The following is a 72,089-nucleotide window of genomic DNA, read 5'->3' on the forward strand; positions in this document are numbered from 1 at the left end:
CAGAGGTCCTTGGTCAAGTCCCGCCTAAACCAATTACCGGCTGTATGACTTTGGGCACGTCACTTCACTTCTCTGTGCCTCGGTTCCCTCATCGGTAAAGTGGAGATTAAGGCTGTGAGCCCCCCATGGGACAGCCCGATTACCTTGCAACCTCTGCAGCGCTTAGAACAGTGCTTTGCACATAGCAGGTGCTTAATCAGTGCTATTATAATAGATGGAATTATTATCCCGATGGAACTAGTGCAGGCATACCGTAACTGGGGCAGGTGGGACATCCTGCCCTCTGGGCCAAAATCCGAGACGGACCCCCCCCCCCACCCCGCACAGAGACGCTACCCCTACTAGCATCTGCCCACGACCGACTCAGGCTCAACAACACAAACTCCAACAGAGCCGAAGCCCCTAGCCCCAGAGAGCAGTGAAAAAGTCAAAATAAGTACCCGACCCTCACTCACCATGACCCGGGAACACAGAGACGAGGGCACGTACTGGGAAGGTACTGAAGCGGCAGCAGCTGAGAGAAGGTCCACCCTCCGGAAGACTTTTATAGAGTAGGGAAGGGGCGGGGTTCAACAACCTGGTAATCCCTTGATTGGGAGCAGCTGAGTAGTGGGCCACCATTGGAGGGGACTGTGCCCGGGAGCCGCTCATACTTTGCACAACAAACACCATGCCTGCTTGGCAGAGTGCATGGGAGGCGGGGGGGGGGGGGCGGAGGCTTCCTCGGCAGCCGGTGGCATGGAAAACCCAGTGGGGAAGGACCGAAAAGGAATCTCAGGAGCTCCAAGGGTGCCAGGGGATGGGAGAGCTAGGGTACGGTCTAGCTGATTATTTCAAAGGAAGGAAAACAAAAATACTAAAATTTTCCCGATCCAGCATTCTGTCCCCAAGAGGCGAGAATCAATTCAAATTTCTTTCAATTTGGACAGTGAGAACCCAACGGGGCTGGAACTGGGACCCCGCCGATCATCCACTGTACACCCCAAGAGGTGGACCCCGGAAAGCGTGCCCTAAATCCCACAGGGAAATAAAATTGAAAGAAATCCACAATGGCCCCCAAAAGTATAGAGAGGTTTAAAACATGCCTTAGAAACCCCAGAACCACAACAGGAACCGAAATGAAAAAGTAATTGGCGTTTTGATTTCCTCTTAAATTTAGTTAATTTAAGAGGAAATCAAAAAGTCAATGCATCATCTGACTATTAACGTCCATGTTGTCCCGGGAAGGCAGGTGATTTCTTTATAGGATGGACAAAGGGAATTGCTGGCCTGAGATTTTTTTTGTGTTTTGGGGATTTTTTTTAATTCCCCATCCACCTTCCTTCCAGCCTTGTGGTGGACACATGGCTAGTCGAGCAGCCCAACCGAGTCTCTTCAATTTTCCAGAGTGATCTCGATCGATTTTCAAGGAAATGAAAGTGTCTCTGGACAGCCAGAATATTGATATCCTTTAACGTCCCATCAAGAAAACCAAATTACCAGCCAAAAATCAATTTGGGCACCGCTGGGGACCGAAAACCAACTTAGGCACCCCCACGGTTATGTGAGGTATACCTGTAACCCTGTGGCCCCCAGACGTACTTTTGGGCAAGTGTGGGCATCGACAATACCCTCGACCAACGCCCCCTCTTCCCCTTGGTGCCCAAAGCACTCAGTAGGGAATCCACGGGCACCAGAAATCCGTTTGGACCCTGTGCCCACAAGAAAATCGGTAGTGCCATTCCGGGAACAAAAAAACAGATTTGGTCTGCCAGGAGCACCAACAAACCGTTTGCTCTTGCACTGTTGATTTGTGGAGAGTGATTTTCGTTTTATCAAGAGGGAGGTTGTGGGGTTTTTGTTTAATAGCCTTGTACCGTTGTTCCTTTTTTATGAGGAGGACTAGATGCTGGAAAGTGAAGCACCAGGAAAAAAAGTCTGAATGATACTCACTGGCAGGGGTTTTGTGGCGGAACAGCCACGTCTCCCAAGGCTCTGGGTCAGTGATAAATCTAAATAGAAAGACAGAAAAATAAGAATTAGAGAAGCAGCGTGGCTCAGTGGAAAGAGCACGGGCTTTGGAGTCAGAGGTCCTGGGTTCAAATCCCGCCTCCACCAATTACCGGCTGTGTGACTTTGGGCACGTCACTTCACTTCTCTGTGCCTCGGTTCCATCATCGGTAAAGTGGGGCTTCAGGCTGTGAGCTCTCCGTGGGACGAACCGATTACCTTGTAACCTCTGCAGCGCTTAGAACAGTGCTTTCCACATAGTAAGTGCTTAATAAATGCTACTATAATAGATGGAATTATTATTCCAGTGGAACTCCTGCAGCCATACCGTAACTGAGGCAGGTGGGTCATCCTGTCCTCTGGGCCCAAACCCGAGACGGCCCCCTCTGCACAGAGACGCTACCCCTACAAGCAACTGCCCACTGCCCGACTCAGGCTCAACAACACAAACTCCGACAGAGCCAAAGCCCCTAACCACAGAGAGCAGTGAAATATCAAAATGAGCCCCCTACCCTCACTCACCATGACGCGGGAACACAGAGAGGAGGGCAGGCACTGGGAAGCTACTGAAGAGGCAGCAGCTTAGAGAAGGCCCACGTTCCGGGGGCCTTATATAGAGAAGGAAAGAGGCGGGGCCCTTGCTCAACAGCCTGGCAATCTCTTGATTGGGAGCAGCTGTGCATTGGGCCACTACTGGTGGGGACTGTGCCCGGGAGCCGCTCATCCTTTGCAGGACAAACACCTTGCCTGCTTAGCAGAGTGTGTGTGAGGCGGAGGGCGATTCCTCGGCAGCCGGTGGCATGGAAAACCCAGTGGGGAAGGACCGAAAAAGAATCTCGGGTACTCCAAGGGACCCAGCGGATGAGAGAGCTAGGGTACGGCCTATCTGATTATTTAAAAAGAAGGAAAAATAAACTAGAAGTTTCCCGATCCAACATTCGGTCCCCAAGAGGCGGGAATTAAATCAAATTTCTTTCCATTTGGACAGTGAGGACCCAACGGGACTGGAACTGGGACCCTGTCGAACGTAAACTTTCCACACCAAGAGGTGGACCCCGGGAAGTGTGCCCTAAATCCCACAGGGAAATAAAATTGAAAAAAAATCACGATGGCCCCAAAAGAATAGAGGGCTTTAAAACATGCCTTAGAAACCTGAGAACCACAGCAGGAACCGAAATGAAAAAGTATTTGGCGTTTTGATATCCTCTTAAATTTATTTAATTTAAGAGGAAATCAAAAAGCCAATGCATCATCTGACTATTAATACCCATGGCATCCCGGGAAGGCAGGTGGTTCCTTTAGAGGATTGACAAAGGGAATTGCCAGCGCGAAAATTTTCAGCTTTGGGGTGGACACACGGCTAGTCGGGCAGCCCAACCGAGTCTCTTCCATTTTCCAGAGTGATCTCGATCGATTTTCAAGGAAATCAAAGTGTCTCTGAACAGCCAGAGTATTGATATCCTTTATCGTCCCGTCAAGAAAACCAAGGTACCAGCCAAAAATCAATTTGGGCAGCGCTGGGGACCGAAAATCAGTTTAGGCACCCCCACGGTTATGTGAGGTTTACCTGTGACCCTGTGGCCCCTGAACGTACTTTTGGGCAAGTGTGGCCATCGACAATACCCTCTACCCATGCCCCCTCCTCCACGTGGTGCCCAAAGCACTCATTAGGGTATCCACGGGCACCAGAAATCCGGCTGGACCCTGTGGCCTCCAAAAATTCGGTTGTGCGATCTGGGGTATAAAAAAGCAGATTTGCCGGAAGCACCAAACCGTTTGCTCTTGCAGGGTTAAGTTGGGGAGAGTGATTTTCGTTTTTAAAATAGGGAGGTTGTTGGGTTTTTGTTTAAAAGCCTTGAACAGTTGTTTCCTTTGTTTTTATGAGGAGGACTAGATGCGGGAAAAGGGAGAGGAAACACCAGGAAAAAAAAGTCTGTAAGCTATTCACTTGTAGGGGTTTTGTTGAGGAGCAGCCACGTCTCCCAAGGCTCTGGGTCAGAGATGAATCTAAAAAGAAAGACAGAAAAATAGGAATTAGAGAAGCAGCGTGGCTCAGTGGAAAGAGCACGGGCTTTGGAGTCAGAGGTCCTGTGTTCAAATCCCGCCTAAACTAATTAACGGCTGTGGGACTTTGGGTACGTCACTTCACTTCTCTGTGCCTCGGTTCCCTCATCGGTAAAGTGGGGATTAAGCCTGTGAGCCTCCCGTGGGACAACCCGATTACCTTGTAACCTCTGCAGGGCTTAGAACAGTGCTTTGCACATAGTAAGTGCTTAATCAATGCTATTATAATAGATGGAATTATCTTTCCGATGGAACTGGTCCAGCCATACCGTAACTGAGGCAGGTCGGTCATCCTGTCCTCTGGACCCAAACCCGAGACGGCCCCCTCCGCAAAGAGACGCTACCCCTACAAGCATCTGCCCACGAGCCGACTCAGGCTCAACAACACCGACAGAGCCGAAACCTCTACACCTATAGAGCAGTGAATAAGTGAAAATAAGCCCCCTACCCTCACTCACCATGACCCGGGAACACAGAGACGAGAGCAGGCCCTGGGAAGGTACTGAAGAGGCAGCAGCTGAAAGAAGGCCCACCCGCAGGGCATCTTATATAGAGTAGGGAAGGGGCGGGGCTCAACCGACTGGCAATCCCTTGATTGGGAGCAGCTGAGCAGTGTGCCACAATTGGAGGGGACTGTGCCCGTGAGCGGCTCATCCTTTGCAGAAAAAAACACCGTACCTGCTTGGCAGAGTGTGTGAGATGCGAAGGGGGGCTTTCTCGGCAGCCGGTGGCATGGAAAACCCAGTGGGGAAGGACCGAAAAGGAATCTCGGGTGCTCCAAGGGACCCAGGGGATGGGAGAGCTAGGGTATGGCCTAGCTGATTATTTCAAAGGAAGGAAAAAAAACAAACTAAAAGTTTCCCGATTCAACATTCTGTCCGCAAGAGGTGGGCATCAAATCAAATTTCTTTCGATTTCGACCGTGAGGACCCAACCGGACTGGAACTGGGACCCTGCCGATCTTCAACTGTCCACCCCAAGAGGTGGAGCCCGGGAAGAGTGCCCTTAATTCCACAGGGAAATAAAATTGAAAACAATCGACGATGGCTCCCAAAACTATAGACCCCCGAAAGTATAGAGGGGTTTAAAACAAGCCTTAGAAACCCCGAAACCACAACAGGAACTGAAAGGAAAAAGTAATTGGCTTTTTGATTTCCTCTTAAACTCAATTGTTTGATTTTAATTAAATTGAATTGATTAATTTAAGAGGAAATCAAACAGCCAATGCATCATCTGACTATTAATATCCATGATGTCCCGGGAAGGCACATGGTTCCTTTAAGAGGATGGACAAAGGGAATTGCTGGCCCGAAACTTTTTTTGTGTTTTGTGTTTTTTTTAATGCCCCACCCACCTTGCTTCCAGCCTTGGGGTGGACACATGGCTAGTCGGGCAGCCCAACCGAGTCTTCCATTTTCCAGAGTGATCTCGATCGATTTGCAAGGAAATTAAAGTGCCTCTGGACAGCCAGAATATTGATATCCTTTATCGTCCCATCAAGAAAACCAAATTACCATCCAAAAATCAATCTGGGGAAAGCTGAGGAATCGCGCGATAGAATCGATCAATCATTTATTGAGCATTTACTGTGTGCAGAGCACTGTACTAAGCACTAGGAGAGTACAATATTAAAGGAATGATAGATACATTCCCTGCTTATAAGGAGGTCTCTCCTACTTAGACTGCAAGCCCATGTGGGACAGGAACTTTGTCCATTGTGGGGCAAGGAGCGTTGCTACCATTCCCAGTGAAGCGTTAGTGTAGAGAAAACAGAGATGATACCGCTATCCAACAAGGCACATTTAATCCCATTCCCTTCTGGAAGAGCTCATCAGAAAACTGCAGGCCAGACTACAAAGAAATGACCGCTTACCCAGTACAGGTTTCAACACATCCTTTCCATTTCATAATCCGGCCCCCTGCTGATCCGGTCAACTCTCTTTGGCTCTCCCAGAGATGTTCCCTTGGGAGCAAAACCTCATTAGTCTCTGGGCTAATTAGTAGAGTTCCATAACTTCTCTGTGGTTCAGCAGGAAGTTGGCTTCCCTCATTCTCCAGTGGGACCTGCTCATTGCTCTTAGTCCCTCCTCCAGTGTTCTACTCGTTTCCACCTCATGGCCTGATCCTCCATCTTGGAGCCATGTAGCCTGTGGGGAGGGGCAGGGGGCACCCCTAAATCCCAAGGCACTGGGGAACACAGTGCTAGGATCAATCCCAAACTGTCATAGGGTCAGAGCTGTCCGTGGCTGGCGCTGAGGGAAGCGCCATGACACCTCAATGTCAGGGTATGTGTCTGGGTAAAAACCTTCGGGCCTGAGCTACCAGAGCCGGTGAGACAGCGGAGCCAGGACCCAGGATTGGTAAAGAGTGATTAGCCAAACATACCGGCACCTGCCGAACCCCACAGAGGTATCCCAAAGCAGCGGCAGCCTCAGGCTCTTGGCAGATGTCAAAGGTGAGAGAGAATGATGAGGACAGGAGCAGTGTCAGCTGGTCAGACCACCCTCTGTGTGTTGCAGGGCCACCTTCGACCACACTCACAAACGTGGCTTGAATCCCCCTCCCCACACCTCAGACCTCAACAGAAAATGTGTTTTGGAGTCAAGTTTTCTAGACTGTGAGCCCACTGTCGGGTAGGCACTGTCTCTACATGTTGCCAACTTGTACTTCCCAAGCGCTTAGTACACTACTGCACACAGTAAGCGCTCAATAAGTACGATTGATTGATTGACTGATTGATTGATGGGAAGGAGCAGGAGGGGAAAACAGCCCTGTCAGAAGAGGCACCTTGTGCAGGTCTCCATGTTAGGAAAAGCCCAGGTCAAGGTTTAAGGGGAAGGGAGAACAGGCATGTCATCCCCATTTTATAGATGAGGAAACTGAGGCCCGGAGACGTTAAGTACCTTATCCAAGCCCGCAGAGCAGAAAAGCAGCTGACCAAGATTAGAACCCAGATCCTCTGACTCTGAGAAGCAGCATGGCACAGTGGATAGAACACAGGCCTGGGAATCAGAAGGTCATGGTTCTAATCCCAACTCTGCTGTCTATCGTGTTGTCTGCTGTATGACCTTGGGCAACTCACTTCACTTCTCTGGGCCTCAGTCACCTCATCTGCAAAATGGGAATTGAGACTGTGAGTACTATGTGGGACAGGGACTCTGTCCAACCCAATATGCTTGTATCTATCCCTGTGCTTAGTACAGTGTTTGGCACAGTAATGGTAAGAGCCTAACAAATACCACAATTTGTATCATCATCATTATTATTATTATTTCCAATAGGTCAACACTGCTTCTCAGTTGAACTAGGGGAATTCAGAATAGTGCTAACTGCTTAAAGAGCTGAAGAAAATGACTTCAGGTCCATTCCAAAGGTTAAAGACAAATGGTTACCACCAAACAATGGAATCCTTTTATCATCAGAATGATAAGTTGTGCTCCAATCTGGGAAGAATTTACACAGGGGCAGAGTGCATCCATCAACATCGCCTAGTAGAAAGAGCACAGTCCTTGGAGTCAGAGGATCTCGGTTCCAACCCAGACTCCACCACTTGTCTGCTGTGTAAACTTGGGCTAGTCACTTAACTTCTCTGTGCTTCAGTTACCTCATCTGTAAAATGGGGATGAAGACAGTGAGTCCCATGTGGGATACGACTATGTCTGACCTGATCATCTTGCATCTATTACAGCACATAGTACAGTGCCTGGCACATAGTAAGTGCTTCACAAATGCCATAATCATAATTATCACCTGACTTCTGGGGGCCCAACCAAACAGTAGAGAAGCTATCCGCAAACCCTCTGTGCTTACTGTCCCTTTGCCCATTACTACAACCTACACTGCCAATCAATCAATGGCATTATTGAGTGCTTACTTTGTGCAGAGCACTATATTAAGCACTTGGGAAAGTATGATCAAACCAAGTTGCAATTACTAAACGATGGTGAAACTGCTTAGGTGAGATTGGCCTCTGAAGCTTTCTAAACTCAATTTAGCAAAATAAGTATGGAATATGCTAACTTAATATAAAATGGGTTCCTGGAAGACGTGGAGGTGTCTGATGTAGGCATGGAAATACCAATTGGAGTATACTGTGCATAGAACTAGGAAATTTTAACTCCTAATAATGCATCGTTTCTGGATTTCTCCAGCCATGGTAATGGCTATTGTATTTCTGCAATATTGTCCTTTTATGCTTTATGTTTACCGTTTCCAAACTCATTCATTTGTAGTTAATGATTATGAATAGAAGAAAAGCACCCGGTTTTGTACAATAATTATTGAGCTAAAGGGGTGATTAATGTAACATTTCCCCTGCATTGCTCAGTTCACAGTATGTTCATTCATCATGATAATAAATAGGAGGGAATATTCAGGGCATAGAGTGAGAAGAATTATAGAGGCTGGTATAAACACCTTTCTCCTTTATTAAACCAAGAAACTGACTGAGCTATTTTTTCAATTACAGGATTAAAGTTAATAGAGACTGAAGGATTTTGAAAAGGGAAAATCTCTAGGGGATGAGAACTCTACTAAATGCCACAGTTCAAAAACATATTGCTCTTTTCTCGTTCCATCTTTTTTTTTCCATATCACAGTACCCTGAGCCAAAGATATTCAATCATTTAAGTTCCTCTGCTCTAATTGTGGACCAAAAAACTACACATCAGTCCTTCCTGACAATAAATTATAATTATTTTCCTCTCCACCATAAGTCGGATTTTGGTTTAAACAGTAGAAGCCTTATTTTACAGCTTTTAGATAGAATATAAGCTTACCTGTAGAATCTTTTAATCGCTGGGGAGACTGGGATGTTCTGTAACTGAGGACTCCTTACCTGGAAGAGTGAGATTCTCACCTTCAAGATTCAGTAATTCAAGTGTCTTGACACTGCTGCCCTGGCTAATTGATACTGTTGGTTGTTTTTGTTGTAGTTCATTGTTTTCATTCACGGAATGTGTCTACCGGCCATTATATAGTTATATTGTACTCTCCCAAACGTTTAGTATTCATTCATTTAGTCATATTTATTGAGTGCTTACTGTGTGCCGCTGGGCAGCAGCGGCACGGGAGAGAGTCGAGGGCGGAGACTCAAGTTTACTGTGTGGAAGCAGGCAATGGTAAACCGCTTCTGGGTTTTTACCAAGAAAACTCTAAGGATCCACTACTGGAATGATTGCAGTTGGAGAGTGGGGCGTTCTGAGACAGATGTGTCAATGGAGTCGCTATGAGTTGGAGACAAATCGACAGTATAAGACAAGACAAATGGATAGAGCAGGGGTCTGGGAGTCAGAGGAACCTGGATTCTAATCCTGGCTCCACCACTTGTCTTGGGCAAGTCACTTCACTTCTCTGGGCCACAGTTCCCTCATCTGTACAATGGGGATTAAGACTTTGAGCCCTCTATGGGACAGGGACTGTATCCAACCTAATTAGCTTGCATTTACCCCAGCATTTAGAACAGTGTTCAGCACTTAGTAAGCACCTGACACATATCATTATTATTATTATTATTATGAAATAAGAACTTAACTAATACCAAAATTAATATTAGTGGTAATAGTTGTAAAGGAATTTATTAAGGACCAGTGAATCCACTGGACACTCAGGACCATATTAAATGAAGCTGGGCCCTGGAGTGAGATAATAATGATAATAATCGTGGTATTTATTAAGTGCTTACTAGGCACTCAGCACTGTTCTAAACACTGGGGTAGATACAATGTAATCAGGTTGCCATGTGAGGCTCACAGTCTTAATCCCCATTTTACAGATGAGGTAACTGAGGCACAGAGAAGTTAAGTGGCTTGCCCAAGGTAGCACAGCAGACAAGTGGCATAGCTAGGATTAGAATCCACATTTTATGATCGCCAAGCCCATGCTCTTTCTGTCAAATCGACAACACCATCACCAGCCACGGTGCCCTCAACCTGTACAATATAACAGAATTGGTAGAAGTGTTCCCTACCCAGAGACAGCTTACAGTCTCCTCTCCCCAAATCAGTTGGTAATATTTATTGAGAGTTTAACATTCTCCACATTCTATGCCCTCCTCAAATCCCACCTCTTCCCCCAAAGCCTTCTCCCTGTTATTCCCAGCAACCCAGTATTCCAAACCTACCAGGAATCTGTACACATGTTTACTCTCATTCCCAGCACTATTGTATCTCCATCATTCTATTGTCAGTTTAGTGACTTACTCTAATTACTCTCTTTCTAAGTAGGGTCATGTCTGTCTCCCTGATCACAGAGCAATGTGGCCTAATGGAACGAGCACAGGTCTGGGAAGCAGAGGTTGTGGGTTCTACTCCAGGCTCCACCACTTGTCTGCTGTGTGACCTAGGGCAAGTCACTTAACCTATGTGATTCTCAGTTTCCTCATCTATAAAATTGGGATGAAACCCTACTCCCTCCTACTTAGTCTGTGAGTCCCGGGTGTCCAATCTGATCATCAATCAATCAATCGTATTTATTGAGGGCTTACTGTGTGCAGAGCACTGTACTAAGCCCATCCTGAATCTAGAACTGTACTTGGCATATAGTAAGTGCTTAATAAATATCATAATCATTATCATTAATATACTCCCCTCCCATAAAGAGGGAGGTGTGTCCCTTCTCCGTTTTGTGCTTCCCAAGTGCTTAGTACAGTGCACTGCACCCATAGAGCATAGGCCTGGGAGTCAGAAGGTAATGGGTTCTAATCCTGGCTCCACCACCTGTCCGCTTTGTGGCCTTGAGCATGTCAACTCACATCTCTGTGCCTCCCTTCCCTCATCTGTAAAAGGGGGTTTAAGACTGGGAGCCCTATGTGGGAGAAGGCCTGTGTCCAATCCGATTTGGTTGTATCTAGCCCAGTGCTTAGTACACTGCCTAGCACCGAGTAAACACTTAACAAATGATATAGGTATAATTACTGCTACTACTACCATTTCATCCCAGCACATTAACAAGTTAACATTCAGAAATCAAAAAGAAAGCCAGTCCCATGGCTGCAAATGTAAATTGACAGACAGAATCCCTGGGCCACTTTATAACAGTCCAAATTCTGGTTGAATTTCTCCAATTCAGCCTCAACAAGGAATTCTGCGGTCGGTTACCCCAAAATCTAATCATGCAGATCAGTGGCCTGCATCCGCACCTCATGATCAGACTTCTCTGGCTCTGGGGGAAGTTGCTACTGGTGAATGCATCCGAAGGCAACGGTCAGAGAAAGAACATTCCCTATTTGATTTTTAAATAGCTCGATGGATACTTACCAATAACAGGTATTACAAGACAAATGACTACTGAGTGCCTACAGTTTCCTATATTTTATGGAGAATCATTGTAATCCATTGTACTTGAGATTGAAATTTTATCCCCCGTTTTAATTAATATTAAGTTTTTGTAGCATTATTAATCTGACTGCCAATGCTTAGTTGGATTCGTTTTCTAAATCCTCTGGCCAAAGATAATGAATCCCTTCATGGAACCCATTTTGTAGGTTGTTGTAACTGGACTACTGGGCATTCTGTCGTTGCTCTTTGGTTACCATCTCCCAAAGAGTTCCTGAGCTTATTTTACTAACACTGTCCTGCCTCCAACAGTTTATTCAGAAACAGAAAGCACTTCACATTGTGCCTTCTAGCTGAATCCAACAGCTTACTGGGTATGTTACTCCCCTCCTCAAAAATCTCCAGTGGCTACTAGTCAACCTATGAATCAAGCAAAGACTCCTCACTTTTGGCTTCAAGGCTCTCCATCACCTCGCCCCCTCCTACCTCACCTCCCTTCTCTCCTTCTACAGCCCAGTCCGCACCCTCCGCTCCTCTGCTGCTAACCTCCTCATTGTGCCTCGTTCTCGCCTGTCCCACCGTCGACCCCCGGCCCACGTCCTCCCCTTTGCCTGGAATGCCCTCCCTCCGCACATCTGCAAAGCTAGCTCTCATCCTCCCTTCAAAGTTCTACTGAGAGCTGATCTCCTCCAAGAGGTCTTCCCAGACTGAGCCCCCTCTTTCTTCTCCCCCTCCCCATCCTCCCTGCCCTACCTCCTTCCCCGCACAGCATCTGTATATATGGTTGTACATATTTGTTATTCTATTTATTTTACTTGTACATATTTACTATTGTATTTATTTTGTCAGTGATGTGCATCTAGCTTTACTTTTATTTTTTCTGGTGACTTGACACCTGACCACTTGTTTTGTTTTGTTGTCTGTCTCCACCTTCTAGACTGTGAGCCCGTTGTTGGGTAGGTACCATCTCTATATGCTCTCAACTGGTACTTCCCAAGCGCTTAGTACAGTGCTCTGCAAGCAGTAAGCGCTCAATAAATACGATTGAATGAATGAATGTTCTGATTTTCCTTCATTTTTATGGTATTTGTTACGTGTTTACTATATGCCAAGCACTGTACTAAGCTCTAAGGTAGATAAAAACTAATCAGATTGGACACAATCCCTGTCCTACATGGGGTTCACAGACAATTTCCATTTTAAATATGAGGTAACTGAGGACATAGAGAAGTGAAGTGACTTGCCTAAGGTCACATAGCTGGGAAGTGGCGGGGCCAGAATTGGAACTCATGACCTTCTGATTCCCAGGCTAGAGTGTTGGAATAGGGTAATGGAGTAGGTGTCCCCAGCAGACTGCCCTTTGGATGGTGGCCATGATGACCATAAGCTATGAGCGATCATGTCATTAGTTCTCCCAGCCCTGCATTCTCTGTATGACAGTCTGTCTAGACTCTAAGCCCGTTGTGGGCAGGGATTGTATCTCTTTATGGCTGGATTGCACTTTTCAAGTGCTTAGTACAGTGCTGTCCACCCAGTCAGTGCTCAATGAATGTGATTAAATGAATGAATGACAGGAAAAAAAGAGTGAGAACAGAGAAAGATGAAGATGGCATCTCCCTGGGCTTCCTGGTGGCGGAGCAGTGGCCTAAAGGTAAGGAGGGTGTGGAGCAGTCCACCAGGGAAATCACTGTCCAAACTGCCCTGCGAGGAGGAAGCAAGCTAGGTCCCTGCTTTGGGGCTGAGTTGTGGACTAGGAGGAGAGAGATGCATCCGGTTAGATCCCGGCGCTATCAATGCCACCAACACTACGAATTTTCTAACCAGAGGAAGAAAAGCAGCATAGCCTAGTGGAGAGAGCATGGACAGTTCTTGGCACATAGTAAGTGCTTAATAAATGCTATTATTATTATTATTTATTATTATGGGCCTGGGAGTCAGAAGGACATGGATTCTAATCCCAGCTCTGCCCCTTGCCTGCTGTATGATCGTAGGGAAGTCACTTCACTCCGCTGTGCAGTTACCTCACCTGTAAAATGGGGATCAAGACCATCAGCCCAAAGTGGGACAGGACATGAACTGTGTCCAACCTAGCTTGTGTCTACCCCAGTGCTTAGTACAGTGCCTGGCACATAGTAAGTGGACAAATACCATGAAACTGCATTTTCTATCAACAACAACATGGCAATGAATCTATGTAGTTGTTCTTTGCATTAGAAGCAGTCACCAGTGCTGTAACATTTACCTACGAAACCACCAGCCCCTTCCCTTGTTTCTTCACCAAACTATTTGTGCCACATCCAATAAAGTGGATTCAAGTCAGTCGATCATATTTATTGAGTGCTTAATGTGTGCAGAGCACTGTACTAAGACCTTGGTAGAGGACATTATAACACTGTAAGAGTCACATTACCTGCCAACAACGAAGTTGCAAGCAATATGGGGTTGCTCCTTCCTGAAAAATTTAGAAGCTGGGGAATTCCGTGGTCTGAGCTGGGAGATTTGAAGAGATCTGGAGCCTATCTCCTCTGCCAGTCTTCCAAAGGATGTGCCAGCTCCTTGATTTGGTTTTCTAGTTTCTTTCTTTTCACTGTGTCATTGGTCAGTGTGCCGTGTCAAAAGAAGAATCCTTTGGCATAATGTGGCTCTGTGTTGCCAATATGAATTTGGGTTGTGTGTATGGCTTCACTGGCTTCACTGGAGCAGGCCGTTGAAGCAGTGTGGCTTAGTGGAAAGAACACGGTCTTGGGAGTCAGAGGTCCTGGGTTCTAATTCCGGCTCTGTCCCTTGTCAGTTACGTGACTTTGGGCAAATCACTTAACTTCTCTGTGCCTCAATTACCTCATCTGTAAAATGGGGATTAAGACTGTGAGCCCCGCAAGGGATAACGTGATTACCCTGTATCTACCACAGTACTTAGAACAGTGCTTGGCACATAGTAAGTGCTTAACAAATACCATCATCATCATCATAACCTTAGTTTTCTTGACACTCGTCATCAGCCTACAATGCCTCTCTGATTTGGTGAAGTGGTTTGCATGTATTTTTGAGTATTGCTTGACGCTTGAGAAGTCATCCAAAGTTGGGTAGTTTGGAGACTTCCAAAGCTCATCTCTGGTGATGACAGTCATGCTGCCATGGGGAAGGAAGCCTTAAGCAGAATGAAGTGAAGGGAAAAAAATATTCAGGTTAAGGCTCTTAGCTCAAGTTGCCTGCCTTAGGTAAGACTTCACTAATTGAATTTAGTAACAGTTCAAACACTGTACAGAATGCTTCAGTGTTTCATAGGTCACTCTGTAACATCATTGACATGACTGCCAGTGCTTTTCATGGGAGCGTGTAGGATTTGACTTTTCATCCAAAAATAGTTCCAAGACGCGCCAATAAAATGTATATGAATATTGGTCACTGAACTGTGGAAATGTTGCTCTTCGGGTGGGCTCTTAGGAAAAAATTCAACTTATCATATTGCATTTTTATTTTAGAGATGGTATTCTTAAGACCCAGGGCATGCTTTGTTACAAAAACCTGGGTTAAAGAAAAACTTGTAATAGGGTCACCATGGAGTCCATTGATAAGCCCCAGGGAGTACAAGGTATTTCTTCTGATGCCACCATATCCTGTATGCAGACAAGCTCAGATTCCCTAATTCGTTCATTCATTCATTCATTTATTCATTCATTTATTCATTCATTCAATCATATTTATTGAGTGATTACGTGTGCAGAGCACTGTACTAAGCGCTTGGAAATAAAGAGAGACAATCCCTGCCACAGAGGGGTTACAGTCTAGAAGGAGGGCTACAGACATCAAAACAAGTAAACAGTCATCAATATAAATAAATAGAATTATAGATCTATACAAATATGCACAAGTGCTGTAGGGCAAAGGGAACAAGTCAGGGAGACGCAGATAAGGAGCTGAAGAAAAGGGGGCCTTAGTCTGGGAAAGGGTCTTGGAGGAGGTGAGCCTTCAGTAATAGTAATAATAATAATAATAATGGCATTTATTAAGCGCTTACTACGTGCAAAGCACTGTTCTAAGCGCTACGGAGGTTACAGTTTTGAAGGGGGGAAGTGTGATTTTTTGGCGGATTTGAGGAGGGAAGGCATTCCAGGCCAGAGGTAGGATGTGGGCCAGGCGTCGATAGCAGGACAGGAGAGAAAGATGCACAGTGAGAAGACTAGCACCAGAGGAGCTGAGTGTGCAGGTGGGATGTAGAAGGAGAGAAGGGAGGTGAGGTAAGAATGGGCAAGGTGATGAAGAGCTTTGAAGCCAATAGTGAGGAGTTTTTGTTTCCCTAATCACATTCCAGCCAAAGTACGTAGTACAAACATCTGATAGGTTGGAATTCCGTGAACACCTAGATTTGGCTAAAAAAATTTCCCGTATGGATTTATGGATTTACAGATGAACATATAGCCATTCTTTGTGTTGACGCTACTGATAGTGATAATCTAGCCACAATGAAGAAAGAGACCAGGCGGTTCAATTCTGAACCACAGACCTCTTCTACTCTGTGTAGATCCTTCCTGGGTGACTCTTAAACTTAATAATAATTTTGGTACTAGTTAGGTGCTTTTATGTGCTAAGCACTGTTCTTAACACTGAGGTAGATACAAATTAATCAGGTTGGACACAGTCCCGGTCCCACACTGGGATCACATTCCTAATCCCCGTTTTTTACAGATGTGTAAAATTATCCTTATTTTACAGATGAGATAATTGAGGGAAAGATAATTTAAATGATTGACCAAGGTCACACAGCGATATGTATTGAAGCCGGAATTAGAACTCAGGACCTTATTTCTCCCAGGCCTGTTCTCTATCCACTACACCCTGCTGCTGGTTCATTCAGAATACATGTCTGTTTTCATGCCTGCCTCTTGGTATCCCATCAGGAAAACTCAGATGCTTAGATGGCCATGTAACTTAACTGGTGATTAAAATAGTTAATAAACTCAAAGGGAAATTATAAAGATAGGTGTACTTCTATAGTCGTGTATAGTATATATAATATGGTTGTGCACGTATGTGCATTACATAGGCTGCGATTATGTTCATTTCTAATTTTTCTGAAGGTTTATATATGATATTGCTGATGATGAGGTGAATGTGAGCTAAAGAAATAAACATTGCAGTGCAGCAAGGGGAAAATTTTCCCTCCAGATGACACAGTAGCCAGAGACCAATGTTTCAGTCTTTCACCCTGGTCTTCTGTAGAACAGGGACTACAGTCCCACAGAATCCCACAGAAGGTTAGGAAAACTCAGTTTGCATACTCACCCCACAAACTGACAAAGCTCACCCATCTTCTGTCATGGAATCATGCTGTGCCCTGTCAGAGGAATGTTCCCTACTGTACCACCCAAAACCTTTAATTATATTTATAAGAGCTATTAATAAATGACACGTTCTCTGCCCACAGCAGACTGTCCCCTAGTCTGCCCACGCCTAATTTTCACAACCTCTCACCCCCCCATACCTGTTCTTCTCCCCAAAATCACAGTGAGACCAACGGCCTCAATAATGGTACTTGTTAAGCACTTAGTATGTGCCAAGCACTGTTGGAAGCACTGGGATAGATACAAGCAAATCAGGTTGGTCACAATCCCTGTCCCACACGGCGCTCAAACTCTTAATCCCCTTTTACAGATGAAGTAGCTGAGACCCAGAGAAGTGAAGCGACTTGCTCAAGGTCACCCAGCAGATGTGGCGATGTCGGGGTTGGAACCCAGGTCTCCTGACTCCCTTGCCCATGATTTATCCACTAAGCCATGCTGCATCCCCCCAGCAGGAGGGAGCACCCATGCCTGACATGCCCGGGTCCCAACTTCCAATGTTTAGCCAGGATCCAGCCCAGGCCCAGCGGGACAGACGGAAGACACGCTTTCCCAAATAAAGCCTCCAGCAGGCTTTCCCAGACTGAGCTCCCCACTTTTCCTCTCCTCGCCCTCCCATCCCCATCGCCCCCCTACCCATTTCCCCTCCCCACAACACTTGTGTATATTTGTACATATTAATTACTCTATTAATTTTATTAACGATGTGTATATAGCTATAATTCTATTTATTCTGATGGTTTTGACACCTTTCTGCCTGTTTTGTTTTGTTGTCTCCCCCTTCTATACTGTGAACCCGTTGTTCGGTAGGGACCATCTCTATACTTTACCGATTTGTACTTCCCAATCACTTAGTACGTGCTCTGCACACAGTAAGCGCTTAATAAATACGATTGAATGAATGAATGAATTTATGAATGAATGAATGAATGAATGAATGAATGAATGAATGACCCAGCTTTCCTGAAGGAAGAACCATTTATTTTCAACAAGCCCAGGATGGAGAATGAAGTTGGACGCTGTGCTCAGGAGAGAGCTGGCTGATTCCCCCGGAGTACAGGAAGACCTCTGGTTGAATGGTCATCTTCGTGCAGTGTTTACGGGGCCCTGGGCCTAGTCGACCCGGGACCCAGGAAGACGTCTCGAGGACGATGTGTGAGGATCTGGGGGGTGAGCCCCACGGGTTACTATGTTAGAGAAGGGAGCGAGACTCTCAGGAAAGGGCGGTTTGTTGTTCCTGGATGCTGAGCTCCACTTGCATGGCTGCTTTGAGCCCGTTGTCACCCAAGCCTTGGGGCTGATGTTGGACTGATGGTCTTTGCCGAGAGAACTGAGCCACAACTTCAGCTTGCCTGAAAACGAAGCTTGAGGTGACGACTGGTTGCTCTTGCTGATCCTTGCTGGGCCCAAGGTGGAAGAAACGGGGCCCCAGGATTTGGCTGGTCCTGGGACCTTTGCTGCCAGGGCAGAGACAGCGATCCTGATGTGGTCTTTAGCGTCCTTCTTTCCTCTCTGTATAGGTGTGATGGCTCCCAAGTGGCCTGCAGACCTGGGAGGGCAGAGGGATGAGTTGATGGGGAGGGAACGTGGCCCATCATTCTTCGGTCCCGGAACCCGAAAGGTTTGGATCTGAGGTCTGGCCCCGTTCTATGCTTCCTGGGTGCTCTACTGCCCATTGGAGCCTGGTGGCGTTCAGCAGCGGGTAAGACATGGGTCTTCTCAAATGTCTCCCCATTCACCCTGTCAGCCACACCGCAGTCAGGATGGTCTCCAGTAGAGGTACGCTTGTGGCCTGGTCTCGCGGCCATCCGGATCAAGCCCTACTGGGGACACTGTACAGGTCCAGTTAGTCAATGTATGAGAGAAAGCCTAGAAAGAAAAGCCACCTGCTTTCTCTTCAAGACTGTTTCCAGGGCCTTAACTGATTCTTCGGAAATGTCACCAGGCTTGATTTTTCCCTGGTGTTCCCATGGCCCCTACTTCAAACTGAGCTTCAGGAAGGACTCCACCTCCGTGTCACACCATGTAACCAAATTCCGTGGCTTCTGGTGTCTTTGTTCCAGGGACCATGGAGTGGAGGAAGGTGAGATGACTGCGGCCGGATGTGTGGGACTGGAGAGAGCTGGGGGACCCAGTGAGGAAGGAGGGGCGGCGGGGGTGAGGTGTTGGTATCTTCCCTCCCGCTGTGCCCCAAGGAGGGGATTTCCCCAGCTCTAGACTGATGACGCTTTGCATCCGTGTGGTCCTTTAGTGCCCACTTTTCACTTTCCAGCCTGGGGGAGTAATCGAGTCTCAGAAGCTTAGATACACCAACCGTGACTTCCAGCACGCTGTGGCCCGGGTCCTTGATGTGGCCCATGTCCTCGATCAGTGGGGACTCTGTGGGGCTGGACACTCCCTGGCTGAAGCCTCTCCTCTCAGGCGAGTCGTGCTGGGCGTTTTCTTGGTGGGCATCTTGCCCTCCCACCTGGAGCATGGAGCTCTCTGGGTATCCCTGCGCCCGGGATGATGCCATCAATCCTTCGGCTTCACTCGGCAGGGGAGCAGGGTCGGTGGAAGCGGTTGGAATTCTCAGACCCAGGGGGCCTTGGCTTTTGGGGCTGAGGAGAGGGGGCTGGCAGGGGGTCATGGTCCCCCTTGTCTTAGTCTGCAACTTGGCAAATTTTGGCTCCGTTTCCTCACGGGTTTCCTCTTTGGGACCCGCCATTCGTCCATGGCCAGAGGGCGTGAAGCTCGGCTCCCTCAGACATTGATCCTTCTCTTCCAGCTGTCGAATTGGAGGCCCTTTGCCTCGAGGGAAAATTTTCGTCAACGAGTACGTAAGTGGCCATGATCTGCTCTTCCGGGTGGGTCGATTTCCTGACTCTGGGCTTCGGGAGAAAGAGGTCCCGGGACAAAACATCTCCCTGCCACTAAAGGGCAGTAAGGGTATGGAGCAGGAAGCTCTGTCCCCCGAAGACATGTCCTGGACCTTCTCTCTGAGGCGCTTTCAGGCTGTACAATCTGATTTCTCAGAGCCCGTGTCCCTGTAGCACCTGTAAAAGAATATCCACTCTTTCCAGCAGAGGGGAAGCAGATTCCCATTACTGACAGACCCGGCCCTCACGCTTTGGAGCTTCAGCAGCTGGCTCTCAGCCTTCTTCTCTTTTCTAGACGGAAACCCACGCGCTATGACCCTCAGACCTAGATAGGGACCACCGCTGACAGAATGCAGACTGGGATTTGCCCCCAGCTGGTGTGATGGACACTGGAGGCCAGAGCCAAGAGCATTAAGAAATATGTTCGGTTCTGAACAACAGGGGGGTGGAGGTGGTTGCCTGATGGAGAACAGCAGAAGGAGGGAATATGGCAGGGCCAGAAACTGGACCATCGCAGAGAGGAAATTTCCTTCTCCAGGCACCTTTCAGGACAACACAAATCAATTTTAGAGCGGAGGGTAGGGGCTCCAGGATAAAGTTCCAGTCTGGGAGTGAACAGGCCTTCCTCTAAACCTGGCTCCTCCATTTGCCTACTATGAGAACTCAGACAAGGCCCGTCATTTCTGTCTGCCTCAGTTTCCTCATCTTTAAAATGGGGATTAAATACATGTTCTCTCTCTTCATTGTACTGTAAGTCCCATGTGGGACAGAGAATGTGTCTGATCTTGGTAACTAATATCTACCTCCGCACAACACTTGGTACATGGTTCAGGCTTATTATTATTATTACTTTTACTATTAATGCTAATTAATATATTTCCTATCAAATCAGCGTCAATACATTTCACAAGGTGATCCCTCTTGCCTAGCAATGCTATTGATCTTGAGAGCTCTTTCGGGATAATCTGCCAGCCATCCACAGCCCCAGTGTTAATGAACTGCGGGAACCCCCACATCGGTAAAGAGAAAGGAGCCTGGTCCTGACGTATGCAGACCTGGTTGGGGCGGGGGGAGACACAAACACTTCCCCTCCCGCTCCACGCTGTCCCCAACCGAAAGAGTTCTGAGCCCTGGGCAACAGTTGGCTCTCCAACTGTGCCCAACTGTCACAGCACATGTGCCCACCCACAGGGTCTGCCCCTTTCCCTCTTTCTGGTCATTCCTCCACAATATGCCACCCATCACAACAACGCCCGCACTCCCCCACACCCTGGACAACTCTTCCCTGGGTCCTTCTCTTTCATCATGGGCCATCACAGAGTCTAGGAGGGGGACCCAGAAAGGGGGAAAAGAAAACGACTAGGTTACCTTTTCAGGAGATACGAAACCTCTTCTAGCTCCCTGTTCAATTTTTGGCACAGCCTCTGAACTGGAAACCAAGAGATTGGGTTACTTGGGGTTCCTGGGAAGGGGTGGGTTTTGCGTTTTCCTGCTATTTGTGCCCAGACGGTGCCCGGGGGCTCTACACTTCAAGCCCTGCCAGGCCAGCCATGAGCAAGGATTGGACGATAGCCTCTTGAGGGTAGTTGCCTCCTCGTGTGTGTGTTGGGCAGGGACGGGGATTGGGAAGCCGCGTGGCTTAGTGGAAAGATCACGGGCTTGAGAGTCAGAGGTCGTGGGTTCTAGTCCCGGCTCCACCACCTGTCAGCCGGATGACATTGGGCAAGCCGCTTAACTTCTCTGTGCCTCAGTTCTCTCATCTGTAAAATGGGGATAAAATCTGGGAGCCCCACATGGGACAACCTGATTACCTTATATCTACTTCAGTGCTTAGAACAATGTTTGGCACATAGTAAGTGCTTAACAAATGCCATCATTATTATTAGTATCGGGGGGTTGAGGAGGGGGCAGCTCAAGGAGTTGTATAAGAAGGAGGAAAGGGAGGACAGTAACTTTACCTGATGGTCTGGCATTGATGTTAACAGGGCTTCGGGATGGAATCTGATCTCTCTATTAAGCAAAAAGGCAAAAATCCTTTATTCTGTCTTTTTCCCTTCTTCCCCTTCCCGGCCCCGGCTGGCCATGCCTGCGGCAAAAAGGCAAAAATCCTTTATTCTCTATTTTTCCATTCTTCCCCCTCCCAGCCCCGGCTGGCCATGCCTGTGAATTTTTTTGCCCTAGAAGGACATCTTCCCTTCACTCAAAGGGGTGTTAGCCCCTGGTTCTGTTCCAGGAGACGTGGGGGTGAGCCAGAGGGGAGACCGAGAGTGACAACAGAGTGAGATTGGAGGAGGAAGAGCCCACCAGTCGAGCGTCCAGATAGCCGGCTCTGCTCGGGCAACAACCAAGGTCCCATGATCCATGAGGCCTCAGAGGCCTGGTCAGGGTTCATTAAAGTAGCCGGGGCAACCATCCTCACTTGGGGCTCTTGGTAGCTCCTGCACAGTGGACGGAGGACAGGGAGGTAAAAGGGCAAGAAAAAGGATTAGGAGGAAGTGGGAAGCAGCGGGGCCTAGAGAAATCCCAGGCCTGGAAGCCAGAAGACCCGTTCTAGTATACGTCTGCCACTCGCCCGCTGTGTGATCTTGGGCAAATCACTTAACTTCCTCCTACAGGCTGTGAGCTCCCTCCCTAGATAGTAAAGTTCTTGCAGGCAGGGCACGTGTTTATCAGCTCTGTTGTACTGTACTCTCCCAAGTATTTAGTACAGCACTCTGCATAGAGTACACACTCCATAAATACCACTGATGATGATGGTTAGCTGTGCCTCAGTTTCCTCAGCTTCTATGTGGGGATTCAATACCTGTTCTCCCTCCTACTTGACCCATGAGCCCCATATTGAACAAGGACAAGGACTGTGTCCAACCTGATTAACGTCTATCTACCTCAATGTTTAGAACAGTGTTTGACACACAGTGAGTGCTTAACAAATATCATAAAACAAGTTAAAAAAAACAACAAAAAAGAGTGGGCTGGGAGACCTGATGGTTTTCCAAACGCCTAAAGCTCATGGGGTTCAGTCAATCCGGGGTCTCTACCAGGATGTTATTTTGTCTTCCTCCCTAAGCTTGAGGTGACCCCACTGCATCTGCCAGAGTAGCAGCCCACAGAATACGAGGGTGTATCCCTCATCAGGGAGGGGCCACTGATGGCCCCAGAGGATGGAGAGGATTGGGAACAGGGGGGCTTCCAGGAAGACCTACATCCTCCTTCTTGACACTGCCCGATCCTCTGTCTGGGCCTGGGCGAAGCCACTGGCCTCACTGAGCTGGGGACCAAGGCCCCAGAGCAGGGCCCCAAAGACAGCTGAGTCATAGAGGGAGGGGGAAGGGAGGGTGGTTGGGGCGGATTATAAGGCTGGCAGAGGGTGGTGGGGAGGGAAAATGGGGTGGAGAAAGTGATTCTAGGTGGGATGGGGGAAGAAGGCCTAGGTGGGGAGGAGGTGGAGTGGAGCTTCAGCAGGAGAGGATGACTGCTGGAGCTTCAGTAAGAGAGGATGACTGCTATGGGGGGGTTGGTTCCTGGAGGGGGGGGGGAACTAGTTCTATAGGGAGAAACCAAGTGGAGGTGACTCCTGTGGGCAGGGCAGATAGTTTCGGTGTGGGAGGCTGGTGCTCGAGGGAATGGGTGCTGTTTCTTAGGGGGATGGATGGGTGGGTAGTGCTTCTCAGAGAAGGTGGCTCCTGAGGTGATTGGGTAAGATAAGGCTGATTCAGAGGAGCGTGATGGAGACTATCCCTCTCTGACGGGTTGTGTCACCTGGTGAGCAGAAGAGAAAAAGTGTGGCCTAGCGGAAAGACCACCAGACCTGGACTCAGCGGATCCAGGATCAAACCCCAGTTCTGCCGCTTGTCTGTTATGTAACTGAAAGAAAGCATCCAAACTTCCCTGTGCCAGTTTCCTCATCTGTAAAATGAGGATTAACTACCCGACCGCCCTCCTCCTTAGTCTGTGACCCCCCCACACCACGTGGGACTAGAATTGTGCCCAACATGATCGTTTCATGCCTACACCAGCAGACACTATACTGTCCGGCTCACACCCAGCCGGATCTGTCTGTATCCCCCTCTAGACTAAATTTAATACGGGCAGGGAACATGTCTGCCAACTCTGTTGTGTTGTACTCTGCCAAACACTTAGTATAGTGGTTTGCACATAGTAAGCTGTCAATAAATACAGTAGATGATAATGTTGACTTAATACATTGCTCTGCCCATTGGTTGATTTTAGAAGAATCAAAAAAATTTAAAAGAAGAAAAAAAAACCTGGCCCAAATTTTATCTCTAACCCAAGTCCCACATCATGTAGGGTACCTCACGCATTAATTCCTTCCCCACATGTCTTCCATTTAAACCACTGAAGTTCTAACAACAAATTATTCCCCTTACAATAGGGAAAATTATTGTCTCTAATCTTAGTTAGATAATGAAAATTCGAAGTGAAACGCTAAAATGTGGCATAGTTTTGGGATACGCTAGAACAAATAGAGAATCATTGAATAGGCATAAAACATTTTGACTTCACGGAGCAATGGATGCTGTTATAAAGAAATAGTACTCTAAAAACAAGACTCGGCTGTTAATTAAGAGTAATATGGGATTTTACAGCAGAAAACTAGTACTCAATGGGAATAAAAAATGCAAATTCCGAGAGTGCCAGGCAGAAAAACGCCCCCATTATTTGAAGACATTATGAGGTTTCCCCTAGGCATTATGAAAAACATGTTAATGGAGATGCTCTCAGATATCAGAGAGGAAAACAACCCGCTGAAGGAAAATAAGAACAATAAGGAAATAAACCGTAACCCTGAGAAAAGAACTTTAGATTCTGACATTCCCAAACTTGGGCAAGAAGAGTAAAGCACGCAAAGCCTGGTGTTAACTAAGGGAATGCATTACCTCATTGATCTACCAAGTATCTTTGACCACCAATTCCACGGGCCTAATGCTTGGAAGAGGGAGGAGGAAGCCAGAAAGGTCACAGTATGGAGACCCTCCCTGCTGCATGTGTGGAGATTTAGAACAGGCTGTCTGAGAGAAGGCTTGAGGAAGAAGTAGAGAGCGCCATGTAGTTTCTGTGAGCGTCTGGGAGAAGCGTGACCTAGTGGATAGAGCAGGTGTATGGGAGTCAGGAGGACCCGGATTCTAAACCTGGCTCTGTGGTTTGACCTTAGGCAAGTCACTTAACTTCTGTGTGCCTCAGGTATTTCATCTGTAAAATGGGGAATAAGGCTGGGAGACCCATGAGGGCCATTGATCATGTCCAACCTGATTAGTGTTTGTCTACCCCAGAGCTTAGAACAGTGCCTGGGATGTAGCACTTAATAAATACCATTGAAAACAAAAATATATATTTCCCCCTGAGGCTCAGGCTCCAGAATCCTTTTATAGCAGCAGGCACTATGTTGTACTCCCCCAAGCACTTAGTACAATCCTCTGCAAACAGTAATCGGTCATTAAATTCATTCATTCATTCATTCATATTTATGGAGCACTTACTGTGTGCAGAACACTGTACTAAGTGCTTGGAAAATACAATTCAGCAACATAGAGAGACAATCCCTGCCTCCAATGAGCTCACAGTCTAGAAAGGGATAGATAGGCATCAATACAAGTAAGCAGGCATAAGCAGCATCAATATGAATATGATTGATTGATTATTTGGTAGTTAGATAAGAAGATTCCTGTCCATCTGAATGACAGAGGAGGAGAGCTGTGTACCCAGACTGTGTGCTTGTTGTGGGCAGGAAACATGTCTACCAACTGATGCTTTATGCTCTCCCGTCCTCTTAGTACAGTGCTCTGCAAACAGTGAGCACACTGTAAATTCTATTGATTGATTGATAGTTGGAGAAGAAGATTCTAGACCATCTTGGATGCGAGAGGGGGAGAATTGTGTGCCTGGGAGAGCGCAAAGGAATTCCAGACGGTAACCTCAATGTGGGCAGGGAACGTGTCTCTCAACTCTTTTTTTATACTCCCCTAAGTACTTAGTAAATTGCTCGGTACACAGACTGAGAGCTCGTGCTGGGAGCCTGGATAGACACAGGGCCCAGGGAGGGAAGAAGAAGTGTGGCTTAGTGTAGAAGCAGCATGGCCTACTGGATAGAGCACAGACTTGGGAGTCAGAGGATGTGGGTTCTAATCCCGGCTCCACCACGTGTCTTCTGTGTGACCTTGAGCAAGTCACTTCACTTCTCTGTGCCTCAGTTACCTCATCTGGAAAATGGAGATTAAGACTGTGAGACAATTTGATTTACCTTATATCTGTTCCACTGCCAGAACAGTGCTTGGTACATAGTAAGGGCTTAACAAATGCCATAATTGTTATTATTTATTGGAGATGATAAGGTTGAGGATTATGATTCTAGCGGGTTCAGGGCCAAAGGTAAGACTCCGGAGGAGCGAAGCTCCTGCCCTGAGGTTGGTGGGGAAGGACACTGAGAAACTTTGCATCCTGAGGACTTGTAGGGAAGCAGCGTTGCCTGGTGGATAGAGCACGGGGCTGGGAATCAGAAAGCCTTGAGTTCTGATCTGTCTGTCTGTCCGGCTCTGTCACATGTCTACTGTGTGACCTTGGGCAAGTTACTTAACTTCTCTGGGCCTCAATCATCTCATCTTTAAAATGGGGATTAAGACTGTGAGGCCCATGTGGCTCACCTGAATGATTTGTATCTACCCCAGGTTTTAGAACAGACTAGGCTCATAGTAAGTGCTTAACAAGTGTCATTATTATTATTATTAGGGTGAGAGTGTAATCTGGGTTCCTCCCAAAGGAGAGGCAAAAGGACCTCGTGAATCGTGAATCCCAGGATTCCTACAGGAAACACGACAAAGGGTCCTAGGAGGAAAAGAAGTAGAACTGGGAATGGCAGTTCAGACTGGAATTTCTTTAATGTGGGAGATGAAAAAATAATTGCTTCTTTAAGACAACAATTAAAAATAAAATCTCATCTGAAATGTAGCCCATGGTAGTGCCTGTCTTACCATTCAAATTCTAAGATTGATTATCAAGATTATTTTGAAAAGAATTCATTCAGATTGGTAGATGGGTTGACAACATCATCACAAATGAACCACAAAAATATCAATTGAATTATTCTAACAGATTTTTCATTTGAGTAAAAAGCAAAATTCATTCCATGTACTAGAGATTACTGAGTAAACTGTGTTCCAATTTCAGAAATTGTCATCAGGTAGCCGCTAAAATAGTAAACCTCATATTTATCCAGAGCATACTCTCATGGATTTCTACATCCCATCAGTTCTGAAATTAAATTGAAAAAGCTTTTTTCAAGTAGCTAATTCCAGCACCTAAGAAGGAAAATCAATACTTAGTGACTGCCGGCTGCAATACTTTTGGAGTAAGTGTTTTATAATGCATGCATTTCCTCTTTTTCTGCCTAGAAATCGCTTGCAGCTGCCCCTCAGGTTACCTAAAGTTTCTCCAGTTGAGCAGAACTTAGATTCACTGAGTTTTCGATCATGACAGTCTAGAAATGACACACCTGTCATTTGTAAATATCGAGAGTTTCAAGTATCAGTACAGAGACATTAGCAAGGAGCCACCTCACTAAAATACCTACAGCGAGACATTTTAAAAGTCTTTCACCAAAACAAGGTGTTCAAAATGAGTAAAAGAGATGTAGGATCTGAAAGAGAACTCCTTTGGAGAACCATGAAGCTCTGATTTCTATGTCTGCTAACAAACATTATTTTTTATTGGAGATAAACTTGAAAAGGATGTGAGAAAGTAAATTAAAATAATGGTTTAGAATCACAACGATGTACACTTGAAAAACTCTAAAAGGGACTATTAAGTATCACTTCCCTGAACCTCCCTTCCCTCAGTTAGGGAATATGAACTTCCTATTCACATAGACCCGCTCTGTACTAGTATATGAAAACCTGTTCCCTCTACCAATACCAGGAGTGAAGGAGCAAAGAAATATTTTCCCTCCTCAAACAAGGGACTGGAGTGGAAAGAAACAGGAAGCAGGGAGGTCAGCAAGGAGGCTGATGTAGTAGTCAAGGTGGGATATGCTAAGTGGTTGGATAAGTGTTGTAGCAGTTTGGATGGAGAGGAAAGGATGGATTTTAGTGATGTTGTGAAGGCAGAATCAGCAGGATTAAGGAACAGGAAGCAAGCAAATAGGGTTGGACGCAATCCCTGCCCTACATGGGGCTTACAGTATTAATCCTTATTTTACAGATGAGGTAACCGAGGCACTGAGAATTTAATTGAGTTGCCCAAGGTCACACAGCAGAAAAGTAGCAGAGCCAGGATCAGAACCCACGACCTTCTGACTCCCAGGCTTTGCTCTATCCCCTATGCCATGCTGCTTCTATTCTTTTTGTGCTTCATGACAAAACCCATTTTTAACCTGTATGCTTATGAAAAAGATTTAGGTACTCCATGAAATTTGCTATTGTCCTAGTGCTTGAAGTAACAGAGCAAAAAGCCTGAAATGGTACTTCACAGGAAAAGCAACTAAAAGGAAATTGCTAATGGTATGAAGAACATGGGGAAGGATTCATTTTAAATGTACAGCATACAGGTCACAGGATTGTACAATTAAGGACGAATCCTTATTCTGATAAAGAAGCTAAGTATTCATTCATTCAATCAATCAATCGTATTTATTGAGCGCTTACTGTGTGCAAAGCACTTTACTAAGCTCTTGGGAAGTACAAGTCGGCAACATAAAAAGATGGTCCCTACCCAACAACGGGCTCACAGTCTAGAAAGGGAAGACAGACAACAAAAACGAAACATGTAGACAGGTGTCAAAACCGTCGGAATAAATAGATAGAATTTTGTAAATAGTATTCTGACAAGCAGTATCAGTCAAGCATTTTATCGTGTTTATAGACCACTTACTGTGTTCAGAGCACTGTAATAAGTGCTTGGGAGAGTACTAATTAGAACCTCGTCTGAATGAGGGCTCGGGAGGTAGAAGCCATGGGTTCTAATCTCGGCTCTGTCACTTGCCTGCTGTGTTTTCTCGGGCAAGTCACTTTGCTTCTCTGTGCTTCAATTTCCTCATCTATAGATTGGGGATGTAATTACTGCTCTCCCTCCTCCTTAGTCTGTGAGCCCCATATGGAACAGGGACTGAGTCCTACCTGATTATTTTGTATCTACTCCAGCGCTTAGTACAGTGCTTGACACATAGTAAGGGGATAATAAACACCACGATTTCTCTCTTCTCCCTTTCATAGCTTTTTTGAAGGCACATCTCTCCAGGAGGCCTTCCCTAACTAAGACCCACATTTTCTCTTCTCCAAATCCTTTCCCCTTCACTCTGAGTTGCTTATGTACATATCTTTAATTTATTTGTTTCTATTAATGTCTGTCTCCCCCGTCTTTACTATAAGCTTATTGTGGGTGGGGAATGTGTCTGTTATATTGCTATATTGTACACTCCCAAGTGTTTAGTGCAGTGCTCTGCACACAGTAAGCACTAAATAAATACCGTAATTGGAGATAAAATTGTATAATTTATACAATTTGAAAGGCAAATTATTTTGAGGTATACAGTTCCACAGTAGCTTGCTGTATTTTATTTCTGGTTGTAACCTCCAAACTACTCTGGATTAGTTCCTGAGCCTACATAACCTCACGTTGCCTGTTACCCTAAAGAGTCTTTGCACCTATTCTTTTTCTCTACCCACCTCACTCTTTACCACCTCTGGGGATCTCTGGCACCCTTCCTTGACCAAGCCCCCCCTTAGCAACATGGTTCCCCTGTATTCACTCATTTATTCTATAATATTCATTGAGCACTTACTATGTGTTGAGCACTCACTTGGGAAAGAACAATACAGCAATAAAGAGAGACAATCTCTGCTCACAACGAGCTCACAGTCTAGGGGTGGGGAGACAGACATCAATATAAGTAAACAGACATCGATGTAAATAAATAAAATTACAGACATATGCAAAAATACTGTGGGGTGAGGAGAGGGGAGAAGAGTAAAGGGAGCAGGTCAGGGTGACTCAGAAGGGAGGGGAGAAGAGAAAACAGAAGGCTGAGTCTGGGAAGACCTCTTGGAGGAGATGTGCCTTCAGTAAGTCTTTGAAGGGGGTGAGAGTAATTGTCTAGTAGATGTAAGGAGAAAAGGGCATTCCAGGCCAGAGGCAGGACAAGGGCCAGGGGTGCGTGATAAAACAGGTAAGATGGAGGTAATAATAATAATAATGATGGCATTTGTTGAGTGCTTACAATGTGCAAAGCACTTTTCTCAGTGCTGGGGTAGATACAAAGTAATCAGGGTGTCCCACGTAGGGCTCACAGGCTTCATCCCCATTTTACAGAACCTAGGTCCAGAGAAGTTAAGTGACTTGCCTAAAGTCACACAGCTGACAAGTGACAGAAGCGGGATTAGAACCCACGACCTCTGACTCCCAAGCCTAGGCTCTTTCCACTAAGCCACACTGCCAGTGATAAGGTTAGCACCATTAAAGCAAAGTGTGCAGACTGGTTTGTAGAAGGAGAAAAGTGAGGTGAGGTAGGAGGGGGCAAGGTGATGGACTGCTTTAAAGCCAATAGTGAGACTACCTTTTCTCCTGGCAAACTGGTCCTGAACAACCCCATACCCATCACCTGTGGCTTTTTTGACACTTTCAACAATAACCTGCTACAGCTTCCCCTGCCCCTTCTTTGCCATGTGGTTCCCTTATAGACCTGTCTCACCTAGGACCTGCAATTCCAAGGGTACAGTGTGGCTGGGATGGGGGCAATGTGGATAGATGAGGACAGTGTAGACAATATGGGAGCAGTTTTGGCATTTCTAGACCGTGAGCCCACTGTTGGGTAGGGACTGTCTCTATATGTTGCCAACTTGCACTTCCCAAGCGCTTAGTACAGTGCTCTGCACACAGTAAGCGCTCAATAAATACGATTGATTGATTGATTGATAATGGGGCAAAGTGGACACGATAGGGGAAGGATAGCAGCATCCCCTCTCTTCCCGGTTTTTCAGTGAACCGCTCCATGGGACAGTTAATCAATCAATCGTATTTATTGAGCGCTTACTGTGTGCAGAGCACTGTACTAAGCGCTTGGGAGGTACAAGCTGGCAACATATAGAGACAGTCCCTACCCAACAGTGGGCTCACAGTCTAGAAGGGGGAGACAGAGAACAAAACCAAACATAATAACAAAATCAAATAAATAGAATAGATATTTACAAGTAAAATAAATAGAGTAATAAATATGTACAAACATATATACATATATACAGGTGCTGTGGGGAAGGGAAGGAGGTAAGATGCGGAGGATGGAGAGGGGGACGAGGGGGAGAGGAAGGAAGGGACTCAGTCTGGGAAGGCCTCCTGGAGGAGATGAGCTCTCAGTAGGGCCTTGAAGGGAGGAAGAGAGCTAGCTTGGCGGATGGGCAGAGGGAGGGCATTCCAGGCCCGGGGGAGGACGTGGGCTGGGGATCGATGGCGGGACATGAAGGCTGAGTAGGTGCGAATGAGGTTGTCGTTAATGTAACTTGGTGATAACAAGGGCCTTTTTCCCGGGGTGGAGGGGGGGAATCAGTCAGGACAGGACCGGGAAGGTGGGTTGGGGGGCACTATCAGCAAGGTCGCTTAAGTGGGTGGGGGTGGAAGCAGGGGGCGTCAATGGCGGCGCTCGGATGAGAGGAGCTTTCCGTGAGCAGCGGGGGCCACGCAGTGTGATGGCGGGCGGGCCTCTCGGGAACAGAGTTCCGGGCGTCTATGGGGGCGCTCTGAGGAGTGGATCATTCCTGGAGCAGCGGGGGCCACGCGGTGTGATGGCGGACGGGCGGGCCTCTCAGGAACGGAGACCCGGTCGTCTATGGCGGCGCGCTCTGAGGAGAGGATCCTTCCAGGATCCAGTTAAGAAGAAAGAAAGCACAGATCTTGGCGATGTTTTCAAGGTGAAACCGTCATCATGGGATATGTTTGTTTTTCCCTTTGGAATAAATCCCTTGCTTATGCATCAGGGTTTTAACAGCGAATTTGCAACAGAAAGAGAAAGCCCGTTGTGGGCAGGGATTGTCTCCCTCTTTTGCCATATTGTACTTCCCAAGTGCTTAGTACAGTGCTCTGCACACTATAAGTGCTCAATAAATACGACTGAAAGAATGAGAAATGTTACCCAGTCCAACCCAGTTAACACTCTCTCTTCCTTCCAAGCTAACCTTGTCAGTTTGCCTTGTTCTCAACTGATCCTTTGTTCATGTCATTCCTTCTGTACACAAGTCCCTGCTTCAAATCAATCAATCCGTAGCATTTATTGAGTACGTACTTTGTGAAGAGCATTGTACAAAGTACTTGGGAGACTACAGTAGAATTAAAAGACACGGCCCTGCCTTCAGGGAGGGCGGGGGAGACAGACGTTAATATAAACTGCACATAGAAAGAAATAATAGAGTATAAAGGTAATCACAAAAGTGTTGTGGCATAGGCTGGGGAGAGATTTGACGTGAAGTGTTGTTGACAACTCAGTTTTGGAATGGATATAGAGAGGAGGGATGAGAGATGAATCACATTAATCATATCCAACAGAGCATAACTCTCCCTATCTTTAAAGCCTTTCTCTAATCATATCTCCTACAGGAGGCCTTCCGTCATTTATTTTCCTTCTCCCTTGGTCATCTCCCTCTGCCTATCAACTCAGCACTTCTGGGCAAATTACCCACTTGTGAACTTCCATCTCGCCATATCGACTCCCTATTAGGGAAACTTTCCTATTAGGGAAACACAAAGTCATCAGCATATCCACACTTTAAGGGCATTTGTTAAGTGCTTACTATGTGTCAGGCATTGTTCTAAGCATTGGAATAGTTACAAGTTATGCAGAATGGCTACAATCCATTCACTGTTTAAGGGGGAGGAAGAACAGGTATAAAATCCCTATTTTACAGATGAGGGAATTGAGGCACAGAGATGTTAGGTGACTTGCCCAAGGTCACACAGCATATAAGTGGCAGAGTCAGGATTAGAATTAATATCCTTCTGACTCCCAGGCCCATGCTCTTTCCATTATGCAACACGTTTTCTTTTCTTCCATCTGTAAATAATTTCATGTTTATGATCATCAAACTCTTAGCTAATTACATTCAGTGGTATTTTTGCTGCTTTAACTACTGCCCAAAATGTTCTCTTGTAACTGTGTCACCTCGAATGTGGTCTGTAGGTAATGGATAAATGAGTAGCAAAGAATCAGGTATGCATCTAGACTAACTAGAAATACTCTACTTTTCAAATGAGTTCAGTGTTTTCTGGTTTCATTGTGGTTTGACTGTCCCTTGCAATCTTTCAGCGTTGCCAGCTGTGACTTTAGTTTCTCAGCTGCATAAAAACTCTGCTATTCAGAACAACTTAGCTTCTCCAGGTTTGTGAATTTGTGGCATAAATCTATTGGTAGATTTAGTGATGGAGTTCTAATAATAGTAGAAGGGAAAGGAAGAAGAGGAGAAGTAGTGGCAATAGTAGAGGTAGTACCTGCTCTAATTGTAGTAAAGGGGTTTACTGAGCATTCCCAGGGTGGAATGCACCGAATTAAGCTCTTGGGAAAGTACGATAATCAATCAATCAATCAATCAATCGTATTTATTGAGCGCTTACTATGTGCAGAGCACTGTACTAAGCGCTTGGGAAGTACAAATTGGCAACACATAGAGACAGTCCCTACCCAACAGTGGGCTCACAGTCTAAAAGGGGGAGACAGAGAACAGGACCGAACATACCAACAAAATAAAATAAATAGGATAGAAATGTACAAGTAAAATAAATAAATAAATAAATAGAGTAATAAATATGTACAACCATATATACATATATACAGGTGCTGTGGGGAAGGGAAGGAGGTAAGATGGGGGGATGGAGAGGGGGACGAGGGGGAGAGGAAGGAAGGGGCTCAGTCTGGGAAGGCCTCCTGGAGGAGGTGAGCTCTCAGCAGGGCCTTGAAGGGAGGAAGAGAGCTAGCTTGGCGGAGGGGCAGAGGGAGGGCATTCCAGGCCCGGGGGATGACGTGGGCTGGGGGACGACGGCGGGACAGGCGAGAACGAGGTACAGTGAGGAGATTAGCGGTGGAGGAGCGGAGGTTGCGGGCTGGGCAGTAGAAGGAGAGAAGGGAGGTGAGGTAGGAGGGGGCGAGGTGATGGAGAGCCTTGAAGCCCAGGGTGAGGAGTTTCTGCCTGATGCGCAGATTGATTGGTAGCCACTGGAGATTTTTGAGGAGGGGAGTAATATGCCCAGAGCGTTTCTGGACAAAGATAATCCGGGCAGCAGCATGAAGTATGGATTGAAGTGGAGAGAGACACGAGGCTGGGAGATCAGAGAGAAGGCTGGTGCAGTAGTCCAGACGGGATAGGATGAGAGCTTGAATGAGCAGGGTAGCAGTTTGGATGGAGAGGAAAGGGCGGATCTTGGCAATGTTGAGGAGCTGAGACCGGCAGGTTTTGGTGACGGCTTGGATGTGAGGGGTGAATGAGAGAGCGGTGTCGAGGATGACACCAAGGTTGCGGGCTTGTGAGACGGGAAGGATGGTAGTGCCGTCAACAGAGATGGGAAAGTCAGGGAGAGGACAAGGTTTGGGAGGGAAGACAAGTAGCTCAGTCTTCGACATGTTGAGCTTTAGGTGGCGGGCGGACATCCAGATGGAGATGTCCTGAAGGCAGGAGGAGATGCGAGCCTGGAGGGAGGGGGAGAGAGCAGGGGCAGAGATGTAGATCTGGGTGTCATCAGCGTAGAGATGATAGTTGAAGCCGTGGGAGCGAATGAGGTCACCAAGGGAGTGCGTGTAGATTGAGAACAGAAGGGGACCAAGCACTGAATCTTGGGGAACCCCCACAGTAAGAGGATGGGAGGGGGAGGAGGAGCCTGCAAAAGAGACTGAGAAAGAACGACCGGAGAGATGAGGAGAACATACGATAGAAACATAAGACATTGTTTCCTTCCCAAAAGGTGTATAACTTGAATTAGGAAGATATGCATAAAAATACTTATAAATGGGATCATCAAGATGAATTAATTGACTTTCTATCCATCATATATTATATATGTATAAGTGTTGAGGGAGAATTAAAATTTAAAAATATGAGTGCTAGACGTGGTTAATGGTTTGATGAGATTTGAGTATTAGGAGTTAATCAGATCCGGCTTTTTGAATGAGGTGGAGTTTCAGAAGGGCTCTGAACGTGGAGAGAGCTGAGCTCTGTCAGATTAGGTGGAAAAAGAAAGAGACAGTACCAGGCTAGTGGCCCAGCATGACTTGGGTGAAGGCCTCCTTTCCACTACTCCCCCTGCCTTCTGTGTCACCCTGACTTGCTCTCTTTATTGATCACTCCTGACAGCCCCACAGCACTTAGGTACACAACTGTAATTTATTTATTTATATTAATGACTGTCTCCCCCTCTAGACTGTAAGTTTGTTGTGGCACAAGCTTTTTATTGTTATATTGTATTCCCCGAATGCTTAGTGCACATAGTAAGCACTCAATAAATACAATTAACTGACTGACAGGAGGAGTTGGGAGCAACAAAAGCAAGGTATGGTGAGAAAGTTGGATTAGGGGGACCTATGAGAGTGAACTAGAGGATAAGTGGATGATGAGTGCAGATCTGGTGAGGTAGAGGAGGAGGAGAGCCTTTAAGCCAATCAGGAGGAGTTTTTGCTTGATTCCAAGGGAAATGGGATGCCATTTGAGTGAGCCATCAAGAAGATGATTTAGGCAGCAGCACATAGTAGAAATTGGAGGGGAAAGACTCTGGAGGCAGGGAGACTAGCCAGGAACAGCATTCGTCCCCCATCCCAGCCCAGCGGTACATATAAGCATATCTGTAACTTATTTCTTTTTATTAATGTATGTCTCCCCCTTTATTCATTCATTTGTATTTCATTCATTCATACTTATTGAGCATTCACTGAGTGCAGAGAAAAGTACTTAAGTGCTTGAGAGAGTACAATACAACAATAAACAGAAACATTCCCAGCCCACAGTCAGTTTACAATCAAGAGGGGAGAACTGTAAACTCCCTGTGAGTAGGAAATGTGTCTATTTACCATTATATTGTACTCTCCCAAGGGTTTAGTACAGTGCTCTGCTCAGTAAACGTTCAATAAATAAGATTGAATGAGTGAATGAAGAGATTGATTATAAAGGTCTGGCCATGTTATGACAAGAGTTTGGACCAAGATGTTAAGAGTCTGGATGGAGAAGAATGAAAGGAGGCCAGAAATACTGTATGATAAGAACGAGGAGGATTTAGCAGTAGTTTAAATATCAGAGTGGAGAAAGAGTAGAGTGTCAAGGATGACACCAAGGTGGATAGCGGTGTCTTTGACTGAGATCGAAGTCGGGGGAAGGGTAGGGTTTAGGAGTGGTGACCTATGGTTTAACTTCAGACATCTTGAGCTTGAAGTGGCCAGTGAGGCAGCCAAGTGGAGGTGGTGACCCGGAGGCAAACGGAAATGTGGAATTGTGGATAAGATGAGGAATGGGAATTGGAAAGGTCATCCCCAGAGAGGAGGTAACTGAAGCCAAGTGAGCATATAAGTCCCTCTAGGGAGTGTGTAGAATGAGAAAAGTAGGGGAGCCATTATAAAGTCTTGCAGGATACCTCAGCTAGAAACTGAGATGAAGGAGAACAACTAGGGAACGCTGATTAGAAGGATTAGACGGACAACTAGCTGGCCATCATAGGTGAGAGAGGATCTTATTGATACATCTTTGATTTGTTGTAGAATTGGGTAGGATCTCGATTGTCACTGAATTTCAGTGTTTTTTGAATTTCACTAACTAACTAACATTATATTGTTTGGAGAAGCAGCATGACCTAGTAGACAGAGCACAACTCTGGAAGACAGAAGGTAATGGATTTTAATCCTGACTCAGCCACTGGTTGGCTGTGTTAACTTGGGCAAGTCACAACTTCTCTGTGCCTCTGTTACCTCATTTGTAAAATGGGGATTGAGACTGTGAGCTCTACAGGGAACAGGGACTGCATCCAACCCGCTTTGCTTGTATCTTAGTACAGTGCCAGGCACATAGTAAGTGCTTAACAAACACTACAATTAAGTGTCTGGCTTTTTTGAATTTGGCCTGAAATGTTTGGGACGTTCCGAAGACTTATTATCTGGATCAAGCAATCGATCAAAGTTACTTACTGAACACTTACTGTGTACAGAGCACTGTACTAAGTGCTTAACAATAATCACTTTTCTTTATTGAGGACTTGGGGCCTGAGTAGTAACTAGTGAGTAGTATACCTACATCGATTAGAGCTCTTTCCATCACCTCCTCAGGAAAACTCATTTGCATTGAAAAAAAGTGAAGAATTAAAAATAACTAATTTTGTGACGATTCCAGGGGTGAGTGCATTGTGGTGATTTTCTTTCAATTTCATTCCTCAACTTAACAAGAAGTCTTGATGAGATCCCACATGTTCCTGCGCCTCTGTAGTTTAGCATGATTACAAAACTATGCCAGAAACAAGTGCATTGGAAGCAACATGGCTTAGTGGACAGAGCACAGATTTGGGAGTCAGAAGTCATGGGTTCTAATTCCAGCTCTGTCACTTATCAGCTGTGTGACTTTGGGCAGATCACTTAACTTCCCTGAGCCTCAGTTACCTCATCTGTAAAATGTAGATTAAACCTGTGAGCCCCACGTGGAACAACCTGATTACCTAGTATCTTCCCCACTGCTTAGAACAGTGCTTGGCACACAGTAAGTAATAACAAATATCATTATTATTATTATAATCATGAATTTGGTGTCTCCTGCTGACTTAGCAAGGCTTTTTGCCTTGGGTAAGGCTTGATATTTTAACAAATAATGAAGCCCAACTAAATGTTTAGGAAACTACAGGAAGACAAATGGAGGAATCTCAAGAATTCCACCAGGCAAGTCCACAATTTAGTATAGCCACACCTCAGTGCTTCTGTCCTACTTGTGCTAGCCAAATGTTTCAACTACTCAATCTCAAGATACCCTTCAAAGGATAAATTAGATCGTGAGTGGAAAAAACTATTCCCAAGAGAAGCTGGAATATGAATAAAAACACAGAGGGGATCCTAGGTTTAAGCTAATAATTAAAGATGCCAGGTAACGGTGTGCTTTCATAATCCACGTAGTAGTTAGCAGGTGAAAATTGGACTCATTTCTGGACCCCACACATCCAATCCGTCACTAAAACCTGCCGGTCTCACCTCCACAACATTGCCAAGATCCGCCCTTTCCTCTCCATCTAAACTGCTACCTTGCTGGTTTAATCTCTCATCCTATCCCGACTGGATTACTGCATCAGCCTCCTTTCTGATCTCCCATCCTCCTGTCTCTCCCCACTTCAATCTATACTTCACTATGCTGCCCGGATTATCTTTCTACAGAAACGTGCTGGGCACCTCACTCCCTTCCTCAAAAATCTCCATTGGTTGCCTATCAACCTTCAAATCAATAAAAAAACTCCTCACTCTTGGCTTCAAGGCTCGCCATCACCTCGCCCTCTTCTACCTCACCTCTCTTCTATCCTTCTACAGCCCATCCTGCATACTCTGCTCCTCTGCCACTAACTTCCTCACTGTGCCTCGTTCTCAGCTGTCCCACCATCGACCCCTGATCCACCTCCTACCTCAGGCCTGGAATGCACTCCCTCCAAACATCTACCAAACTAGCTCTCTTCCTCCCTTCAAAGCCCTACTGAGAGCTCACCTCCTCCAGGAGGCCTTCCCAGACTGAGACCCCCCTTTTTCCTCTCCACCTCCTCCTACCCTCCCATTCGCCCCCCTCCCTCCCTCTGTCCTATCCCCCTCCCCACAGCACTTGTATATATTTATACATATTTATTACTCTGTTTATCTTTTGTACATATTTATTACTCTATTCATTTTATTAATGATGCGTATATAGCTATAATTCTATTTATTCTGATGGTATTGATGCCTGTCTACTTGTTTCAGTTTGTTGTCTATTTTCCCCTTCTAGACTGTGAGCCTGTTGTTGGGTAGGGACAGTCTCTATATGTTGCCGATTTTGTACTCCCCAAGCACTTAGTACAGTAATAGTAATAATAATAATAATAATAATAATAATAATGGCATTTATTAAGCACTTACTATGTGCAAAGCACTGTTCTAAGCGCTGGGGAGGTTACAAGGTGATCGGTTTGTCCCACAGGGGGCTCACAGTCTTCATCCCCATTTTACAGATGAGGTAACTGAGGCCCAGAGAAGTGAAGTGACTTGCCCAAAATCACACAGCTGACAAGTGGCGGAGCCGGGATTTGAACCCACGACCTCTGACTCCAAAGCCCGTGCTCTTTCCACTGAGCCACGCTGCTTCTCTACAGTGCTCTGCACACAATAAGCGCTCAATGAATACAATTGAGTGAATGAATGAATGACCTTGAGGAGCTAAAAATCTAAGAATGGAAGTGAGGTGGGGTCTGGCAGTAGATGCTGAAATGAAGATGAAATAGAAGCTGTTGCTGACAACGATCCTTCTTCAATATTGTGCAGGGAGAGAAAGAGAACTCTCCCCTCAAGAAAAGAGGACCCCAACTATGACCTACCATAACTTAATCAATCAATAGTATTTAATGAGTGTTTAGAATGCACAGAGCACTATGCTAAATGATTGGGAGAGTACAGTGCAAAAGAGATCGTAGACATGTCTCCTTCCTACAATGAGCATACAGTCTAGGGGGGAGACAGGCATTAATATAAATATACCTATCTGTGCATTATTACATTACATTAAGGTAAATAAATAATTTATAACCTATAATTTAAAGATTTGTCCATATCTTTCCCATTCCAAGAACCAGATAACTCATCAAGAGGTCCAAAGGAATGCATTTAAATGGCTGGTCCTACACTGTGGGACCAGTGGACTCAGCCCCTCAGAAGCACTGGGGGGCAAAGATCACTGCCCCCCCCGAACTCTACCAACATCCCCTCTCCCTCCCCTGCCACAGAGGTAGGTTTCCCCATCCCCAACATCACCGTGGGGCCATCTGGAGCACTTGATTTTGATGGTATTTGTTTAGTGCTTACTATGTGCCAAACACTGTTGTAAGCGCTGGTGAGGATTAGAGGTTATCAGGTTGTCCCATGTGGGGCTCACAGTCTTAATCCCCCTTTTACATATGAGGTAACTGAGGCACAGAGAAGTTAAGTGACTTGTCTAAAGTCACACAGCAGACAAGTGGAGGATGTGGGATTAGAACCCATGACCTCTGACTCCCAAGCCCATGCTCTTGCCACTAAGCCCCACTGCTTCTGGGCTTTCAGAGGGCTTCCACGTATTTTGGGGGTGTTCCCTGGTTGCTGTGTGCACAGTCTTTCTAAGCAGTTTTCGCCAGTTCAGCTGTCATGGCCTCCACCATCTAAGTTCCCATAACAGGGGTTGACCTTCTTAACGCTCTGTGGTTGCTGCTGTAGAACGTTTCCTGACATTCCTTCTTTTCCCAAGGTTGATGCTCTTTATGGAGATGATGGGAGAATAATAACAATAACTGTGGTATTTGTATAGTGTATACTATGTGACAAGCACTGTGCCAAATACTGGGGTAGATACAAGGGAAACAACATGGCGTAATGATAGAGCACGGGCCTGGGTGTCAGGAGGTAATGAGTTCTAATCCCGGCTCTACCACCTGCCTGCTGTGTGACCTTGGTCAAGTCATGACATTTAACGTCTCAGTTCCCTCATCTGTAAAATGGGGATTGAGACTGTGAGCCCCACATGGGACAGGGACTGCTTCCAAGTCATTTGCTTGTATCCACCCCAGTGTTTAGTACAGTGCCTGGCACATAGTAAGCATTTAACAAATTCCATAATTATTATTACTATTATTTTTATTAGAAGCTAATCGAATTGGACGCAGTCCCTGTCCCAAATAAGAGTTCACAGTCTTAATCCCCATTTTCCATTCTTTCATTCATTCATTCAATCGTATTTATTATTGAGTGCTTATTGTGTGCAGAGTACTGTACTAAGCGCTTAGCAAGTACAAGTCGGAAACATATAGAGACGGTCCCTACTCAACAACGGTCACTGACCAGACAAATGGCAGATGCGGGATTAGAACCCAAACCCTTTGGATTCCCAGGCCCGTGCTCTTTCCACTAGGCCACACTGCTTCATGTCCTTGTTCAGGCCAATTGATCTCTGAGAAAATTGTTTCCCGCTTCTCTACTGCTGTCAGTAGTGAACATGCTGCTATCATCACACCTTTTGTGTTTCATTTACTCTTGTGCCACTGCCCAAAACTGCCCCACATTTTGCGTTTCTCAAACCTCACACATCAGCCATCCAGTGATAAAAGCAATATTGAAGATGAGATTCGGAATCAAACTGGTCAGGTTGTAAAGTCGATAATCAGGGTCGTCCTTCAAGCCATCCCCACCTCTCATCCTCCGACAAGTTATCCAGGGTCCATTCACAGCCAAGGTCTTCTCTGGCACTGATGAACCTTCAAATCATCCTGGCCAAACCAAAGCTGGCTCTCTGATCCAAAGGGGTCTCAGTAAGGGATGGTGGGGTCTACCGGTGGTGTTGGTGGATGAGTGTGATGCTAGCTTCAGAGAATCTAATCCCTATGAGACACTTCAGGAAAGGAAGCTGAGCATTAACCATGGAAGAAGAACCGTGTTCAGAGTTCGGTTCGATAGGCAATGACAAGGATTTAGGAAAAGTTGAATAGGGTGAATTCCTCTCGAGTATACAGGAATGGTAGAACAAAAACCTACCCTTTCAGTATTGTAGGAAGAACTCATCTGTGCACTGGTTTTGAAGGGATCTTTCCAAGTTTTTATTTTATACATCTCTGTGAGGGAATGTGGCAGCTCAGTGATGCTCTACAGAGTAATTGCTCAATAAATTTAATAGATTGATTGATTAAATACCATATAGCAGTAAATTTGTGGTGGGAGTTGAGGGATTTCAAGATAGCTAAGAGAGCTGGAGGGAAGATAAGGAGAAACTACAACTCCCAACAGGTGGTTGTATCAAGTTGGTAGTAAACGAATAATAATAATGATGATGATATTTATTAGACACTCTATTCATGCAAAGCACTGGGATAGATTCAAAATAAACAGATCAGACTCAGCCCTTTCCCACTTGGAAGTTAGTGTCTAAAGGGATGGGTCTATTACCCCATCATACAAAAAAGGAAACTGAGGCACAGAGAAAGACAGTGACTTGCTCAAGGTAACAGAGCAGGTAAGTGGACGCTGCTGGCGAAAGTCTAAACACCATGCCAACCTCGTTTACTTCAGATTTATCCTTTCCTGCCTTAACTCAGCCCTCTCCTCTGCCAGACAAAACTATTTCTCCTCCCTTATTGACACCCATGCCCATCACCCCCGCCAGCTCTTCCGTACATTCAACTCCCTTCTCAGGCCCCTGGTTCCTCCCCCTCCTCCTTCCCTCACCCCCAACGATCTGGCCTCCTACTTCGTTAACAAAATTAAATCCATCAGGTCCGACCTCCCCAAAGTCACTTCCCCCCCTTCTCCAAACCCCCGGCTCTCAACACTCTCTGCTACTCTCCCATCCTTCCCAGCAGTATCCTCAGAGGAGCTCTCCTCCCTCCTCTCAAGTGCTACTCCGGCCACCTGTGCTTCTGACGCAATTCCCTCTCATCTCATGAAATCTCTCGCTCCATCCCTTCTCCCCTCCTTAACTTCCATCTTCAGCCGCTCACTCTCCACTGGTTCCTTCCCCTCTGCCTTCAAACATGCGCATGTCTCTCCCAGCCTAAAAAACCCTCTCTTGACCCCACCTCAACTTCTAGTTATCGCCCCACATCCCTCCTACCATTCCTTTCCAAACTCCTTGAACGAGTTGTCTACACGCGCTGCCTAGAATTCCTCAACAACAACTCTCTCCTCGTCCCCCTCCAGTCTGGCTTCCGCCCCCTACATTCCACGGAAATCGCCCTCTCAAAGGTCACCAATGACCTCCTGCTTGCCAAATCCAACGGCTCATACTCTGTCCTAATCCTCCTCCACCTCTCAGCTGCCTTCGACACTGTGGACCACCCCCTTCTCCTCAACACGCTATCTGACCTTGGCTTCACAGACTCCGCCCTCTCCTGGTTCTCCTCTTATCTCTCCGGTCGTTCATTCTCAGTCTCTTTTGCAGGCTCCTCCTCCCCCTCCCATCCCCTTACTGTGGGGGTTCCCCAAGGTTCAGTGCTTGGTCCCCTTCTGTTCTCGATCTACACGCACTCCCTTGGTGACCTCATTCGCTCCCACGGCTTCAACTATCATCTCTACGCTGGTGACACCCAGATCTACGTCTCCACCGCTGCTCTCTCCCCCTCTCTCCAGGCTCGCATCTCCTCCTGCCTTCAGAACATCTCCATCTGGATGTCTGCCCGCCACCTAAAACTCAACGTGTCCAAGACTGAACTCCTTGTCTTCCCTCCTAAACCCTGCCCTCTCCCTGGCTTTCCCATCTCTGTTGACGGCACTACCATCCTTCCCATCTCACAAGCCCGCAACCTTGGGGTCATCCTCGACTCCGCTCTCTCAATCACCCCTCACATCCAAGCCGTCACCAAAACCTGCCGGTTTCAGCTCCGCAACATTGCCAAGATCCGCCCTTTCCTCTCCATCTGTACCTCTACCCTGCTCATTCAAGCTCTCATCCTATCTCGTCTGAACTACTGCATAAGCCTTCTCTCTGATCTCCCATCCTCGTGTCTCTCCCCACTTCAATCCATACTTCATGCTGCTGCCCGGATTGTCTTTGTCCAGAAACGCTCTGGGCATGTTACTCCCCTTCTCAAAAATCTCCAGTGGCTACCAATCAATCTGCGCATCAGGCAGAAACTCCTCACCCTGGGTTTCAAGGCTCTCCATCACCTCGTCCCCTCCTACCTCACCTCCCTTCTCTCTTTCTACAGCCCACCCCGCACCCTCCGCTCCTCTGCTACTAATCTCCTCCTCCTCATCATCATCATCAATCGTATTTATTGAGCGCTTACTATGTTCAGAGCACTGTACTAAGCGCTTGGGAAGTACAAATTGGCAACGTATAGAGACAGTCCCTACCGAACAGTGGGCTCACAGTCTAAAAGGGGGAGACAGAGAACAAAACCAAACATACTAACAAAATAAAATCAATAGAATAGATATGTACAAATAAAATAAATAAATAAATAAATAAATAGAGTAAAAAAATATGTACAAACATATATACATATATACAGGTGCTGTGGGGAAGGGATGGAGGTAAGATGTGGGGATGGAGAGGGGGACGAGGGGGAGAGGAAGGAAGGGGCTCAGTCTGGGAAGGCCTCCTGGAGGAGGTGAGCTCTCAGTAAGGCCTTGAAGGGAGGAAGAGAGCTAGCTTGGCGGATGGGCAGAGGGAGGGCATTCCTTGCCCGGGGGATGACGTGGGCCGGAGGTCGATGGCGGGACAGGCGAGAGCGAGGTACGGTGAGGAGATCAGCGGTGGAGGAGCAGAGGGTGCGGACTGGGCTGTAGAAGGAGAGAAGGGAGGTGAGGTAGGAGGGGGCGAGGTGATGGACAGCCTTGAAGCCCAGGGTGAGGAGTTTCTGCCTGATGCGCAGATTGATTGGTAGCCACTGGAGATTTTTGAGGAGGGGAGTGATATACTCAGAGCGTTTCTGGACAAAGATAATCCGGGCAGCAGCATGAAGCATGGATTGAAGTGGAGAGAGACACGAGGGTGGGAGATCAGAGAGAAGGCTGATGCAGTAGTCCAGACGGGATAGGATGAGAGCTTGAATGAGCAGGGTAGCGGTTGGGATGGAGAGGAAAGGGCGGATCTTGGCAATGTTGTGGAGCTGAGACCGGCAGGTTTTGGTCATTGCTTGGATGTGAGGGGTGAATGAGAGAGCGGTGTCGAGGATGACACCAAGTTTGCGGGCTTGTGAGACGGGAAGGATGGTAGTGCCGTCAACAGAGATGGGAAAGTCAGGGAGAGGGCAAGGTTTGGGGGGGAAGACAAGGAGTTCACCGTACCTCACCGTACCTCGTTCTCGCCTGTCCCGCCATCGACCCCCGGCCCACGTCATCTCCCGGGCCTGGAATGCCCTCCCTCTGCCCATCCGCCAAGCTAGCTCTCTTCCTCCCTTCAAGGCCCTACTGAGAGCTCACCTCCTCCAGGAGGCCTTCCCAGACTGAGCCCCTTCCTTCCTCTCCCCCTCGTCCCCCTCTCCATCTCCCTCATTTTACCTCCTTCTCTTCCCCACAGCACTTGTATATATGTATATGTTTGTACATATTTATTACTCTATTTATTTATTTACTTATTTTACTTGTACATATCTATTCTATTTATTTCATTTTGTTAATATGTTTGGTTTTGTTCTCTGTCTCCCCCTTTTAGACTGTGAGCCCACTGTTGGGTAGGGACTGTCTCTATGTGTTGCCAACTTGTACTTCCCAAGCGCTTAGTACAGTGCTCTGCACACAGTAAGCGCTCAATAAATGCTATTGATGATGATGATGATGAAGTGGAGAAGCCCGAAGTAGAAACTGATTCTCTGATTCCCAATTCCACTCCCTTTTCACTAGGCCACTTAGGTCTGTCACGGAAAAAGTGACTTTGGATAAATAATTTAACTTCTCTGTTCCTCACTTACTTCATCTGTAAAATGGGGATTAAGACTTTGCGCTCCATGTAGAACGTGGACTGTGTCCAAACTGATTAGTTTGTATCTACCCCAGGGCTTAGTACAGTGTCTGGTACTGTAAGGACATAGGAGATACCAGCATGCCTCAGTAGAAAGAACCCGGGATTGGGAGTCATAGTTCATGGGTTCTAATCCTGGCTCTGCCACTTTCATTCCTTCAATCGTATTTATTGAGCAATTACTCTATGCAGAACACTGTACTAAGCGCTTGGGAAGTACAAGTCGGCAACATATGGAGACGGTCCCTACCCAACAATAGGCTAATAGTCTAGAAGGGGGAAACAGACAACAAAACATGTGGTCAGGTGTCAAGTCATCAGAATAAATAGAATTAAAGCTAGATGCACATCATTGATAAAATAAATAGAATAGTAAATATGTACAAGTAAAATAAATAGAGTAACAAATATGTACAAACATATATACAGATGTTGTGCGGGGAAAGAGGTAAGGCGGGAGGGATGGGGAGGGGGAGAAGAAGGAGGGTGCTCAGTCTGGGAAGGCCTCTTGGAGGAGGTGAGCTCTCAGTAGGGCTTTGAAGGGAGGAAAAGAGCTAGCTTGGCGGATGTGTGGAGGGAGGGCATTCCAGGCCAGGGGAAGAACGTGCGCCAGGGGTCAACAGCGGGACAAGTGATAAGGAGATACATTGAGGAGGTTAGCGGCAGAGGAGTGGAGGGTGCGGGCTGGGCTGTAGAAGTAGAGAAGAGAAGTGAGGTAGGAGTCGGAGAGGTGATGGAGAGCCTCGAAGCCGAGAGTGAGAACATTTTTCCTGATGCATAGGTTAACAGGCAGCCACTGGAGATTGTTGAGGAGGGGAGTAACATGCCCAGAGCATTTCTACACAAAGATAATCCGGGCAGCAGAGTGAAGTATAGACTGAAGTGTGGAGAGAGAGGAGGATGGGAGATCAGTGAGGAGGCTGATAATAATAATAATATAATAATAATAATAATAATGGCATTTGTTAAGCGCTTACTATGTACAGAGCATTGCTCTAAGCGCTGGGGGTGGAAACAAGGTGATCAAGTTGTCCCATGTGGGGCTCACAGTCTTAATCCTCATTTTACAGATGAGGTAACTGAGGCTCAGAGAAGTTAAGTGACTTGCCCAAGGTCACACAGCAGTCATGTGGCGGAGCCAGGATTCGAACCCATGACCTCTGACTCCAAAGCCCGGGCTCTTTTCCACTGAGCCACGCTGCTTTTCTACTGCTGATGCACTAATCCAGTCGGGATAGGTTGAGAGATTGAATCAACAAGGTAGTGGTTTGGATGGAGAGGAAAGGGCGGATCTTGGCAATGTTGTGGAGGTGAGACCGGCAGGTTTTGGTGACAGATTGGATGTGTGGGCTGAACGCGAGTGTGGAGTCGAGGATGACACCAAGGTTGCAGGCTTGTGAGATTGGAAGGATGGTAGTGACCTCTACAGTGACAGGAATGTCAGAGAAAGGAAAGGGTTTGGGAGGGGAGATTAGCGGTTCAGACATATTGAGTTTTAGATGGTGGGCAATCACCCAGATGGAGATGTCATGAAGGCAGGAGGAGATACGAGCCTGGAGAGGAGAGAGAGCTGGGACAGAGATGTAGATTTGGGTGTCATCAGTGTAGAGATGGTAGTTGAAGCCTTGGGAGCAAATGAGTTCACCAAGGGAGTGAGTGTAGATAGAGTATAGAAGGGGACCAAGAACTGTATCATGAGGAACCCCTACAATAAGGAGATGGGAGGGGGAGGAGGAGCCCACAAAGGAGTTTGAGAATGAACGGCTGGAGAGATAAGAGGAGAACCAGGAGAGGACAAAGTCTGTGCAGCCAAGGTTGGATAGCGTGTTGAGGAGAAGGAGGTGATCCACAGTGTCGAAGGCAGCTGAGAGGTCGAGGAGGATTAGGATAGAGTAGGATCCATTGGATTTGGCAAGAGGGAGGTCATTGGTGACCTTTGAGAGGGCAATCTTGCTGTACTGTAGGGAATGGAATCCAGATTGTAGGGGGTCAAGGAGAGAGTTGGCGTTGAGGAATTCGAGGCAGCGAGTGTAGATGACTCATTCTAGGAGTTTGGAAAGGAATGGTAGGAGGGAGAAAGGGTGGTAACTAGAACGGGAGGTGGGGTCAAGAGCGGGATTTTTTTATGTTGGGGGAGACGAGGGCATGTTTGAAGGCAGAGGGGAAGAAACCAGTGGAGTGTGAGTGGTTGAAGATGGAAGTTGAGGAGGGAAGGAGGGAGGAGGCGAGAGTTTTCATAAAATGAGAGAATGGTATCTGAAGCACAGGTACTCTTTCACCGGCTCTTCCTCTGCCTCCCACTCCTTTACCGTGGTTGTCCCTAAGTGTTCAGTTCTAGGTCCCCTTCTAGTCTCCATATGGACAAACACCCTTGGGGAGCTCATCTACTTCCAGAGTTCAACATTCCACCTCTTCATTAATATATATTACTATATTGCATATTGCAAATGATTATATTGTATCATAAATATAATATATTTTAAATTATTTGTATATATGTAGATGTCCGTGTCACTCACTAGACTATAAACTCACTTTGGGGAGGGAATGTGTCCATCAACTTTTTCATTGCACTCTCCCAAGTGTTTAGCATAGTGTTCTGCACACAAGTGCTCAAAATATCATTTATTGATTTATTGATTGATTGATTACCCAGATGACTTCTAAATCTACCTTGCCTCCCCAGAATTCTCCTTCACTGCAATCCTGCCCTGCCCCCAGAATAACAATAATAATAATACTAATGGTATTCGTTAAGCATTTACTATGTGTCAAGTACTGTTTAAAGTGCTGGATTAGATACAAGCAAATAAATTTGGACACATTTCTTGTCCCACAGGGGGTTCACAATCTTAATTCTCTTTTTACAGATGAGATGACCGAGGCACTGAGAAGTGAAGTGACTTGCTCAAGGTCACACAGCAGACAAGTGGCAGAACAGAATTTGAATACAGGTCCTTCTGACTTCTACATCCGTGTTCTATTCACTAGGCATGCTGCTTCTCACCAGGCCACGCTGCTCTCTTTGTTAGATGTCTATAACGAGAATGTCCCACAGAAACTTCATGCCTAATGTAGCCCAAAGTGAACTCCTCATCTTCCCCGAAAATCCTCTCCCCCACCTAGCCTTTCCAGCAGAGAGCTTGCTGATCTCCCTCTGTTCAGTCCATATGCCCTACTAGATTGTAAACTCCTTGAGGAAACAGATCATATCTATTATATTGAATTGTACTTTCCCAAGTACTAAGCACTGCCTTCGGTAAGTGGTCAGTACATAATACTGGTTGATTGACTGATGAATCAGGGATAGAGGGGCAGTTCATAGTTCTAGGACAGAATAATTCTCTGTGACATCTGCAGCAGCAGACATTGAGAAGCAGTGGGCCTGGGAGACGAAAGGACCTGGGTTCTAATCCCAGATCTACCACTTGCCCACTGTGTGTCTTGGGCAAGTCATTTCACTTCTCTGGACCTCAGTTACCTCATTTGTAAAATGGGAATTAAGACTATGACAAGAACTGACTGTGACTGTGACAGGAACTAATCCTAAAACTTTGTATCTACTCCAGCACTTAGAACAGTGCCTGGCACATAGTAAGAGCTTAACAAATACCAAAATTATTCTTATTTTTATTCTCATTGTTATAACTACACATTTCTCACACCACTGTTGAGAGTGGCCTTCACTTCCACCACTGAAACAACTAGGGTATTTTCCTGTTTACTAAAGGGTGGTAACTACATAGAATATTTAGGTGGTATAAAGATTGTTGGACATCAACTGTCCTGCAGAAAGCTAGGGAGATAATTGTCCAAAAAACAGGTTTGGAGGGATCATATGAATGGAGAACAGTTTGGCAACAAAAACGGAATTAGAAGTGAAAATCCAGGAAAATTTTATTTAACATTCAAAGGTTACTTCTTGGGAAATACAGGAGGTCTGCTGTTCACTCTAATAAACAAGGTATTTCTTCTGGGAAACCTTTTCAAAGTTTCAAATCAATACCGTCAATAGATCACTTAACCAGCATCGAATGACAACTCAGTATCCCTGCCACTCAGGTAACAGAATACAGGCAGTAGAGAAGCAGCGTGTCTTAGGGGACAGAGCATGGGCCTGAGTGTCAAAAGGACCAGGGTTCTACTCCTGAATCCTCCACTTGTCTGCTGGGTGACCTTGAGTGAGTCACTTTACTTTTCTGTGCCTCTGTTACCTCATCTGGAAAATGGGGATTAAGACTGTGAGTTCCATATGGGACAGGGATTGCTTCCAATCTGATTACCTCGTATCTACCCCAGTGCATAGAACAGTGATTGACACATAATAAGCACTTAATAAATGCCTTAATATTAGTATAATTATCGTTTAATTCACTCATTCAACCGTATTTATTGAGCACTTACTGTGTGCAGAGCACTGTATTAAGCACTCAGGACAGTACAACAACAAGCAGACATATCCTCTGTCCTCACTGAGCTCAGTCTAGAGGGGGAGACAGCAGAGATAATGTACATAAAAAATGAATAAACAGACACATTCTCTGCAGACCACAAGCTTACAGTCTGGAGGACTAAGTGCTTTGGGGATGGAAGTAGGGTGAGTACAAAGTGATTTTGGGACCCAGATCCAAGTGCAGAGGTGATGCACAAAGGAGGAAGAATAGGGTGGGGAAATGAGAGTTTAGTTAGAAAAGGATTCTTTGAGAAGATGTGATTTTAGCAGGACTTGGAAGACGGGGGAGTAGGATATTCCCAGGCAATGGAGACGGCTCTTGGAGCAAGATAGACAAAATCAAGAGACAATGAGTAGGTTGGCGTTAGCAGAATGAATTCTGTGAGCTGGGATGTTGTGGGAGAGAAGCGAGTATATGTCGGAAAGGGAGTATTGATTGAGTACCTCAAAATCCATGGGGAGATAGAATGTAAAGAAGAAATGGAGAAATGCTAGGGAATGGAGGCATGAGCCAACTATGTCCTCCACAGATTTGCCATCAAAGCTAGCAACTTGTCATCTGCAAACATAAATGCCAATTCATGAGATGCCATCAGCCCCGGCTTCCACTTGCTGGGCTCCAAACCCTGCTGTGGTTAAGATTCCTGTTCTCGATTGCTCACTGGCTGCCTGGACTCTGACCCTGGTCAGGATGGCAGTGGAGGGTGGAAAAGAGTAACCTGTTCTCTTTGCTACCTCAGGGCAGGCAGTGGAGGGAGGCAGGAGTCCGAGATACCAAATATGCAGTTCTTATCTGCAGGTAAATCTGGTCAAGTCAGTATTGATGTTTGCTGCCAGCCTCGTGGCATTTAAATGGCTGCCTCATTTGCCCAAGCATTATCAACAGGGAATGTTATGTGCCTGCTAAGTGACCTTGGTCCAGTCACTTCACTGCTCTATGCCTTAGTTTTATCATCTGAAAATTGGAGATTTAATCTGTTTTTATGGTATTTGTCAAGCGCTTACTTGATGCCAGGCATTGTTCTAAGCACTGAGGCAAATACAAGGTAATCAGGTTGGACACAGTCCATGTTCCACATGGGGCTCAGAGTCTGAAATTCCATTTTATAGCTGAGGTAACTGAAGCACGGAGAAGTTAATGAACTCTCCTAAGATCAAGCACAGCAGACTTTGGTTTAGAACCCAAGTCAGTTTGACTCCAATAATAATTATAATGATAATAATTATGGTATTTGTTAAGTGCTTACTATGTGCTGAGCACTGTTCTAAAAGCTGGAATAGATACAAGTTAATCAGGTTGTCCCATGTGGGGCTCACAGTCTTAATCCCCATTTTACATATGAGCTAACTGAGGCACAGAGAAGTTAAGCGACTTGCTCAAAGTCACACAGCTGACGTGTCAGAGCCGGGATTAGAACCCATGACCTCTGACTCCCAAGACCGGGATCTTTCCACTAAGCCATGCTGCTCTAGCCATTGGGCTGTGCTGCTTCTCTAATCCTGCCCAATGCCTGCTCACATTCCTATTCAGACTATGAGCCCCATGTAGGATAGGGACTGTGACCAACCTGATTATCTTGTATCCACCCCAGTGTTTGGCACAAGGAGGGTGTTTTACGAATACCACATTTATTATCGTTATTCCTGCCAGTCAGAGTCACTGAGTAAATCATGTGAATAGGAACTTAGTAGGCCGTTCTTCCCTCTAGATTGTAAGCTTGTTGTGGGCAGGAAATGTCCCTGCTAACTCTGTTGTTTTGTACTTTTCGACGTTCTTAGTACACTGTCATGTACATAGTAAGAAATCAATGAATACCATTGATGGAGTGATTATCCTTTACTGGACCTTGGATGCTAATGTTTTTCTGCTCTCTCTCGGGGGTTGACTCCTTTCAAAGAGAATAGTTGCTGGCAATAATTGCACTGAGAAAATTAGTCGAAGGAATAAGAATAGCACACTCCTCACCAAACATAAAAATTGACAGTGGTGTCTTTATCACACCAAAGAAAAGTGGGTATCAAGGTGAAGAACAACAGTTCAAAAGCTTTTCGAGCCAACTGACACAACACTCAGTCTGAGGATGTTTTGAGCCTCTTTAATTGTAGTTTTGACCCAATGGAAGTTTTACAACCTCAAGGTGGCCAGGTGTTTTGCATGAATATAGTATTGATACATTAGGTAGGAAGTCATCAGATGAATAAGGCAGGTTAGCCTCCTGCCTTTTTACACTGAGTGATGTCGCACAATAAGAACGAAGAAAAGTCTCTTTCTAGTGCAACCCAGTTCAGAGCTCCAGAAATAGGCACCCATCAAGAAATTGTATTCTCTGAATCCTGAAGCTGAGCACGTCTTCAAAGCATAAAATTCTTGTAATAGTAATAACAATAATAATAATGATAATTATCACATTTGTTAAGGGCTTACTTTGTGCCATGTCTTGTTCTAAGAACTGGGGAAGATACAAAGTTATCAGTTAGGCAGGGAGAATGCCTACTAACTTTGTTATACTGTATGCTCCCAAGCACTGAGTACAGTGTTCTGCACACAGTAAGCACTCAATAAATATAACTGACTGATTGATTGATTGATTGACACAGACCCCATCCTGCATGAGGTTCCTAGACTAGATAGGAGGGAGTAGGATTTGATCCCCATTTTACAGATGAGGAAACTGAGGCACAGAGGAGTTAAGTGACTTCCCCAAGATCACACAGCAGACAAGTGTAGAGAAAGATCAGGTCTCTTGTGCTGCTTTATTACTTTCCCAAGGGCTTAGTACAACTCACTGTACCTAGTGGGAGCTCAGTGAATACCATTACTGCTACTACTGTAGAGAAGTACCATTGCCTAGTGGATTGAACAGGAGCCTGGGAGTCAGAAGGATATCGATCCTAATGATGGCTCTGTCCTTTGCTTGCTGTTTGACCTTGGGCAAGTCACTTAGCATCTCTGTGCCTCCATTGTCTCATCTGTAAAGTGAGGATTTAGACTGTGAGCCCCATGTGGGACAGGGACTGTGCCCAACCCAATTTGCTTGTATCCACCCTAACACTTAGTATAGTGCCTGATATATAGTAAGCGCTTAGATGCCATTATTAGTATCATTGCTGGAGTGAGATAGGCAGAAGAAGAAACCTTGGGGCTCCTCCTCCCTATGGCACTCAGGGTCCAGGGAGTACCATCACCCTCTGCCAATGAGGAGGTCATGCTCCGTGACCCTGGACAGGACAGAGAGGTGGAGAAGCCTCAGAAAAATGGGCACAACCATAATGCTGTCTTACTGGAGACCTCAAAATGATATTTTAAGGTGATGGACCACAGCGTTTATGTAGTTCTTGTCTTCCTTGACGTATAGATCTGTAGACTGTAAGCTCCTTGTGGGCTGGATCACATCTACCAACTCTATGGTGCTGTACTTTGCCAAGAGTTTATTTCAATGCTCTGCACACAGTAAACACTCAGTGACCTAGTGGATAGAGCACGAGCCTGGGAGTCAGAAGGAACGGGATTTTAATCCGGCACTGCCTCTGCTATGCTATGTGATCACTTCTCCATGCCTCAGTTCCCATATCTGTGAAATGGGAATTAATACTCTGAGCCTCACGTGGGACATGGGCTGTGCCCAACCTGATTTGTTCGTTTCATTCCCAGAACCTAGCAAAAGGCCTGGTACATAGTAAGTGTTTAGGAAATTTAAAAAAAAAAAACATTTATTGATCTTGTGTTTTGGTTTTGTATTATGTGATTCTTTCCCTGCCTTTCTCTTGACAGTCTCTCCACCCCTTTTTAGTTTGTGAGTCTGAGATCCAATTCAAAAGACTCAGCTTTCAGAATGAAACAGAAAATGTCCTGGTTTGTTTGGTAATGTTCTCTTGCTTTGGGATTTTCAGCTCTCTGGGGAGTGGCTAGTTTTCCATGGCAGACTCTTTCCAGATTTAAAGAACAATTTTCTACTCGTATACTGTGAGCCCTTTGTGAGATGGTGTCCAATCAGATTATCTCATATCAAGCTGAGTGTTCAGCACACTGCCAGTCACATAGTAAGTGCGCAGCCAATGCCATCATCATGTCACTCTTGCCTAACAATTCAGATAACAGGCCATCCAAATGGAAGGCTAAAAGGGGTACTAATCAGTCCGTACCAACAGTTCTTGGGAAGAATATTGAAGCTTTATTTGGGAAATGTAAGGAATAATCTCAGCTCCACTACTTGTCTACTATGTGATCTTGGGCAAGTCACTTAACTTCTCTGTGCCAAAGTTACCTCGTCTGTGAAGTGATTTCAACATAGCACAGGGACTGTGTCCAACTTGATCTGCTTGTATCCAAACCAGAGCTCAGTAAATTGCCTTGCACATAGTACACACTTAACAAATACCATTATTATTGTTATTATTGTTATCATTATTGTTATTATCATTATTATTACTATCATTAATGTCAAGGCAGTTCTGATGGGGAGGTTTACCATTTAAGATGTAACCATTTGGCCAACATAACAAAACTGAAGATGATTATATTCAAAAAGTGCCAAGGATACCATTCATTCATTCAATCGTATTTATTGAGCTCTTACTGTGTGCAGTGCACTGTACTAAGAACTTGGGAAGTACAAGTTGGCAACATATAGAGACAGTCCCTACCCAACAGTGGGCTCTCAGACTAGAAGGGGGAGAGAGAACAAAACAAAGCATATAAACAAAATAAAATAAATATAATAAATATGTACAAGTAAAATAAATAAATAGAGTAGTAAATACGTACAAACATATATACATATATACAGGTGCTGTGAGGAAGGGAAGGAGGTTAGGCGGGGGGGATGGAGAGCGGGAGGAGGGGGAGAGGAAGGAGGAGGCTCAGTCTGGGAAGGCCTCGTGGAGGAGGTGAGCTCTCAGTAGGGCCTTGAAGGGAAGGCAATGCAATTCAGGGGCCACGAGGTGGTACCACTTGAAAGCAGGCAAGAAAGTCAGTCAGTCGTATTTACTGAGCGCTTAGTGTGTGCAGACTCCAGCTCTAACCACTTGTGAGAGTACACTATAACAATAAACCAACATATTCCCTGTCCACAAGCTTACAGTCTAGAGGGTGAGGTAGACAATAAGGCAAATAAATAAATACAGATGTGGACCTTAGTACTGTGGGACTGGGCGTGGGGATGAATGAAGGGAGCAAGGCAGGACATTGCAGAAGGAACTGGAACTTTTAGACTGTGAGCCCACTGTTGGGTAGGGACTGTCTCTATGTGATGCCAATTTGTACTTCCCAAGCGCTTAGTACAGTGCTCTGCACATAGTAAGCGCTCAATAAATACGATTGATTGATTGATTGATTGGGGGAAGAGGAAAATGGGGAATCTAGTCAGGGAAGGCTTCTTGGAGGAGTTGTGCCTTCAATAAGGCTTAAAAGGGGGGAGGGACATTGTCTGTGGGAGTCAAGGAGGCCGGGCACGCGAGGTCAGAGGCAGGACTTGTGTGAGAAGTCGGCAACGAGGTAGATAAGAATGAGGTACAGTGAGAAGGTTAGCATTAGAGTAGCAAAGAATGTGGGCTGGGTGGTAAGAGGAGAGTAGGGAAGTGAGGTATGAGGGCGTGAGGTGATTGAGTGTTTTAAAGGCGATGGTAAGGAGTTTTTGTTTGATGCGGAGGTGGATGGGCAATCACTGGAAGTTCTTGAGGAGTGGGGAAACAAGGCCTGAGTGCTTCTATAGAAAACTGATCAGGGGAGCCTGTGGCAGACCAAACATCTGGCTCATCAATTACTGGGCCTAAGTAGTAAGCCAGGCCTTCCGTGCTCACAGGAAGACCTACAAGGAACTGAGAGGAGAGCTATGGACAGGCAAGAGTTACTTGTTATCAGCCCTATGACCTTGCATAGATGGGTGTTGCTTGTTACTGGTTTTGAAGGTTACAGAATGGCTGTGTTAGTTATAAACACAGCAACATGGAAAAATACAGAATGTGACTGAAAGATATAAAAGTCTTGCTGCTTAACCCAATAAACAGTCTCCTTGTCCACCTTGAGACTCGCCTGACCTGCGTTCTTTCATTGCGAGTGCCCGTCTCCCCACTGCACTGGACGCGTGGAGGCAGACGGCAACAAATGGCGCCCGAACAGGGACAGGGACATGAAGCCTGGACCCTCAGACTCAGCACCGCAGCCCTCACGAAGCAACTCATCACTGCGCAGTGACTCACTAAGGAACCGAAGAGGTGGGGGCATTTAAGTTTGCTTTCATTTTCAAACACCAGGCTTACAGCAGGGAAGAAAATGGGACAAATTCAATTCCATTCTCGGGATCATTATACCCAATTACTTAAGGATGTTGTAAAGGAGCATGGGTTGATTATCACCACTGCCCAGATTGAACAATTTTTGGAATGCTTGGAGAAATGCTGCCCTTGGTTTCCAAAGGAAGGAAAGTGGAATCCTGTCACTGAGCCAGTTCCTTCCGCACCACCACCTCTACCACCCCCTCCATGGGTCCCGAAACCAGCACAAACACCTCTGCAGCGAGCGATGGGGGCTGCTATGGAAGGGGGAGAGGAGATACCTATTGAATTATTGATGGGTTTCCCTGTGATGGAGCAACCTGACCCTGCTAATCTTGGTCAATTAATACGTACCCACGAACTCCTGAATTTCAAACTATTTAAAGTGAAACAGGGTGCTGCGACATATGGGCCCACCGCTCCTTATGTGCTAGCACTCATAGAAAGTATTGCTTCCTCAATTCTTTGCCCGTATGATTGGCAAACCTTAGCCAAGACTGTCCTGGATGGCGGAGACTATTTGCTTTAGAAGTCAGAATTTATTGATTTGTGCGCAGAGCAAGAGCGTCGCAATGATCTCGCCCGACCTCCAGTTCAAATCATTTCGAGATGCTTACAGGGAGCTACGGACTCGTGAAAGCTTGTCCCAGCCCCTACCCAAAGGGGTACTGATTACATGGAAAACTGTTTTTACGGCGCTGCGAGCGCTGCATCCCGCTGAACGGGTGTTACAGGAGGCGCCGGCGATGCGCGACTTGGGGGCAGGGAGTGATCAGGAGGACCCCCTGTCCTTTGAAGTTTTGCCTCCAACAGAAGGATTGGAGCTGGTGTGCGCTGCTGTTCCTAATCCGAGGACTTGTATCGGGACCAGGATCATAATGACTCTGGCGATCCTTCTGACTCTGGGACTGCAGATCAGAAGGAGGGATATGATTTATACCCGCCTTTGGCCCCTCTTACAACGACAGCTGCTGTCGCACCCACAGCAAAGGACCTTTTGCAGACCCAGTGCCTGCAGGCGGTATCCCGTTCGTTGATCGTTCCCCCACCCGCCCTTGCTTCCCCTTTGTCTGCTGTGCCACCGTATGTATATGCTGTGCCTGCTACGGCGCAGCCTGCCTAGACCGGGGCCCTTTCGGGCTGCCGGCAGGAGGCATTGCGCCGAGGGGATGTACAGCTACTGCAAGTGATGCCGGTGGCGTATCTTCCCGGCCGGCCGGCTCAGCATGACTCTCTCCCTTATGAGTTGATTAAGGAGTTGCGGAAAAATATTCGCGATTATGGGTTACAGTCGTCCTATACAATGAATCTAATAGTGGCCGCTACCAACCCCGAAATTGGCTGCTTTACAAGTGATAGTCTCGGAACAATTAGCGGCGGAGCATATTGAACCCTCCGATAGGCCTTGGAATTCCCCTGTCTTTGTGATAAAAAAGCGCTCGGGGGCCTGGAGGATGTTGACTGATCTCAGAGAAATCAATAAGACGATGCAGCCGATGGGAGCGCTGCAACCTGGGCTCCCGAACCCGGCTATGATCCCTAGGAATTGGCCGATATTAGTAGTAGATATTCTGGATTGTTTTTTCTCTATTCCGCTCCACCCAGACGATCGTATTCGATTTGCGTTTTCAGTCCCTGTGGCTAACAGGACTCAACCTACTACGCGATATCATTGGACGGTCCTCCCCCAGGGAATGAAAAATAGCCCCACAATGTGCCAGACTTACGTTGCGCTTCTGATAGCGCCGCTCCGCGTCAAGCATCCTGAGGCATATATTATTCACTATATGGATGACATATTATGCGCTTGTGCCACCGCAGCCCAACTACACTCCTTACGGCCTGCTCTTCTGGTGGCTCTAGAATCTGGAGGGCTGCGGGTTGCACCCGTGAAAGTCCAGACAAAGCCCCCAATCACCTATCTGGGACATATTTTGACAGATTGGACAGTGTCCCCTGTGACCCCTAACTTGGATGTTTCAAAATTAAAAACCCTTAATGATTTCCAAAAATTACTGGGGGAATTAAACTGTGTGCGCCCTTATCTTGGAATCCCCACCGATCAATTATCTCACCTTTTGGCTACCTTACGAGGAGCCCCGGAGCTCTCTTGCCCCCGCTCCCTTTCACCACAAGTCGCCCGGGAGTTAGAGCGGGTAGTCAAAAAATTGGCTCAGGCTACGGTGGACCGTGTCACCCCAGGGATACCCTTATCCGCCGTTGTCGTTCCCACCTCTGTCATGCCTACAGGGGTTATATGTCAACAACAACAATTGGTTGAGTGGATGCATTTGCCCACTCAGCCCCACCGCTCTGTTTCCCCATATCCGACTTCGGTAGCCCAGTTATTGGGTCGTTTAATTCGGCACATTACCGTCCTTTCTGGGACCGGACCCTCTGCATTATACCAACCATATACTTCAGATCAACTTGCCACACTTCTTGGCAACGATCCCGATTGGCAGATCCTTTTGGCAATGCATACCGGGGCTTGGGTTACTGGTCTCCCAGATATTCCATGATTAAAGGTTTTCTCACCTTTTGCATGGGTATTCCCCTGTATCACGGTTCCGGGCCCAATACCGGGGGCTACCACAGTTTTCACAGATGGAACGAAAGGCCGAGCCGCCTATTACTGTCCTCCGGACACTTCCCGCGTTATCCCCATTCTGTCCCATTCTGCTCAACACGCAGAACTTGTAGCTGTGATGTCAGTCCTACGCGATTTCCCTCAATCACTTAACATTATCTCCGATAGCCGGTATGCATACTTTGTTACTCTTCACATTAAGACTGCTGCGCTCCGGTTTTCCGAGGCAGCCATTTTTTCCTTTGTTCCAGGAACTTCAAGCAATGATTCGCGCTCGTTCTCATCGTTTTTATATTTCTCATATTAGGGCGCATTCGTCCCTCCCCGGACCATTGGTTGAAGGTAATGCTTGTGCGGACCTACTTACTGGGGAAATTGCTGGCGCACCAAAGGCTATTAATTTTGTTGCACCACTGTTGGCTCCGGCTCTTCTCCCTTTAGATGCCACAGCCGCAGCTTCGCAAGCCCACCGGCACTTCCACCAAGGGGCAGGAATGTTGCGCCATCAATTTGGCATTTCTCGGGAAAGCGCGCGGGCTATTGTGAAAGCTTCTACCTCCTGTGTTACTACATTACCTGCGACCTCTGAAGCCACGAATCCCCGTGGTCGTGCGCCAAGAAAGCTGTGGCAAATGGACGTCACGCATTACCCTCCCTTTGGCAGATTGGCTTTTATTCATGCTACTGTTAATGCCTGTACATTATTTACTTTTGTGTCGGCTCACACTGGTGAATCAGCCAAACATGTTATGGATCATTTATTTCTTGCTTTTGCCTTTATGGGAATTCCACAGGTATTGAAAACCGACAATGGCCCCGCATACACTTCTAAGGCGTTCCAGTCTTTCTGTAATACTTTTGCTATTCGACTTGTTACAGGTATTCCATACAATCCCACGGGTCAAGCCATTGTCAAAAATCATCATCGTTGGCTCAAAGCTTTTTTGGAAAAACAAAAAGGGAGAGATTAACTGACCTCTCCCCATAGACAATTACAATCCGCTAAATATACCCTAAATTTTTTAACTATGGATGACAAAGTTCTCACTCCCCGCTGAAAAATGGGGTGGTAGGGAAACTAAGGAACATCCAGAAAGAGTAAAATGGAATGACCCCCTCACGCGACAGTGGCGAGGGCCAGATCCCTTATTAACGTGGGGCCGAGGTTATGCTTGTGTCTTTCCAGAAACTGAGGACCGCCCGATCTGGATACCTACAAAGAACATACGCCGCGTCCTTTCTACAGTGTGTTCTCCCTCACCCTGCGTACTTCAGCAGCTGACAGAGAACCAGGATACAGACTCCGCAACCCTTCCTCCGGAGGATCAGCAGCAAAGTTCCTAAAAATGATGATCACTTTCCTGATTCTCGCCTCCTCCACTGTTGTGATTACTGAGGACTATTGGACTTTTGTTCCGTACCCTCCGTGGGTGCGGCCCGTTACGTGGCAGGACCCGGTGAGAGAAATTCTCACTAATGCTTCTGATCTTGTAGGGAGGGATGCGATTCCACCGGGAGGACCAGGAGAAGAGGCACTTGTCAATGTCTCCCTCCTTGCTACTCGCACTCCTATATGTTTCTCTACAACTCCGACCCCAAGTCCGTGTCTGTCTCTGCTCCCCCTCACTACCTGGGCTCAAGAAAGAGAATTGCGTGAACCCCAGCCTAGTTCGGTGTACTGTGGGATTACCCGTTTGACTGCTGTATCCCGTCATTTGGGAACCTCACCTTCGGTACCCGAACTTCCTTCTTGTGTGTTTGCCAGCTCGTCTTGGCCACCATCAGAGTCTGTTTTACCTATTTGGCAAACGTGCCGACAACCCTTCCCCACGGTTATTCATTTGTCCTCTCATGTATTCCCAGCCACTCTACTGAATTGGGGCGGACATGACAACCTTACTTATTTATCCCCTTTGCATGGTTATCTTGGGTTTCTGCCCACAGATGCTTTCCAGGCTTTAGGTTCCCCTCGTGCCGGAACTTCCTCCCCTTTGTACCTACGCCTTTGGTGGACGTTTGCTGTTTTGGGTCCAATCACACTTGCTTTTGCTCGATTACAGGTCCCTTTCGATTCTATCCCAGTCCATATGGAAGAACGGCAAATAAGAGCATGTATATTGCCACTGCAAGCCTTCCTTGTTGGCTACCTGTCCCTTATCCCCTTCCCTTCCCTCTGGCATATTACATGTGATAATTGTAGACTTACTCAATGCATATCCGCCCATGGTACCACTGCTACTATTCTTATAGTAGAACAACCTCGTCATGCTATACTACCCATCTCATTATCCCACCCTTGGGCTGAGTCCCCTGCGGATTCTGCCCTGCAGATGCTAGCTGATCATTTTCGTATTCCAAAACGGCGACATCGTCGGTTAGTTGGATTGTTAATCACTGGGTTTATTGCTTTGGCATCCCTTATTACTGCTACCACCTTATCCTCTATTACCTTGCATACGGAAATAACACGGGCCTCCTTTGTTAATTCCCTTGCAAGAAATGTTTCTGATGCTCTGCAAACACAGTTACGATTAGATAAAGACTTTACCGCTCACCTCTCTCTTCTACAGCATTCTCTTATAGAATTAGGAAATGAGGTTGATGCTCTGCCCACTCAACTTTCTTTTCAACGTTGTGATTATCGTTACCCTCATATCTGTGTGACCCCATATTATTATAATGCCACATTTCCCGGGTTTTCGTGGTCCACGATCCGAAATCGGCTCCAAGGAGCCTGGCATTCTTCGAATGTCTCCCTTGATTTGTCACACCTTGCCTTACTCAACTCCATGCTTTGCAATTGCTTCAAAAGCAAAAAGGGGGACTTGTGGCAGACCAAACATCTGGCCCATCGATTACTGGGCCTAAGTAGTAAGCCAGGCCTTCCGTGCTCACGGGAAGACCTACAAGGAACTGAGAGGAGAGCTGTGGACAGGCAAGAGTTACTTGTTATCGGTCCTATGGCCTTGCATAGACGGGTGTTGCTTGTTACTGGTTTTGAAGATTACAGAATGGCTGTGCTAGTTATAAACACAGCAACATGGAAAAATACAGAATGTGACTGAAAGATATAAAAGCCTTGCTGATTAACCCAATAAACAGTCTCCTTGTCCACCTTGAGACTCGCCTGGCCTGCGTTCTTTCATTACGAGTGCCCGTCTCCCCACTGCGCTGGACGCGTGGAGGCAGACGACAACAGGAGCCAAGTGAAGTATGGACTGGAGTGTGGAAAGACAGGAGGTAGGGACGTTTGATTTACAAGGAGGCTGATACAATCATCAGTGCAATGCAATGCATGGAATGCAGAGAACCACTAGGTGGCGCCACTTGGAAACTGGGGCCGAATCCTCGCTGCCATGTAGGTGAAAGTGACGACCATAAAACTGATCTTGCTCTCACTTCATTTCGCTTCTGTGTCGCCTGTGCAATTGTGCCTGTTCTCATTAAGAACTTGATATTTCCCCTGACCCCAGCCCCACCGTGCTTATGTTCGCATCCTTCTACTCTGCCTTTCCTCTACCCGAAGTTTATTTTAAGGCTTGCAGTTTTGTTTTTGTTCAATGGTAATTATTAAGCATCTATTATGTGCCAGGAAGTCTCCTAAGCACTGAGGTAGATAAAAAGTAATTAGTTTGGACACAATCCGTGTCCTACTTGGGGCTTACACTCTTAATCCGTGTTTTACAGATGAGGTAACTGAGTCACAGAAAAGTTTAGTAACTTGTCCCAGGTCACACAGTAGGACTGGGAATCAGAGGACCTGGGTTCTACTCCGAGGTCTGACGCAGGTCTGCTCTGTTATCTTGGACAAGTTGCTTAACTTCTCTGGTCTTCTGACTTGGACAAGTTGCTTAACTTCTCTGGTCTTCTGACTCCCAGTCCTGTGTTAGAGCCATTAGGCATCGCTGCTTCTCTGTCTTCGCCTCTAATTTGTAAGCTCCTCGTTGGCAGGGATCATGTCTTCCACCTTTTGCATTGTGGTCTAAGGAATACAGGAGGCTCAGGGTCTACAAGCAGCTAGGCCATACTGCTTCTAGGGAAAGCAGCATGGCTTAGTGGAAAGAGCACAGAGTTGGCAGTCAGAGGACGTGGGTACTAATCTGCCTCCACCATTTGTCTGCTGAGTGACCTTGGGCAAGTCACTTCATTTCTCTTGGCCTCAGATACCTTAGCTGGAAAATGGGCATTAAGAGTATGAGCCCAAGGTGAGACAGAGACTGCCCATCTTGTACCTACTCCAGGGCATCCTACAGTTCCTGGAACAAAGTAAGCACTTAACAAATATCGCTAAAAAATTAGGTTTTGGCAAAGAGATCAGTAATCATCATTTGTTTGCATTCAATTTTACTATCATTCGGCTCCTCAAGCACTCAACCTGGCGTGGCAAGGATTGTGGGGATTATTGGGCTTCTGGCCATATTGAATTTCTGAGGATGGGAGGGAGGGCTTTCCATATTATTTGGCACTTGAAGAGTTTGAATTCTTTACTCTGCCACTCTAACCTGTTTTTCTAAAGATAAATGGGATGAAAAAGGTTTCAATGAAATTCAAACGTGCCCCTGGGGTTTCCAAAGGAATAGCTGATCTAAGTCAAAATCCAAAATAGGGCCTAATTGGCAGGGGCATGACAGTCCCTTCTCATTTTTTCAATTGGTTTGTCTTGACTCTAGGTCTCTAGGGAAGTCTATCTACAATCCGCTGGAATATTGATTAAGTCGATGGTTTATAATTCAGTGGGCTTACTGCCTGCAGAGCACTGTACCAAATGCTAGCGAGAGCACATTTCGATAGAGTTGGCAGACCCTGCACTTGCCTGGGATGTGGTGATGGGACTCTTGCAAATTACAATACAGCAACAGATACAGACCATCTCTACCGAACAATGGACTCACAGTCTAGAGGGGGAGAGACAGACAACAAAACAACAAAACAAAACATGTGGACAAGCATTAATGGAATCAAAATAAATAAATAGAATTATAGATATATGCACATGATTAATGAAATATAAAGAATAATAAATGTGTACATATATACACGTGTTGTGGATCTGGGAGGGAGGGTAGAGCAGAGGGAGGGAGTAGGGACGATGGGGAGGGGAGGAGGAGGAGAGGGAAAGGGGTCTCAGTCTAGGAAGGCCTCCTTGAGGAGGTGAGCTTTCAGTAGGGCTTTGAAGGGGGGAGGTGAGCTAGTTTGGTGGATGTGAAGAGGGAGGGCATTCCAGGCCAGATGTAGGACACTGGCCAGGGGTCGAGATGGCAGGACAGGCGAGAACGAGGCACAGTAAGGAGGTTAGAGGCAGAGGAGCAGAGTGTGCGGCCTGGGTAGCAGAAGGAGAGTAGGGAGGTGAGGTAAGAAGTGGTAAGAGTATGGAGAGTTTTGAAGCCAGTAGTGAGGTTTAGCTTGATATGGAAATTGATAGGCAACCACTGGAGATTTTTGAGGAGGTGGTGACATCCCCAGAGCGCTTCTGTAGAAAGATAATCCGGGAAGCAGAGTGAAGTATAGACTGATGTGGAGAGAAACAGAAGGATGGGAGATCAGAAAAGAGGCTGATGCAGTAATCCAGTCGGGATATGATGTGAGATTGTGCTAACAAGGTTACGGTTTGGATGGAGAGGAAAGGGTGGATCTTGGCGATGTTGTGAGCGTGAGAGTGGCAGGTTTTGGTGACAGATTGTACGTATGGGATGGATGAGAGAGCAGAGTCAAGGAAGACACCAAGAGAGAGGGCTTCTGAGACGGGAAGGATGGTAGTGCCATCCAAAGTGAAAGGAAAGTCAGGGAGGTGGCAGGGCTTGGGAGGGAAGATAAGGAGTTCATTCTTGGTGGCAGGCGTACATCCAGGTGGAGATGTCCTGAAGGCACGAGGAGATACGAGACTGGAGGGAGGGAGAGAGAACAGGGGATGAGATGTAGATTTGGGTGTCATCTGTGAAGAGATGATAGTTGAAACATTGGCAGCGTGCGAGTTCACCAAAGGAGTCAGTATTGATTGAGAACAGAAGGGGACCAGGAACTGACCCTTGAAGAACCCCTGCAGCTAGGGAATGAGAGGGGGAGGAGGAGCCTGCAAAGGAGACTGAGAATGTATGGCCAGAGAGTTAAGAGGAGAACCATGAGAGGATGGAGTCTGTGAAGCCAATGTTGGATAACATGTTGAGGAGAAGGAGATGGTCGACAGTGTCAAAGGTTGTTAATTCCTGATCCACGTCCTATCCGATGGCCGTATTTTGAGGAAAAAGACCGTGTGACAAACCTCATCTGAATTTCGTCAATCTGGCCTCATCATTTGGCCTTTTTGCCCTAACAGATCCTTTGTGGCCGGCAGCCCCAGGAGGTATAGGCTGTGTTTGTTTATCCAACTGCTTCCTATTGCTCCCAACCAGTCCCTCTGGTGATAGAGAGCTTCAGCTTTTTGGCCTGGCCAGGGCATGACCATTCACACCCTATCCCCAACACTGTCAGACTAAAACAGGGTTGTGTGGTAGAAATCCAGTTCTGTTCAACCCCTTCTCTGTCACTATGCTGGAGGATGGATTCAGGATCATGGAAATTGGAGTCAGAATACTCTTCCAACTGAAGGGGAAGAGCCTTAATTGACAATCAATGAACTATCAATTATCAAGTGACACAAGGGAACAGCATAGCCTAGTGGAAGGACCATAGGCCTGGAAGTCAGAGGCCCTGCATTCTAACCTCTGCCCTGCAACTTGTATGCTGATTGCCCTTTTGAAAGTAACTTCACTTCTGTATGCCTCAGTTCCCGCAGTTCCCTCATCTGTAAAATAAAGCAGTGTGGTTCAGTGGAATGAGCACGGGCTTGGGAGTCAGAGGTCATGGGTTAGCTACTTCATATCCAGAAATGAATGCATTCTCCTGGATCCCATATGTGGGTATATATATGTTATTTATTTATTTTTATTAACGTTTATCTCCCCTTCTAGACTTTAGGCTCATTGTGGGCAGATAATATGTCTACCAACTTTGATGTATTGTAGTCTCCCAAGCATTCAGTACAGTGCCCTACACAAAGTAAGCACTCAATGAATAGGATTAGTGGAAAGAGCACGGGCTTGGGAGACAAAGGTCTTGTATTCTAATCCTGGCTCTGCCACTTGTCAGCTCTTTGACTTTGGGCAAGCCACCTAACCTCTCTCTGCCTCAGTTACCTCTTCTGTAAAATGGAGATTAAGACTGTGAGCCCCAGGTGGGACAACCTGATCACCTTGTATCCCTCTCAGCGCTTAGAACAGTGCTTTGCACATAGTAAGCACTTAACAAATGCCATTTTTTATTTTATTGAAAATGGGTATTAAGATTGTAAACCCTCTATGGGACATGGACTTTTTCCAACCTGATTAGATTTTATCTACTCCAGCACGTAGTACAGTGCCTGGAACAGAGTAGGCACTTAACAAATACTGTAAAAAAAAAACCCCGAATATTTACATGATATATAAGTTTCAGTATTTTCAACTGTAGATTTCTGTGGGCCGGGAGCTTCTTCATCAACTCTGTACTCTCAAGCACTTGGTACAGTGTTCTGCATACATAAGTGGTCAAAAAATACTATTGTTTGATTTGTAGCTATTTCATATCCAGAAATGAATGCATTCTCCTGATTCTCACATGTGGGCATATATATATTCATTCATTCATTCAATCGCATTTATTGAGCACTTAGTGTGTGCAGAGCACTATACTAAGCGCTTGGGAAGTACAAGTAGGCAACATATATGTTATTTATTTATTTTTATTAACGTTTATCTTCCCCCTAGACTTCAGGTTCACTGGGGGCAGAGATTACAGGTAAACTCCCTTTCATCCTTGACCTGTTCCTGTCCAGCTCTCTCCTCCTCCTTGCCCTAACGAAACATGGCTCACTCCGTATCACACGGGCTCTTCTGCGGCTCTCTCCAGCGGAGGACTCTTCTTCTCCGACTCACCCAGACTCACCAGAAAAGGAGGAGGTGTCCGCTTCCTTCTCCCACCCCAATGTAGCTTTCACACTATCCCTCCTCCCCCTTCCCTTTCCTTCCCCTCCTTTGAAGCCCATATTATTCGCCTCTACCACCCCCTCCAGATTCTTGTAGCCGTCATCTACAGCCCCACTGGCCCCACCTCCAACACTTTTTAACGATCTTGACCCCTTTCATACTTTCCTTCTCTCCTTTTCCATGCCCACTCAGATCATCGGAAACTTCAACATCCACATGGATGTCCTTGGTGACTCTTCTGTCACCTGCCTTCTATCTTTCCTTGACGCTGCCAACCTCCTGCTCCATCCCACCTCGCCCACTCACCAATTTGATCACACCCTCCACATCAACATCTCCTACGGCTGCACTATCTCCACCCTCAATAACTCTGAAATCCGTCTCTCTTATCATAACGTTCTCACCTGCCTCCTCACTCACACTCCTGCCCCCTGTAAATCTATATTACTACCCCACAGAGACCTCTGCTCTCTCGACCCCATTCATCTTTCTCAGCACATCACACCCCACCTCTCCTCCCTATCCTCTCTACCCAATCTTGATGACCAGATTACTACTCTCAACTCCACCCTCTGTACTCAATGCAACTCGCTCACTTCCCTTTCCCTTCGCTGCTCTTGTACTACTAACCCACAGCCTTGGAACACTGCCACTGTCTGACTCCTTCGCTCTTATGCTCGAGCTACTGAACGCTGCTGGTGAGAGTCTGAACAGCAAGCCAACCTTGTTAACATTAATTTATCCTTTCCTGCCTTAACTCTGCCCACTCCTCCGCCAGACAAAACTATTTCTCCTCCCTTACTGACACCCATGCCCATCATCCCCGTCAGCTCTTCTGTAAATTTAACTCTCTTCTCAGGTCCCCTGTACCTCCCCCTACTCCATCCCTCATCCCCAACGATCTGGCCTCTTACTTCATTAGTAAAATTAACTCCATTAGACCTGAGCTCCCCAAAGTCACCCCTTCCCCTCTCCATCCCCCCCACCAACCTCAACCTTCTCCACTACTCTCCCATCCTTCCCATCAGTAACTTCAGATGAGATCTCCTCCCTCCTATCAAGTGCTACTCCATCCACCTGTGCTTCACACCCCATTCCCTCTCCTCTTATGAAAACTCTCGCCCCTTCCCTTCTCCCCTCCTTAACTTCCAACTTCAACCACTCACTCTCCACTGGTTCCTTCCCCTCTGCCTTCAAACATGCCTATGTCTCCGCCATCTAAAAAAATCTGTCTCTTGATCCCACCCCCATTCTAGTTATCGCCCAATCTCCCTCCTACCCTTCCTTTCCAAACTCCTAGAACGAGTCGTCTACACTCGCTGTCTCGAATTACTCAACGCCAACTCTTTCCTTGACCCCCTCCAATCTGGAATCCGTCTGCTACACTCCACCGAAACTGCCCTCTCAAAGGTCACCAGTGACCTGCTTCTTGCCAAATCCAATGGCTCTTACTCATAATCCTCCTTGACCTCTCAGCTGCCTTTGACAATATGGATCACACCCTTATCCTCATCACGCTATCCAAACCTTGGCTTCACAGACTCCATCTTCTCGTGGTTCTCCTCTTATCTCTCCAATCAATCAATCAATCAATCAATCGTATTTATTGAGTGCTTACTGTGTGCAGAGCACTGTACTAAGCGCTTGGGAAATACAAGTCGGCAACACATAGAGACAGTCCCTACCCAACAGCCGGCTCACAGTCTAGAAGGGGGCTCAGTCTCCTTTTTGGGCACCTCCTCCCCATTCCATTCCCTTACTGTAGGGGTTCCTCAAGTGTCTGTTTTTGGTCCCCTTCTGTTCCCTATGTACACTCACTCCCTTGGTGAACTTATTCTCTCCCATGGCTTCAACTATTATCTCTACGCTGATGACAACGAAATCTACATTCCGCCCGTGCTCTCTCTCCCTCCCTCCAGGCTCGTATCTCCTCCTGCCTTCAGGACATCTCCATCTGGATGATCGTGGCTGAATGGAAAGAACCCTGGCTTGGGAGGCAGAGGTCGTGGGTTCTAATCCCGACTCTGCCACTTGTCAGCTGTGTGACTCCTAGCTCTCGGCTTCAAGGCTCTCCATCACCTCGTCCCCGCCTACCTCACCTTCCTTCTCTCCTTTTACAGCCCAGCCCGCACCCTCCACTCCTCTGGCGCTAACGTCTTCACTGTACCTCGTTCTCACCTGTCCTGCCGTCAACCCCCGGCCCACGTCCTCCCCCTGGCCTGGAATGCCCTCCTTCCACACTTCCGCCAAACTAGCTCTCTTCCTCCCTTCAAAGCCCTATTGAGAGCTCACCTCCTCCAAGAGGCCATCCCAGACTGAGCCCCCTTTTTCCTCTCCTCCACCCCATCCCCCCCGCCCTACCTACTTCTCCTCCCCAAAGCATGTGTTTATATGTTTGTACAGATTTATTACTCTGTTTCTTTGACTTGTACGTATTTACCATTCAATCAATTTATTTTGTTATTGGTGTGCATTTAGCCTTGTTCTGACGACTTGACACCTGTCCACATGTTTTGTTTTGTTGTCTGTCTCCCTCTTCTAGACTGTGAGCCCATTGTTATGTAGGGAACATCTCTATATGCTGTCAACCTGTACTTCCCAAGCACTTAGTACAGTGCTCTGAACACAGTAAGCAGTCAATAAACAGGACTGAATGGCTAACCGACATTGCTTCTCAGAATACCTAGCTTCTTTATCACAATAAGGATTCCTCCTCAATTGTGCAATCCTGTGAACTCAAGAACAGATATATGCTGTACATTTAAAATGAATCCTTCCCACATGTTCTTCATACCATTAACAATTTCCTGCCAGTTGCTTTTTCTGTGAAGTACCATTTCAGGCTTTTTGCTTTACTTCAAGCACTAGGATAATAGGAAATTTCATGGAGTACCTAAATCTTTTTCATAAACATAAAGGTTAAAAATTGATTTGGTCATGAAGCACAAAATGAATGGAAGCAGCATGGCAAAGTGGATAGAGCACGGGCCTGGGAGTCAGAAGGTCATGGGTTCTAATCCTGTCTCTGCTACTTTTCAGCTGTGTGACCTTGGGCAAGTCACTTAAACTCTCAGTGCCTCGGTTACCTTATCTGTAAAATAAGGATTAAGACAGTAAACCCCATGTAGTGTAGGGATTGTGTCCAACCCGATTTGCTTGCCTCTATCCCAGTGCTTAGTACAGTGCCTGATACATAGTAGTCGCTTAACAAGTACCACAATCATTATTACTAATATTATTCCTGTACCCTTAAGAACTGTTATTCACACCATCCTCTGTCCCACAAGCATTTATATACAAATTCATAGTTTGTTTTAACATCTGTCTCCCCTTCTAGACTTTAAGCTCTAATTACTAATATTATTAGTAATTATTACAAATAATTACTATTATTATTCTAGACTGTGAGCCCTTCTAGACTGTGAGCCCACTGTTGGGTAGGGACTGTCTCTATATGTTGCCAACTTGTACTTCCCAAGCGCTAAGTAAAGTGCTCTGCATACAGTAAGTGGTCAATAAATACGATTGATTGATTGATTATTGCTCATATTGTTGTGAAAACTAATTTTATTTATTATTGCAATTTCTATCTTTAGAATCATTTCACTTATTTGTGTGATTCTGATTATTATGAAAACGACATTTTAAATATATTTTAAAGTGGGATATACACTTTAAATTGCATATTTACTCTCTAAACCCCATGCATCCCAAAATTGGCCAGTTTAAAGTAGGGGTGATGTCTAAATGATACTTTAGAATATATGAAATGCCACTTTTTCAGAAAACCAAGACATTCTTTATACCTATTAATTGCCTCATCCATAAGGTATGCAGCAATCATTATTTCTACTGCTATTTAACAGAGGGTAATATTGAAGCAGAAATAAACCAAATAATTCAATCTTGGTAAGTACACAGTGCCGCTTCGTTAAATCAAGTATTGAGACCATTAGTACACCTTTATCTCTCAGATTTTAAATATCTAAATGAAAACTTTATGATATATTCTAATATATCTTTAAAGAGTCAGTACCCTTAGCAAATAACCAACTGACCAGGTAGAGCAGCTGTGTAAAAAGTGTGTTTCATATTAGGATGGATAAATTGGAGTTGAAAAAATGGGAAATGGAGAGTAAAATCCACCAAGGTAAATGAGTCCTGTTCAAATCTGCATCAAGGTTTGTGTCAAGTTCTGAACTCTTGTTTAAAATTTATCATCCAACATTTTCCTCTACTCATTTGTCCCTGATAATCTTGCCCACTATTCTGGGAACAAAATTAAAACCATCTACACCAAATTAAAACCATTTCCCCAAGAGTCACCACCCTCACCTCCTCAGAAACCTCCTTTCCCTGCATCTATCAGTCAATTAGTCAATCAATCAAACAATCAATCAAACAGCCCTTCCTTCATCTCCCCCCTCCCCATCCCCCCACCTTACCTCCTTCCGCTCCCCATAGCACCTGTATATATGCATATACGTTTGTACATATTTATTACTATATTTATTCATTTTATTTGTACATATTTATTCTATTCATTTTATTTTGTTAATATGTTTTGTTTTGTTCTCTGTCCCTCCTTTCTAGACTGTGAGCCCACTGTTGGGTAGGGACTGTCTCTATATGTTCCCAACTTGTACTTCCCAAGCGCTTAGTACAGTGCTCTGCACACAGTAAGCGCTCGATAAATACGATTGAATGAATGAATGAATGGTGTTCATTGGTTCCCTACTGAGGGCAAAGCACTGTATTAAGTGCTTGGGAGAGCACAATGCAACAAAGTTAGTAGGCACATTCCCTGCTCAAAAGGAGCTTAAAGCCTAGAAGGAGAGACAGATGTTAAAACAAACTATGAATTTGTATATAAAGGCTTGTGGGCAGAGGATGGTGTGAATAACAGTTCTTAAGGGTACAGGAATGCATAGTTAGAGGGCTTAGGGACAATGAGGATTTAGTCGGGAAGGCTTCTTGGAGATGATATGATTTCAATAAGGCATTGAATGTGGGGAGAGTGTTCGTTTGGTGTATTTGGAAAGGGAGGGAGCTCTAGGGCAGAAGAAGACTGCAGGTGAGGGTTTGATGGTGAGTAGATGAGATCGAGGTATATTGAGTATGTTGCTGTTAGAGTAGTGAAGTGCGTGGAAATCAGTGAGGTAAGGGAGGGAGGGAGCAATCTAATTGAATTCTTGAAGGCCTATGTTAAGGAGTTTCTGGTTGATGCAGAGGTGGGTGGGCAACCACTGGAGTTTCTTGAGGAGTCAGGAGATGAAGACAATATTTTTAGAACAATGATCCAGGTAATAGAATGAAGTACGGACTGGAGTGGAAAGAAACAGGAAGCAGGGAGGTCAACAAGGAGGCTGATGTACTAATCAAGGTGGAATTTAAAAAGTGCTTGGATCAGCATTGTGGCACTTTGGATGGAGAGGAAAGGATGAATTTTAGTGATGTTGTGAAGGGAGGACCAGCAGGATTAGGGAACAGATTGAATATATGGGTTGAGTGAGAGAGATAAATTGAGGATAATACTAAAGTTATAGGCTTGTGAGATAGGGAGAATTATAGGGTTTACAGCTATGGGAAAGACT

The 72,089-nt window shown here is 46.1% G+C and overlaps 1 pseudogene; it reads right to left on the reverse strand.

Moving 5' to 3' along the window:
- Positions 1 to 15,697: 15,697 nt before the first annotated feature.
- On the reverse strand, positions 15,698 to 60,277 carry LOC119921672 (annotated as a pseudogene).
- Positions 60,278 to 72,089: the final 11,812 nt, after the last annotated feature.

Source organism: Tachyglossus aculeatus (assembly GCF_015852505.1).
Source record: "Tachyglossus aculeatus isolate mTacAcu1 chromosome 12 unlocalized genomic scaffold, mTacAcu1.pri SUPER_6_unloc_4, whole genome shotgun sequence".
Taxonomy (NCBI): Eukaryota; Metazoa; Chordata; class Mammalia; order Monotremata; family Tachyglossidae; genus Tachyglossus; species Tachyglossus aculeatus.